Source organism: Capsicum annuum, chromosome 9 (assembly GCF_002878395.1).
Source record: "Capsicum annuum cultivar UCD-10X-F1 chromosome 9, UCD10Xv1.1, whole genome shotgun sequence".
NCBI lineage: Eukaryota > Viridiplantae > Streptophyta > Magnoliopsida > Solanales > Solanaceae > Capsicum > Capsicum annuum.
This window is the reverse complement of record NC_061119.1, coordinates 15558455-15630543: the sequence shown is the minus strand read 5'-3', so window position 1 is coordinate 15630543 and position 72089 is coordinate 15558455. Positions and strand designations below refer to the sequence as shown.

Here is a 72089-nt window from a genome sequence, read left to right as displayed (position 1 = left end):
AACACTAACAAGTTGGATCATTTAGTGACAGCTAACCTTACAAATATCATTAGTTAAGAGTATTTGTTTGTACCATATATATGCTATCACAATTGCCACAGATGTGAGATACATATGTAGCTAGTGTATGTGGAAATTTACTTGAATTGAGGAGTTTTGGTGGGCCATTCATTATCATCAGTGAGAAGAAAGACATCTTCCCAATCTACATTTTCCACTTTGCCATTGTTGTTGCTCTTTATCCACTCATTAAGCAAATTGACTAGTGTTGAGTTATTGAAAACCTTTTCTCTTTTCAGCTTAAAGCATTCAGCACCCACCTTCTGCACCCTCTCAAGCAACTCCACTGGAATCCCATGATTCATTAGCTGCATGCAAAAATTGTCCCACTTATGTTCATTGAGTGCTACTGAAAAATGCAAAGTGTGGGATGATTCAATGCTATGAATTAATGTCCATTTCAATTTGTTGTTGAAGTTACTTCTGTTTGAGACTGTACATAATTTTTTATTTTTGATGTTCTGAAATGGATTTGAAATTTGATCATTTAAGTGATAATTTAGATTATTTATCCTATCACGATCTAAGCCGAGGCTCTGGCTGCGACGAGCATCTCAAACCGTGAGGGTTCGAGCACCCATATCTTTCTGAAAATCATGCACAATGATCATATAATTTATAGAAATATGGAAAGATTGTATAACAGAAATATGGTCAATCTCATAAGCAACTGGACAATTCGAAAGTAAGTACTCAATATTCAAAATACATGACACTAGTCTGTGAAATCTCTAATAACATGGAAATCAACATCTGTCTTAAAACTGGGACAAGGCCCCAGTAGACCATAAAACAGAGAGAACAAAGAAATCTAAAAAATCAGGCCTTTCGGAGTAGAGAAGGCTCACCAACTACAACTTCTGACTCACACAGGTCTACTGCAGAAAAAGACCGCGGGACTGAGCCTCAAATCCTGAGAGATAGCAGGTCAATACATATGTACTGGCACGCAAAGCAATCAAAAATAATGAACTTTTATGCAAAATATATGAGAGCAATTCATAAAGGACTTTACATATGATATATATAGGAAAAACACATGGGCATAGTTAAAGACTTTGAAACGTTTCTTTGAAATCATGACTCACTCTTTATCTTACTTCTGATCTAGGTGGTACATCTTGCAACTCTACAATTCCACGAGCTATATGGAATCCGTCCTTAACTCGACGGTCAATCCCCCAACCCAAGTTTGCCCAAAGGGTTGGAATCTCTATCTCTTATATGCCAAGGGGCACTAGGCCAGTGTATGGCCCTCTTGGGGAAAAAATCAACCCGTATCAGCAAAACACGATTTTGGACTATGAGTTATCTAAACTCAAGTCTTCTTCGGGTAACCACCTAACTCCCTTTAAGCCCATTTTTAACTCTTTAAGACATACATTCTTTGAAATCAAAATCTGAAAATCTTACTCCATTATGACATTCATCTGGTTTGGCATCGTCATACCAAGACTTGCAAGTCATATCTCTAAGACATAATTATCATGAACGATTCTTTCAGTTAAAAACAATGTTCAGACCATCCAAAACATTCAATCAGTAAAAGAAGATTCATCTTTCAAATCATATGTGAAACCATGCAAGGATTCTCTTTTATCAACTCTAAATCATATGGTGGTCTCTTGCTTTACAGTAAATCAAGCAATTCTTTCAATAGACATATTCATCATTTATCAATAAGTAAAATAACCTCTCTTTAATTTGCCATCAATCTCAAATCATTTAGCAATAGACAAGAAACATTTATATCATGCTTCAAAAAGTGAAATTATCAATTCGTAATATGTAAAACCACAGGATTGTAACTAGAGAGGGAGTACAAATATTTATGCTCTCAATTCATCTTTAGAAAATCCAAACGTATATATATATATATATATATATATAAATATAAACAAACATCAAGTTTATGGGGAAGGCCTTAAGACAGAAACATTATTATCAAAAAGGGTTCACAAAGCATAATTGTTAATGTAAATCTCAAAACACTTTTGTAATTTAATGGATTCTCAACATTCAAACATCATTAAAACTATTTTACCATGACTATGTAGTTTTAGAAAAACCCCATCTACCTTAGATGATCTATTTCGAAGGATGTGACACAATTCTTGATTTGATTCTTGGAAACCTTGGCCTAAGAGCTTAGGGTTTTGTTGAAGTGAAAAGAGGAGAATAATGAGGTATTGAGCTCTTTGGGGCTCAAATTTTGTGTTTTTGGATGGTTTTGGGTGTAGTAAATGGCCCTATTGCCCTTAATTATGCGGAAACAGAACTGGAAAATTTTGAAACCTCGCGATAAAGGGTACAATGCGGGCTCCATAGCACCGAAATGGAGTGCACAATGCGGGATGTGTAGCACCGGCCTGGGTCACGCGGCGCGGGCATATCACGGGCAGCTACTATTTTGGTTATCCAAACTTGCCCTTATACTCGTTCAAAAATTTAAAAACTCACCTGACAAGTACTACTTATCACCCCGATCATGAATCAACTTTAAAATCGACATTCTAAGGTCGGGAAGGTCTAAAATAGCATCATCAAAGTTTAGGATCTGAAAATATGCCTAAGTCCTTTTTAACACTTTGAAAAATTCAAGTTGCTAGCTCATTGAGCATGCTATTAAGCGAGTCACCAAGTCAAGAGAGTTACGGGGTGTGATATTATTCCCCCTTGGGATCATTCATCCTCGAATGATGGCTCGGGACATAGACACATATGATTTTAAGCGTACTAAGGAAAAGATAGAGAGAGTAGTATAGGACTTATACTTTCTATGTCATAATCCGTGGTCTCAAAAAGATTTAGGTATCTAGCTCGCATGTTATATTTTGAAGCCCAACTAGCTTCCTTAGCTTTTTTATTCTTCCACAACACTTTAACCAAAGTTATCTCCTTACACCTTAATTTCTGAACTTGGCGATCCAAAATGGTAATGGGTTCTTCCTTATACGATAAGGAATCCTACACATTGATCTCTTCTACAGTCAACACTAAGGAATGATATCCAATTCACTTTTTCAACATGGGCACATGGAATACTGGATGAACAGAAGCCACACTTGCGGGGGATTCTAATTAGTAAGAAACCCGACCTATCTTTCTCATAATCAGATATGGTCATATATAGTGAGGACTAAGCTTTTCTTTCATTCCGAATTACATAACTCCCTTCATAGGGGAGACTTTCATAAATACCCAATCACAAACCCCAAATTCTAACTCCCTTCTCTTAACATCGGCATAGGATTTCTAGCAACTCTGAGCTGTCTTAAGTCATTCTTTAATGATTTCACATTCTCCATTTCCTGATGAACAAGGTCAGGACCGAACAATCGGGTTTCACCCACTTCATACCACCTAATTAGTGGTCTACATCTCCTCCCATAGGGTGCTTCAAAAGGAGCCATCTAAATACTGGCATGGTAGTTATTGTTCTAGGCGAATTCTAGCAACAAAAAATGATCCACCCAACTACCCTTGAGGTTAATTACGCAGGCCCTCAATATGTCTTTAACTATTTGAATGGTGCGCTCAGCCTTCCTATCAATCTGAGGGTGGAAAGCTGTACTCAGGTTCACTTGGGTACCTAAACCCCTATGAAAAGATCGCCAAAACTGAAAAGAGAACTGCATTCCTCGATTGGATATAATAGATACGGAGCACCATACAAATGGACTATATCACGAATGTACATCTTAACATAATCATCTCCCGAATACTTTGTCCTCACCTGCAAATAGTGAGCTGACTTGGTCATCCGGTCTACAATCACCCAAATGGAGGCCTCGTTATGAAATCTATATTGATCGTTTCCTATTTCCACATAGGTAACACTATCTCTTCGGAAGTACCATCTGGCCTCAAATGTTCCACCTTGACTTGTTGACAACTCAAATACTTAGAAACAAAATTAGCAACATCACTCTTCATATTGTTCCACCAATAAATAGCCTTAAGGAAATGATACATTTTACTAGAACCTGGGTGCACAACATACCTCGAAGTGTGAGCTTCATCAATAATTATCTCTCATAAACCATCCATGTTGGGTAAACACAACCTACCCTAATATCTCAAAATCCTTTCTCCTCCAATTTCAAAAGCCATCAACTTCTGTAGACCAACATCTTTCTTAATCTGCATCAAGATAGGATCTTCAGCTTGCTTCTTCTTAACTTCAGTACATAAGAAAGATTTTGCTATTTCATGAACAATTACTCCTTCATCTTTGAAATCTAGAAGTCGAACCCCCAAATTTGCAAGCCGGTGAATGTATTTCATTATCTTTCTTTTTCCTTTCTCAACATGAGAAAGACTGCCCATTAACAACTTGCTAAGGGCATCGGCCACCACATTCTCCTTGCCTGAGTATTAGTATAGACACATATCATAATCCTTCAACAATTCTAACTGTCGCCTTTGACTGAGATTTAGTTCTTTCTGCGAGAAAACTTACTGTAAACTCTTGTGATCAATGAATATATCAATATGCACCCCATAAAGATAGTGCTACCATATTTTAAGTGCAAACACCACAGTAGCTAACTCTAAGTCATGGGTGGGATAATTTTTTTTATGCACCTTTAACTGTCTTGACGCATAAGCCACTACTTTACCATGAAACATAAGCACATACCCAAGTCCCACCTAAGACGCATCACAATACACAACAAAACCTTTTATACCCTCACGAAGAGTTAAAACTGGCATGGTAGTCAACTTATCTTTCAACTTCTCAAAACTACTTTCACATGAATTGGACCATACAAATTTTGCCTTCTTTTGAGTCAATTTGGTAGGAGGAGCAGCTATAGAGGAAAAATTCTCTACAAACCTTCTGTATTATCCAGCCAAACATAAGAAGCTTCAGATATCAGTTGGAGTCGTGGGTCTGGGCGATTTTCTCACTAAATCAATCTTTTTAAGGTCAACCTTAATTCCCTCACTAGAAATAATGTACCCCAAGAAAGTGATAGCACTAAGCCAGAATTCATATTTAAAAACTGTTCATATAACTCATGATACTTAAGGGTCTGAAGGATGATTCGAAGGTGACTTGGATTATCTTCCTCATTTTTAGAATAAACCAAGATGTCGTCAATGAATACGATGACGAACAGATCTAGATATTGATGGAACGCCCTATTCATCAGATCCATAAAAGTTGTGGCGGCGTTAGTCAATTCGAAGGACATAACTAAGAATTCATAATGGCCATATCGGGTTCGAAAAGTTGTTTTGGGAATGTCAGTCTCCCTAACCTCCAACTAATGATACCCGGAATAAAGTTCTATCTTAGAGAAATATTTAGCACCTTGGAGTTGATCAAATAATTCATCGATTCTGGGAAGAGGGTAATTATTCTTGACTGTGACCTTATTTAACTGATGATAATCTATACATATACGGAGGGAGCCATCTTTCTTATGCACAAAGATTACAGGTTCACCCTAGGGAGAAACACTAGGACAGATAAATCCCTTATCTAGAAGATCTCTCAGCTATTCTTTTAACTCTTTCAATTCTGCAGAAGCCATTCTGTATGGCGGAATCAAAATAGGATGAGTGTCCGACAACAAGTCGATGCCAAAATCTATCTCCCTGTCAGGGGTGATCCCTAGGAGATCATCGGGAAAGAATTTCATAAATTCATTAACTACACGTACAAATTGGAGGAAAGGACTTTTAGCACTGGAATCTTTTACCCGAATAAGATAATACAAACACCCCTTTGACATAAGCCTACGGGCTCTAAGATAAGATATGAATTTACTTCTGGGTATTAAAGAATACCCGTCCCACTCTATCACTGGCTTAGTCAGAAAGAGAAAGTAACTTTTTAGGTTCTATAGTCTAATATGGCATAAAATGATTGAAGACAACCTATCCCCAGAATAGTATCAAAGTCAACTATGTCAAGCTCTATAAGGTTTTCCATAGTATCATGATTACAGATAGACACCACACAATTTCTAGACACCCTTCTATCCATAATAGAATCACCAACAGGATTGGCAATAGAGAAAGGTTCAGGAATATTTTTAGGCTCGAAACCAAAACTAACGACCATATAAGGGGTCACATAAGACAAGGTAAACCCGAGATCAAGTAACACATACACATCATGGAAGAAAATATGTAACATATCCGTGACCATATTTGGTAAAGCTTCTACATCCTGGCTATTGGATAGAGTATACAAACGGTTACAACAACCCCCGGTGGCTGAAGTAGTACCCTTAGGTGGTGGTGGTGGGGTTGAGGAATTTTCTTGAGACTTAGAACCCCTAACATTATCTCTAACTGTTGGACAATCTCTTTGAATATGAACTGGTTGTCCATAAGCATAGCATACCATTGTAACAAACTGACATCTTTTCGGGTAGCTCTTTCCATACGAATTACATGAAGGATATTGTTTGAATGGTCGGGCCACACTTTTCTGAGATTGAGTGGCTGCTGCTTTTGGCCTATCACTTGACTGGAACTGTAGTTCACCCAAAGGCATGGGCACATGTGTACGTGTCGAAGACTGAGCATTTCTCTAAAACATTTTTTTAGACCACATATTTTGCTAATTATTGCCACCTTGATGCTGATTGTTATTTTGGTATGTAGATTTGGCCCTCTTTGCCTACCTGTCTTTCTCTCTGACCTTTACTAACCTTTTATTCTACTCTTTAACCTGTTGTATATGAATGGACAGTCTGGAGAAATCCATATCTCTATTCAGCATAGCTTCCTTGCATTTCAGTACTAGATCGTCCAAGAGACCGGATGCAAACTTCCTCATTCGAGCTATCATGTTACCGTCCAGTTCAGGCGCATACCTGGACAGCTGAGTAAACTTTAAGAATACTTCTTAACACTCATTTTCCCTTGCTTCAAATTCATAAATTCTTTAACTTTTAATTCTCTCAATTCATGAGGAATAAAATGATCCATAAAAGCATTCATAAAATCACTCTATATCAAAGGCTCAGTATCACTATCTTTTGAATCCTCTCACTCATTATATTACTGATTTGCAACATCCTTCAGCTGATAAGCTGCCAACTCCACACCTTCAACCTCATTCACATGCATAACTTTAAAGATTTTCTCCAGTTCATCAATGAACCCTCGGGGGTCCTCCTCAACCTTTGTACCAGTAAACATAAGTGGGTTCAGCCTTATAAATTAGCCAACACAGGTAACCTCAGACGAACCAGATACAAAACCCATATATTTCGATGGACGAGTCTGAGAGAAAACCAGCTAAGCTATAATATGAATGGACTATCAGAATTCAGCATTTGAAACTTTCCTTTGAGAAGGCTAGGGACGGTTAACATTGGTTCGGGGAGCCTGGGGTGGACTGATATGATTTTAAGGGACTCCCGGAGTAGGAACAAACTTTGGGGTACGAGTTTTATTACGGATCCGCATCCCATAAGTGGGACGAACATCCTCAGCCTGAGTATTTTGTTCATTGGTTCTACGAGTAGGCATGCTAACTGTCTAAAATACACAAGATTATTGATTAGAGGACGTTCAGACTCGATAGCACGAACTAATTCATGAAAGAAAGAGAGACTTTCCTAAATGCCTTGTAGCCTTCCGTTTGTAAGAGTAGTGCGCTACACACCCATAAACAGGACTTTACCCAATGTGATTTTGTAGACGCCCTTAACTTGCTGGACAAGCCCCCAACCCAAGTTTACCGCAAGGGTTGGAGTCTCTATCTCTAATACGCCAAGGGGCACTAGGCTAGCTTATGGTCCCTCTTGGGGTAAAAATCATCTCGTATCGTCAAAATACAAATTTGGGCTGTGAGTTATCTAAACTTGATCCGTCTTCGGGTAGCCACCTAACTCTCTTTAATCTAATTTATAGCTCTTTAAGACATGCATTATTCGAAATTTAAATCTGAAAATCTTACTTTGTTATGGCATTCATTTGATTTGGTATCGTCATACCAAGACTTGCAAGTCATATCTCTAAGCCACAATTATCATGCACAATTCTTTCATTAAAAAACAATGCTCAAACCACCCAAAACATTCAATCGGTACAAAAAGATTCATCTTTCAAATCATATGTGAAACAATGCAAGGATTCTCTCTTTTCAACGCTAAATCATGTGGTGATCTCTTGCTTTATAGTAAATCCTGCAATCCTTTCAATAGACATATTCATCATTTATCAATAAGTAAAATACCCTCCCTTTAATTCGCCATTATTCTCAAATCACTTAGCAATAGCCAAGAAACATTTATATCATGCTTCAAAAAGTGAAATTTATCAATTCGTTACATGTAAAACCAAAGGATTATAACTCGAGAGTGAGTACAAATATTCATGCTCTCAATTCATCTTTAGTAAATACAAACGCATATATATATATATATATATATATATATATATATATATATATGTATGTATGTATGTATGTATGTATATAGTAAATTCAAGTTTATGGGGAAGGCCTCAAAACCAAAACATTATTATCAAAAGTGGATCTTTCAAAAATAGCAGCATTTTGCTATAAAAACCATCTTCCATAGCCACATTTTATATAATTACTATTTATAGCCGATGTATTCGATTTACGCCCGTTGTCTTCGATTTTACAGATAGTATGTATTCATATAAAATATGAATACAATCTCTATTTAGTCGTGCCAAAAATGAAATTCAATATTTTAAAAAAAAAATCCCAATCAAGTTTATCTCATTGAACTGAATATTTTCTTACCTAACACTACCATTATCTTTTTAAAAAAAAAAGAATAATTTTTTTCTTTTTCGTGTTTTTCCCATTTTTTTTTTCTATTTTTTCCTTTTTTTTTCATTTCTTTCTTTTTATTTTTTTTTATTTTTTTCTCTCTTTAATCTCTAATTTCTATTTCTCTTTCTTCTTTGATTTTTTCATTTTCTTTTTTATACTTTTTTTCTTCATCAATTTTTTGATAAAGAAATATGAATGATAATTTTTGATATACCAATACAAAACATGACTAGTCGTAATTTTGATTTTTTATTTTATTTTATATTTTTTGTATTTTAAAAAAATATGACTATTCGAGAACAAATCATGGATGATAACGTAAATATCATAATTATTTATCGTATTTGTAGTCACACCATCATTTATATTTTTGTATTCATTGATACAACTGTATTTGTGTTTGTATTTTAAGGTTCGTACTTGTATTCATATTTTCTAGTTCGCATTTGTATTTGGATTAAATAGTTCATATTTGTATTTGTATTTGTTAGTTTGCGCCATCATTTATATTTTATATAATTCGCACTTGTATTTTAAGGAACTATTTTGTATTTGTATTTTATAATTGACTGCATATTATATTGAATTATATTTACATTATGGTTTTATTGTGTTTGTATATTTAGATTATATTTGGATTATACTTGTATTTTTATTCTATTTTCTTCTATATCTTTTAATTCCTAAAGAATTATTTTGTATTTGTATTTGTAAGTTGATTGCATATTGTATTTAGTCGTGACTATGTACAATTTATCATTTGTATTTGTATACAAACAAGTAAATGCATTAATTGAATTTTCTTGATTCTAAAATATATAAATATGTAATGTATCATTTGATACAAATGTACCGTTTTGTATTTGTATATAAAAAATATCTCATATTTATAAATAAACAAATATCACTTGATACAAATACAATGACAAACAAATGAAACAAATGATTTTACAAATACAAATACAATATGTATTTGTATATATTGTATTTGTATAAAAATTTGAGTTGTATTTATTTGTATCAATAAATACAACTCGTATAAATAAATACAAACAAGTATTCGTAGAAAGAAAATCAATCATTACTTTTCAATAATTAAAAAATACAAATGATAGTTCACATTTTTATTTTTATGTTATATTTTGCATTTGTATTTGTATTTTACAGTTCACACTTGTATTTATATGTTATAGTTCATATTTTGTATTTGTATGTTATATTTTACATTTGTATTTGTATTTTATAGTTCACACTTGTATTTGTGTTTGCTAGTTCGCACAGATGAAAAGAAGGAGAAAAATTGAAAAGAAAAAAAGAAGGAGAAAAATGAGAGAAAAAGAAGGAGAAAAAATGAAGAAAAAAAAACAAAAAAGAAGAAAGGAGAGTAATAGAAAATAGAGAAAAAAAAAAAAAAGAAAAAAAGAAGAGAAAAAATGAAAAGGAAAAAAAAAAAGAAAAAGAAAAAAATGAATAAAAAAGAAAAAGGAAAAAAGTGAAAAAAGGAAAAAGAAAAAAGAAAGAGAAAACCAAAAAAAGGAAAAGAAAAACTGAAAAAGGGAAAAAAGAAGAAGAGAATAATAGAAAATAGAAAAAGAGAGAAAATACATGAGAGAGACTACGAATTGCAATTAAGAATAATAAATAGGCAAAAAGGGGTTATGAATTGTAATTAATTAAAACTTAGGCTAAATAGGATATTAAGAGTCTATGTTTATTAAAATATGTAGTTATCCTGTATCAAAAGGGTTCACAAAGCATAATTTTTAATGTAAATCTCAAAACCTTTTTGTAATTTCATGGCTTCTCAACATTCAAATATCATTAAAACTATTTCACCATGCCCATGTAGTTTTAGAAAAATCTCACGTACCTTAGATGATCTATTCCAAAGGATATGAACCAATTCTTGATTTGATTCTTGGAAAACTTGGCCTAAGAGCTTGATTCTTGATCTTTGGGGCTCAAATCTTGTATTTTTGGATGGTTCTGGGTGGGGTAAATGACCCCATCGCCCTTAGTTATGCGGAATCAAAACTGAAAATTTTCGAAAGCGCGTGATGGAGGGCGCAGCGAGGGCTCCTAGCACCAGAATGGAGCGCGTGACGCGGGCTCTGTAGCACCGGTCTAGGCCGCACGGTGCAGGCATATCGCGTGCAGCTACTATTTTGGTTATTCAAAATTGCCCTTACGCTTATTCGAAAATTTCGAAACTCACCCGAGATGTACTACTTATCACCCCGATCATGAATCAACTTTAAAATTAATGTTCTAAGGCCGGGAAGGTCGAAAATAGAATCATCGAAGTTTAGAAGCTTAAAATGTGCCTAAGTCCTTTTCAACACTTAGAAAAATTCAGGTTGCTAGCTCATTGAGCATGATATTAAGCGAGTCACTAAGTCAAGAGAGTTACTGGGTGTTACATATTCTCTTTTTATAGTTGTCCAAAATGAAAAAAGCAATGAAGAAAGTGATGAAGATATTTTTCTTACATAAGAAGATTTTTGGATTGTTGATAGATGTTCTAGTATCAATATTTTTTATTTGAATTTCTTGAAACTTATCGTGACTCAAACATAATACTATGTAAAAACTTAACTAATCATTTGGATTTAATTAACATTTTTCTTTTGATTTAGATTACTAGCTTTGTTGATTATTTTGGATTTTGTGATTACTAATGAATGATTTTGGTTTGTGATGTGTGTATAATTGTGTATTATAATTTATTATATATATAAATACTAACTTATAATAGGAGTGACTATTTTATCTAAATCGTTGCAATTGATATTTGAGCTAGTTACAACATGTAGCAACAATAGTTGCAATAGATAAATAAACTGTTGCAATAGCATTAGAAATTGTTGGAATAGGTAGTCAAAAATCGTTGTAAGAAACCAACAAAATTGTTGCAATTTTTAATCAACAACCACCGTAAGAGACTAAAAAATCGTTGCAATAGCTTACCGAAATAGTAGCAATAGATAGTAACAAACGTTGCAACAGAATAATAAACCATTGCAATAGGCTTTTGAAATAATTGCAATGAACAAGCAAAAAGCGTTGCAATAGAATAATAAAATTGTCGCAATAGATGTTATTGCAATGGTTTAACATCGTTGCAATAGACTCTATTGCAACGGTTAAGAGCCGTCGTTATAGGTGAAAAGAGCTATCTCAATAAGAGAAAAGTAACTATTGTTATAGGTTAATCTATGGAGACAGTTTTAGCTAACCGTTGCATAAACTGTTGTCATATATCTTTCCCAACGCTCACATATAGGATGCATGTTTAACGGTTATGGTAGAGATATGGCGATGGTTTTCTTGTATATTGCAACGATTTTAAAACCTTTGGCATGGGGTAATTTCCAGAATCAAAGTTGGACAGCCCTAGTATGGCAACAAATAAACCCCTCTCCAGCAAACAAATCTACACAAACATCAACGTCAAACAGCTAATCAAATCCCTCAACATAATAATTCAAAGCTACCAATCGTTTAGCTAAAAAATCTTCATTGAGTACAAAACATATACATCTTAGACGATCATTTTGCATAGCAATTCAGTAGTATCTCTCAGCCTGGGTGAATAATCTTTGGTTCCACTCTTGTTAGAGGTAGTAAACACTGCTAGTCAAAGCTATTTGAAATATATTTACAATTACACCCTTTTTGATATTATGAACTATGGCTCGTCTCACTTTTTTCTGCCAAATAGTAGGTTCTCTATCAATCCCTTGTCATTGTGGGATTTTCTTACATACCAATGCTAATAAACCACATTTGAAAAACAAATGGTCTATATCTGTATTTTCTGCTCCACAGAGATAACAACTTGTGTTTTCTACAATACCCCACTTTGTCATCTAGTCTTTGTAAGCAATCATTTATGCAAACAATTATGTTGTCTATTTATTCATTAGGAAATGAAACAAATATAGTGACGTAATTATCGATTAATTAATTGAGATTGATGAAAATGAAATAATCTTAAATCTATCTATCTATCTCTCTCTATATATATATAGTGAGAAGAAGTCCGTGCATGAACGGACCCAATATTTATTTATAAATTTAATTTTTCAAAATATTTTAAAATTTTTGACTGAAATATAAAAGTGCATGTCGTTCGTTTCATTTTGTTTTAGTTAATCTTTTTAATAGATTATCTCTTTTAATTTAGACGAAATTCAACTTAATTTTTTTCTTTACTCTTGAACACAAATTTTGTTATCACACAAATATTATGATATATTCAATAACATTACAAACTTTCAAAGTTTGATAACCACATAATAACTGTTATAACATATTTAAAATAACACATTTTCGATGTCTTTTTTCCTCTTCAAAAACAATGATTAGACTCACGTTTAAGTATAACTAATTTAGCTAGTCTTATTTTTTACTTTAATTAATAATATATGTGGTTATTGCCAAAATATTCTAATATGGGTTATACTTATACGTAATTTACGGTTTGATTTTATTTGCGAATTAAATGTAAATATATCTTATTAATTAACTGAATTTCCTTTTTGGGTATATTGTAGGTTTAAACTTTTATAGAAATGGGATAAAGAAAGGGAAAAAAAAAAAAAAAGAATGCATATACAGTTAGCAAAGATGAGCAAGAAGTGAATAAAGCAAATGTAATAATTGAGGAAACGTTGTCAGTTGTGGGGCATGCGGCATTTAAATGGATGATTAATACGTGACATAAAAAAAAAATAAAAAAAAAAAGGGTTGTAGTCATGACAATTTATTACATTGCAGCTACAGTAACAACTCTTTTTAGTGATACAAGATCAATCACACAACACGGATTAAAGAGATCTTGATTAAAGAGATCTACAAGATCAACAACAACAGAGAATCAAAGGTCGCACTTGGTTTCTCTATGTTTTCAAGACAACAACAACAATATTCAACAAAGTAGATAGAGAATACAAGATTACTAGGATTATAGTGAATCGAAGAGGCCCCACATGGCTTCACTATGTAACACATAAACAACAAGATTACAACAACAAGAAAGATATGGGTACATTAACAACAACAACAAGGAACCAATAGATTCAACAAGATACAAGATAAATAGTTAGACCAAATGAAGGGACAATCTTAAGAACCCCAAAATTGTTACACTCTTGGACCCTTAACACTATCCGCGATGCAAACCTAACTTTAAGTTGACACAAGAGAGCCTTTACCTCCTCTAAACACCAACATTTCAAGTCAATATGCAAACACAAGTGAATCTTCACTTGCCTAGCCCTAGTTTCGGTTTGGAGCTTCTAAGAGAAGACTAAAGTGCTACAATGATACAAGTCGAAAAAATATTCAACTAAGTAGCAAAACACCTAAAATATTCTATTTATATTACATCTCAAATAAAAGGTGAAAGAAAAAAATGTCCTTTAATGACCAAGTGAACATTAGGCACCTATATAGTGCCCATTATGGACGGTTTTGGAGCCTCCATCACACTTAATGTGTGCACCTTATCGGTTGAGTTCAACAAGCTCAAAAATATTTTCATCTACAAGTTCGTACTCGTATCATCCTCTCCACCTTTAAAGGAGTTTGAACTCAAAATCACGACTTCATTAACCTCACGGCTCCTCCATAGAATCACCTCCTCATTTTTTATTCCGAAGCTTGGAGGCTTAGCCAAGGGCTCCTTGAGTTTTTCAAGCATGGGTTGGTGAGAAAGTTTCTTGGTATCTCCCCTAGTAAGAACATGATCATATAACTTCACACAAAAAAAGGCGGTACTAGGCAAAATGCTAGTACCTACATTAGTGAGAAGCAAAGGATTCCTGAGGTTAAGTCCCAAAAGTGAGGACCCCTTATCTCTTTGCTCCTTGGTTTCCTTCCCTTCTCCTCTACTCCCACTCTTGGCCTTTTCCTTTCTTTCTTTCTTTCTCTTTTCCTCCAACTCTCTCACTTGTTGACGAACTTCGGCTACTTGTATAGGTGAGAGAAGGTGGAGCATATACCTTTGTCTATGGAGCTCTAAAGTGTAGTTATTGGCTCATCCATCATGCACGATAGTTATCATATTTCCATGTTCTCCCCAACATAGGTGGCACGCTTGCATAGAAATAACATCACACAACATCTAGTTAAAGTAGTTGACCACCTTGAACCTTATCACTACTTATCTGTTTACCTTTAGCTCACCACACTCATTTAACCATTGAAGGTTGTATGGGATGGAATGACAGATAGTGGGCAGCCTCAAAACATCAACCAATGTACTACTAACAATATTGGCGCAACTATCTCCACCAACAAGCATAGAACACACAACCCCTTTAATAAGGCATTTGGTGTTAAAAAGGTTTTTCCTTTGACTAGAATCACCCAAAACCTTAATAATCATGGCCTTTCTCACTACAAATCATGGTACTTCAACCTCACTATCACACGGCCAAGCATCCACCTCTTCCACTTCCTTTGGCTTCTCGGGTTCTACCCCCTGTCTACCTTGAGATTGATCATCAATCTCCTTTGGTTAATGTCCTACCTCTTCCCAAGAAAATATAATTTCCCCTCCCTTATAATCATATTTCTCTTATTCGGACACTCACTAGCCTTGTGCCCCCAACCTTGGCATTTTAAATATTGAAAGTCCTTAGAATTAGGAAAGGAATGCGGTTTAACTTCATTTCTTGGAGGGTGCCTTTGGTGAGCCTTATTCTCAGCTTGGGTAGCCTTGGCCTCAGGTTTCTCCGCTTTGAATGAATCATTCTTGTCATGGTGCCAACCCAAGGATGATTAGACTTTGAACTTGGACCGCAATTTCTCCCACAACTCTCTTTCAATTTCCAATGCGACTTGGAAGATGGAATCAAGGGTGTCGAACTTATGAAGTGTCAAACATGAAGCAATGTCTCTATTCAACCCCACCTTGAATCAGATGATATCATAACTCACTTTTTCCCCTCTATGATCAAGTTTCAAGATGAGTTGTTGAAACAAATCGTAGTAAGCCACGACGCTTTTGTTTCCTTGCCTCAATTTATACAACTTGGAAAGGAGCTCTTGATAATATCTTTCGGGTAGGTACCTTTGTCTCATGAGGTACCTTAGCCAAAACCAAGAAGGGGGCTGCCCCTCTACCAAAACATTACCAAAATGTTTAACATACTCCCATTATGTAGTAGCATAACCCTCAAAGTGAGGAATCATGTAGCAACTCTTCTTCTCCTCGGTAAGATCATTGACTTGGAAGACCCCCTCACATGCGGATTCCCATGCAAGAAACTCTTTAAGATCACTCTTACCCTTAAAGATTGGAAGCCCCATTTTGATGATATTTAGTCCTACTTCACGATTTTGGTTCCCTTATTGGTTCCAATGACCAACTCTTCCTTCTAGGCCATGAAACTCCCTTGGATCAACATGTCTACCCTGTTCCTCTTCCCCCTTCATGTAACCATCATCAAACGGCTCATACCTCTCATGTTGGATAGGTTAATTTTGGTTAAGTAGAGCTTGTAGTTGCGGGTTTGGATTTGGTGGATAATAAGGTCTTTGGTCAAGTAGAGTTTAGTTTGGAGGGCTAAGGTTGTAGGGTGGCATTTGGTTTCCAATTCCTTCTTGTTAGACTTGGTGAAGTGGTGGTTGGATTGGTATCTCATGGTCTCGGGTGATGGAGTATAATAGAGTTTGTCTTGTGACATTGGATGGTTGTCTCGGTGGATGGAACATTTGGTACAAGGCCTCGGGAGTAGTGGTCGGGGAAATATTTTTAGGGGTGGATGGTCAACTCCTTTGACTTTTCACACGCTCTAACTCCCACTCATTGATGCCACATCCGTATCTAGTTTCTCAAGACCCACATTCAACCTAGCTATATCTCGGGACATAATTTCAAGGTGAGCCAAAATGAGATTGATCGCATTACTATCCATTGTTTGAGCATTTGAAGCCTTGGGTTCCATTGTGATGGTATCGAAATTAATCATTCAAGTTACAGTCCAACAAGTCACCAAATCAGTCCACTATGTCACACAAAACAATACAATACCAAACCTACAAAACAAAACACATGTTAGTTCAAACAACCTGACTATTCTCTCACTCACGTTGTGGCCTCACACTTGATGTCACAAATGTTTGCAAGTCGGCTTGTAGTTATGGTGAGTTAAAGAGTAAGTCTACTCCTTAGTTATAATGGATTTTTTGTTGGACGAATCAAGTAAGTAATGTACGAACTTGAACAAAGAAGCACTAAGATTATAAAAATGACAAAAGAACAAAAGAAACGGAGACATGAACAATGGATTCAAAGGACTAATTGACAATCTAGTAGGAATTTACTAGTTTGTTAATTAGTTTTAGGATCAACTAATGAAACCAAGAATAAACAATTAGAAACTAGAAACTTCAAATTGGAGCTTAATTATTGACGTGAATAGTAGCAAGTGGTGATATGGCCGCCAGCAATTTGTCTCGGGCCCACACAATTTATTCACAAATTTGAATCTTCAACTTTCATACAATTTAGAATTGGAGAATAATTGGTTTTGGATGGAAAAAATACAAGTATTTGAGTCCTTTGTAAGTTTAATATCAAAAGATAATCTTGACTTATACTAGTTCCACCAAACAAGACTCCTTGATTTAAGGATAGTAGTTGGAAAAGTTGATGTCAAGTCTAAGAAGTGATGTGTGCAAGTCTTCTCACAAATAACTTTATAACTTTTGTCTTACAACTTTTTGGATCTTTTTTACACTTTTTGTTGTCTTAAGTTGTAAGAATAGATGAAGAACAAGTTGAACACCACAATAATGTTCAAGAACATAATAACAACTTATTCAAGAACACAACACAACACCGCCAATTGTCAACAACAAGGCACAATATACAGCCATCTTCAAGTCACCATAACGTTAGTCAATATTATAAGCTCAAATTTAGATCTAGACGCCTTTCGTGTTAGTGAGAAAGAAACCAACACAAGAAACATACTAGACAAACAAAAATATACTAGATCTAGACACAAACAAGTTTTAGGCCAAGACAACAACAAATTCCAAATTCTTCCAAGAACAAGAACAAGATCACTTTTTTTAATTATTTTTCTAAGCTAACCTAAGATTGGATCTTGTAGGAACAAGATCAATTCATTCTCTGATACCAAATGATACAAGATCAAACACAAAACACGGATTCAAGATATCTACTAGATCAACAACAATAGAGAATCAAAGTCCCCACTCGGCTTCTCTATGTTTTCAAGACAACAACAACAATATTAAACAAAGTAGACAGAGAATACAAGATTACTAGGACTATGGTGAATCAAAGATACCCCACGCGACTTCACTTTGTCAACACATAAACAACAAGATTAGATCAACAAGAAATTTATAGGTACATTAACAACAACAAGGAACCAACGGATTCACCAAGATACAAGATAAATAGTTAGACCAAATAAAGGGACAATCTTAAGAACCCAAGAATTATTACACTCTTGGACTTTTAACACTATCCGCGACACAAACCTAACTCTACGTTGACACAAGAGGGCCTTTACCTCCTCTAAACACCAACGTTTCAAGCCAATAAGCAAACACAAGTGAATCTTCACTTGCCTAGCCCTAGTTTTGGTTTGGAGCTTCTAAGAGAAGACTAAAGTGTTACAATGCTACAAGTCTCAAAAATATTCAACTAAGTAGCAAAAGACCTAAAATATTCTATTTATATTATATCTCAAATAAAAGGTGAAAACACAAAAATGCCCTTTAATGACCAAGTGAACATTAAGCACCTATGTAGTGCCCATTATTGATGGTTTTGGAGCCTCCATCATACTTAACGTGTGCACCTTCTCGATTGAGTTCAACAAGCTCAAAAATATATCCATCTATGAGGTCGTACTCATATCATTTAGCTAATTAGATCACTCTATTTTAAACTAAAATTATCATGTTTCCCTTCAATCAAACAAATATGTCGACGGAGACATGTCTGTTTCCCCTGGTGCACTGTCTCTTCTAATATAGTAGAATATATAAGGGAAGCATAGAAGGTTGCTGATGTAGTGTTCCTCTAAGACTATCATCAGTATTTATCATTTTTTAAAAAATTTATTTTTCCTTAATATTCTATATTTTTTGAAGATTTATCTACAATGATTGTTTTTTTTTTTAAAAAAAAAAGAGAAGTCACCTTACTTAAGACAAAATGAACTACCATTTTCCAATCATGATTCTTGAGCCATGCTATTTCAGTTTCACATAATTAACATTTACTAATACAAATAATAAATGATTGCCACTACTCGTTTTATTAGGCCACTATAATTATGATATGTGTAGTGAACTAGTTCAACTTCGCATGTACACTTTATCTTCCCTCCCATCATTCACCCACTTCTATATAATTGTCCTTCCATTACAAATCCCAAAACCTATTCAAAAATATAAACCTTATTAATTGTTTTTCATATTATTTTCTTTGTTAGTCGAATGGGTATGGTCAATTTATACTCAAAAGCAAGTTTTTTCTACAGATTATATTAGTATTTTCTCTCATTAAAAATGGATTAGTCGTTCTATGTTACATTTGTGTAATAGATTTATTTTATTTCACTTCATCTTTTTTTTTATTTTTTAAAAAATTAGCCCAACCATGATGGATGGGCACTTTGGGTGTGTGTTTCCAAATTCAAGATGTCTTTGAAATGCTAACGCACCCATGATGGGTGTGCATATAACCACATAGGACTTCAAGAAAAACCTACCCTCGAAGGGCGTCGATTCATGATATATTGTGGTTCATTTCAATTTATCTTTTCAGGAAATATAATGTTTATCTATTTGAATTCATAATATGTGTCATGTAACAATTGCAAGCTCTCTCAAATCGGTTTTCTACAAGAGATTTAATGCCTTTGTAAAGTTAATCTCTCTCTCTATATATATTTATGTAAGAGGGTCATAAACCTTCCACATGACATGCATTAAACAACGAGAATGCTATTAGTCAAATAGCCATACCTTGGTTCTTCTTCGGTATGATTCGATAACTAGATTAACTTCAAAGTTATATTATCAGTTTTATTTTTTAAAAAATTATCATTGAGCCCTATACGTTTGGCATAGTTGTTTTCAAAGTTTTATTATTATTTTTTTGTTTTAAATATGAGCCATTATAATTGTGGAATAGCTATTTAACTTGCGTTATTAGTTGATATTTTTAGTTTTAAGTGAGATGTGTTTGTTTTATAGATGATGCATCATGTTGTTAAATCATGTTTTTTCTTAGAATTCGAAAGAATTATACCTTCCTTAAAGTTATTAGTGTATTACTTTGTTCCTCACATGTCACTTGAAGAGTTACTCGACTATTGTGATTGATTTTCTTTCAATTTACATTATTATAGATAAGAGATCATTATGGATAAGAACTCTTATCTCTCTAGATGATAGTTTCTCTCAGTGAAAGCTGAATGGTGAGGAAAATGAAAGTTGGAGGTGTTAAGAGTTATGATCCGAATTTTATTGATTTGGCCGTGAAAGTTTCGCGGTGCGATCCGTATTTGTGATTTTTAATGGGGTCTGTGGTGGTAGTGTAGGGTAGTAGCCTAGGACCTATTTGTATGCACGTACTATATAAGTGCGATTTAGTGGGTTATTTTCATTATTAAGAAAATTCAACCTTCTTCAAATTGTACTCTCTCTCTATTATAGTGAAACCTCTTTTACCTCTGCCCATGATTTTTCTTGCAAAGGTCTCCACATAAATCTATGTGTTGTTCTTATTTTCTTTTACTTGTGGTTTGGTTATTTTGTCCGAATCATAACAGGATGGAGAGGTAAGCACATCTCGCGCGGTGAGACAAGCAAGGTAGGACGGCAAAAAGGGATCCCTCATTTGGGGGACTTAAAGAAGATGAGTAATGTGAATGTATTTTAAGGAATTCTCCCTTCAGAGTTGTCGTAAATCTCGAAGGGGCAAAATGAGGTAACACCAAATTCAAGTGGGAATAACTCACCATAAGCCGTGATGAGTTCTGGGAAAGCTAAATGGGTTGATGTAGTTGAAGAAGAAATTGAAATAGGGGAAAAAACAAAAAAAAACTAAATTCTCATGACAAAGATAGGCTGTCGTGGAGCAAAATTATAGGCAATATAGGAATAATTGAGGGGTTTGACCTTGTGAGTGATGGAAAGCACAAATCAACTATGAATATTACAAAGGAAGATGTATATGAGGAGGTACAATGCTGGTCGTCTGTAGTTATATGCTATGTTATGGGTTTGAATCCACCATAAATATTCATGGAAGGATACTTTAATAGAATATGGAAAAATAGAGGTATTGAGAATATAGCACAAGTTTACAGGGGTGTATTGCTAGTTTGATTCCATCAGATGGAGGATCGGGGAAGGTGTTAGAGGAAGGGGTCTAAATGTTTGATAGGAAACCTGTTGTGGTTAAATCATAGAAGGCTAATATTGATGTTAAAAGGAGAATATGGAGAAAATTTCTATCTGGGTGAGGCTATTCAGATTGGATATTAAGTATTGGGGGTGGAATGCATTAACAAAGATTTCAAGCTTAGTGGGTAACCCTCTAAAGGCGGATAAAGTTGCCTCGAAAAAAGAAAGGTTGACATATTCAAGGATCCTAGTTAAAGATCCTATCAACAAAAAATATCCTAGTAGGATTATGTTTGAAAATGAATTAAGGGTGATTGTGGAACAAAGGGTGGAGTACGTGTGGAAACCCATGTAATGTCAACAATGCAAGAACTTTGTCCATAAGGTGGACGAGTGCTGGAAAAAACAACGGGAAGACACGGGATTACAGAAGAAGGGTAATATAAAAGAGAACCAGCAGACTACTAACACTGTGCAAATTAATGGGTGGATTGAAGCTAATAGAGGAGAATAGAGAAGCCCACAAATGTATAGGAAAGGAAATAGTAATCTTGGGGGACAAAAATCTCAATCCTTGAATCAGATGGTTCATAATACATAGGTACAGACAAGTAATTCTTTTGATAAGCTACCAGATGAAAAGTATAAGGATTCTACAAATGGATCAAGTTTTGTGGAAAGGTAAGGTACAGGCCCTGGAAATGTAAAGGGTGGGGAAATCCACATTCCTAATAGATAAAATAGGGTTCTGGAACACTGGGGGTTGAATAGGGTTGATAAGCAAAGGGTACTGAAGTTTTTCCTACACAACTCTAAAGCCAGCCTATTTGGCCTCCTAGAGATAATTATTAAGAGAGACAAAAATCCTAGAGCAGCTCTTAATCTTTGTAAGAGGTGGTCTTTCACAACCAACTTGTTCGTGAACCTTGCTGGAAGTATATGGATAGTATGGAAGACAATGGTGTTTGATGTAAATATTTATATGATAATAAAGCAGTTGATTCACTATAAAGTTCAACATAAAGGGACTCTCAGAAAAAGAGTATTACTTATTTGTATGGATATAATGATAAAGGTTTACAAAGATCCTTATGGGAGGGCATAGTTCGTATTCACAGCTTTTTTCAGAGGCCTTGGGCTGTCATGGGTGATTATAATTATGTTTTGCATAAGGAGGAGAGGGTGTGGGGAATAGTCACAGCTACTGAGGTGGGAATTTATAGTATGTATTACTACATGTGGGTTAGAGGATCTGAAATCGTCAGATGCCTATTGTACCTAGACGAATAAGCAACAAAGCGAGCCAAGAGTTCTTAGTCGACTTGAAAGAGTGCTAGTCAATTCTAAGTGTCAAATTCAACTATCTACGTCTAAAGTACATTTATTTAGTGAGGATCTATATGACTACTATCCTACAATTCTTAAGTGGTAGGAGGATACTTGACCTCCATACAAACAATTTAAATACTTTAATACATGGAGTATTGCCAGAGATTTCAAGAAAAGAGTGGAAGGGAGATAGAGACAAAAAATAGTGGGTAGCATGTTGTACCAGGTTATTGAGAAACTGAATTGGTTAAAAGGTGTCTTAAGAAAGTTGAACAGAGAAAGATTTAGTGAAGTTAAACGCAGAGCTGAAAAGGCAAAGGAGAATCTATGGAAGTTCCAAGATAAATTATAGAAGGATAAAAAAAATGTGTTGTTTAGAGATGAAAAGACTAAATTAACCTAACAATTTGAAGAATAGAAAAGGGCTAGTGACAAATTTTTACAACAAAAATGCAAGATCAAGTGGTTGAGAGAAAAGGACCTTAATACAGTGTTCTATCACATCTTCCTGAAAGTTAGGAGGAATAACAATAAGATATTCTCAATCAAAGATAAGGATGTCTGAACTTTTACTAATTTCCATGATAAGCTACTAGGTGCTAAACAGATAACAAAACTTATGTAAATAGTATAATTATTCAGCACGGAACACTTGTATCTAAGAATCATAGAGCAATATTGTAGTAGGAGTTCACAGCCAAAGAGGTAATAAAGGCTCTATGGGAAATTTATGGGGATAAGGCTTTGTGGCTTGATAGTTATAGGAGTAAATTTTTTAAAGATGCTTGGGATGTTACTGATCTGACTATAGTCATGCTGGAGTTTTTCAAGACCACTAGGATGTTAAGAAGTAGAAACTGCACAATAATTACTCTTATCCCCAAGAGCTCACATGTAAATTCAGTTGGGGATTATATACCCATCTCCTGTTGCAATACAATCGACAAAGTGATCTCAAAGATTTTGTGCATAACGCTAAAACTAGTGTTACCTAACATAATTTCAAAAACTTAGAGTGCTTTTGTGAAGAGGGGAATAATTGCCCAAAACATTTTGATTTGCCAAGATTTAGTAAGGCTATATAACCAAAAAAATACTACCAAAAGCTGCTAGATCAAAATTGACTTGAAAAAGGCCTATGACTCTATTTAGTGGGTTTTATTGAATAGATGCTGAGTAATCTAAATTTTCCTTATAAATTTATAAATGGGTCAATTTTGCATTGCGCTGAATGGTGGTGTGTATGAAAGTATTAAGGATGCAAGGGGGTTGAGGGAAGGGGACCCAATTTTCCCTTTGCTATTCGTAATTTACATGAAGTATTTTTCTAGGCTAATGGTTTGATTTTCATAAAAGGTGCAAAGGTATGTGACTAAACCACTTATGCATTGTTGATGACATACTTATTTTTAGCAAAGATGAGCTAAATTCTGTAATACTTATGCTCCAGGCTCTTCGAACCTTCTCTTTAGCAACTGGACTGAGTACTAATGTGGATAAGTCTAGCTTCTATTCTGCAAATATGACTAAGGTAGATTTAGAGAATATATGTGAAATAACAAGGTATAAAAGAGGAAAACTCCCATTTCGATTTCGAGGAATTCTAATCTCTACAAAGAAATTATCTACCATGGATTGTGAAGTATTGGTAGACAAGATGACAAGTAGGGTAAATACTTAGGGCTCAAAGAATCTTTCATATGCACTCAATTGGTAAATTTTGTTCTTTTATATGTGCATTCCTATTGGTCATTTATAATTATATTGCCAAAGAGTGTTATAGAGCAATTTAGATGAATATGTCAAAACTTTCTATGGGATGGAAAAATACATACAACCAAAGCTCTACTGGCAGCCTGGGACTTGGTATGGAGACTAAAGATTGAAGGTGGTTTGGGCATAACTGAGGGTGTTACCTGGAATGAAGTGACAATGGATAAGTATGTTTGTCATATAGCTAGCAAAGAAGATAATTTATGGGTGTGATGAGTCAGTCATGTGTACCATAAGAAATCAAACTGTTGGCAATTTGCTGCACCTAAAGATTTGTGTTGGTTTTGAAAGAAGATTTGTGATGTTAAATAGATGTTTACAGCAGGTTATGTGTTGAATGGTTGGCTGAAAATGAACAGGACATATACAATACTGAGTGGCTATGCATGGAGAAGAGGACTTGGAGTGACCTGGCCACATTTGAGGGGGGTATGGAATGTAGGCAGCATATCAAAACACCAATTTATTTGATGGTAAATAATGCATCAAAGGTTGTTGACAAATAATAGACTAGAGAAGATGAAATTGATCATGAATGAGACTTATGCACTTTTTAGAAGAATAAATAAAGATATTGATCATCTATTTTTTCAATGTGATTTCTCTCAAATTTGCCTGACAAGGATAATACAATGGCTCCAAATAACAATTAGGAATTAAATGTTGCAAGGTTTGTGGATGAGAATTAAGAGAAGGGACAAAGGTAAGGTGAGCAGGACGTTTTTATGGGTAATTACAGTTGCAACTATCAACTATACATGGAAGAATTACAATGAATCAGTGTGGAATTAAATGATTTATAGGCGGATCCAAATAGAGTGTATCTAATACCCCGTACTATTCTTAGTTTGATTCAGCTTTTAGTTACATGCATAAGGGGATTAAGGCCTAAAAATTTCACTAAGTGTTGAGGACTTAGTCATTTTCAAGACCCCTAAACTTTGAAGATTTTTAATTTGGTCTTTCCGACCTCGAGACTTTGGTTTTAGATTTAAGTCATATTCAGGTAGGTAAGAAGTATGTATCGGAGAAGTTTTAGATTTTTTAACAAGGTTTGAAGCATGTTTAGATCATGAAAATAGTGGGTAACCACGATACGGCCGCGGCGTGGCAATAGTCCCAAACTCATATTTACTGCATCACGATGAGAGAATTCAACAACCATGGTTAGACCGCTTCGCAGCGACATTGCTGTGTCCAGTTTTTTTATTTAAATGGTTGAGGGGCAATTGGGTCTTTTTTTCCCTCATCTTCAATTGTCCATAACATGAATTGGGACATTAATTAGGGCATTATTTGCCTTTTTCTCCAAATCTCTCTCAAGAAAACACTCTTTGTTTCCCCAATAACACAAATTTAGTTCCTTTTCCCCTAAGAAATCAATAATTCAAGTTCCCCAAGTTCAAGAACCTTCAAGAAATCATCAAGAATATCACTTTTCCTTTCAAGTTAAAATCTTAAGGTTTGTGGGATGTTCATCTATGGGTTCTTTTCGCCCATGGGGCCCAAAAACCCTCTTTTCAATTAAAGAACGGATTTTTCTATCATTATTGCATTTTATATTGCTTAATATGGATTTAATTCATGTTTTCATGGCAATTTAAATGCAATTCAGCCCATGTATGATTTCATGCAAGATTTGAATTCCTCATGCTATGAATTTCAGCTTCCCATGTCTTAGCCAAGTGAACTTCATGTTGTTGAATTCTCATGTTTAAAATACCTCATGTACAAGTTCATGATTTCCACATGCTTAGTAAAATTCTTGTGTTTTGAGTTGAACCATGATTCAATATTACAGTTTAATTTTAAATATCGTGTTTTAATGATTACTCAATGCTGGTGGGTTATGACTACCCGATACCTACGTGTTTTATATGATTTTCAGATTTTCATGTATGATTCAGTTAAACTATGAATATCCTACTTATTTAGTTATTATGATTAAGATTAGAACTATTAGAAATAATATCCAGTTCAGTACCAATGTCAGTTCAGTTGGGAGAACGATGTAGCACCGAGCGAACCTAGGGATGGGGGCTCACCTGTTAGCTAGGACTGGGTCCTTAATAGCAATCCTTAAGTTCCAGAACTACGTAGCTAGTGTAGGATTATGAGATGTCACCCACTAGTTTAGGGCTGACATTATCTTAGGGTCACCTGCCAGTTAGGACTGACTCCCTAGTCGTACGGGACATCAGCCTTGTGGAATCTACATTGTCAACCAGTATTGGTACCCATGGCACGGTACTGATACCCTTCCAACTGGAGTTACTAGTCAGACCCCCAATTAGCTAATATTAGGACATGTCGGTTATATAATATATCCCACAGTCTCAGTATAGTATTCAGTATAAATTCAGTTTAGGTTTGCTTAACCAAAGTATATAGATTTAAAGATATTCAATTATACAGATTTTAGTATTCAATTTACATATTATTTTAGAAATATGTATATGCTTGGTCTTGTATTCTCAGATTTATAGTTTTCATGCATTCGTGCTCAGTTATTTCATGTTGCTCAGTTAATCCTTATCTTATTTTCACAGTACCCCATGCGTTTAAGCCAAACCTCATCTCATATACCAATACATTCAAAGTACTGATCGCATACTTTTCTTTGCGCTATGTTGTCTTATAACATAGGTTTGAACGCTCAATTTTTCGGCCGTTCCTAGACAGCTTAGCGTACCCGACAACAGTAGTGGTGAGTCCTCATCCATTGAGGACATGATTACTTATTCCAGTTATTTCAGTAGTCCTTTATATTCAGTTAGATAGAGTTAGATGAGGGCTTATCCCATCAACTCCTCAGTCAGTGAGAGGCTTTTCAGACAAACAGTTAGACAACCAGTCAGTTATTTTCAGCTTTTATTCGTTATCTCAGACACGACAGTATTATGCATTTTTATTTTTTTTTAGTAGTTTATCAGCTTATCTTCCGTATTTGTTATATCAGTACCATTATATTTAGTGCTCACAGTAGGTACTAGCTTATGGGTTAGCTTGTGGTAACTTATGACCGTAAGCATTGTTGATGCGGTTAAGGGGTAACCTCGGATCATGACAGTGTAAATGCAAGATTACAGAGATATGAAATAGAAGAAGATATTTAGAGACAAAAAGTGGATAGAAGATATACTAGCAATAATTGTTATTGAGAGTGAAGTGTAGGGAGATGCAATTGGGCGACAATGCTTGGGTCTATTGGTTACTCTGTTTTCATGTTTGTTATACTTTATTTTGTTTTGTATATTGATGGAGCATTGAAGGTAATAGTGTTGGGTATATGAATAAAGAAAATGTTGGATTGCTTGACCAAAAAAAAAAAAAAAGAAAAATCATTATGGCACTACAAGAAAATATATAATTGGCAACAATATTTTTACAACAAAAATAATATTGTTGGCAAATATCAAGAAACAACAACAACCTCATTTAATTGTGGATACAACATAAAACCTTTAGTCACAAGTTATTTCTTGTTGGCAAATAATCTAATCTTGTTGCCATATATTATGGGCAAAATAATTAATTTAAATTATAATTAATTTGGCAACAATATACTTTTTTTGTTGCCAAAAATATTTACATTGTTGGTAAAACTTAAATTTTGTCAACAAAATCATTTGTTTTGTTGCATAAAATTGATTATCAATTATTTTTCATATTTTAGCTAGTAATAGCGCGGCAATGTTTTCCTCCAACTCCCAATTTTTCATTAAAATCAGTTTTATTACAAAACCCTTTAGAGGTTTAGTGGCTCATCAATCACGCTTCAGGTTCAAGCAAAGCTTTCAAGAGTTATGGAGTTTCCAGAGTTTTCTCAACCGAGACCTAGGCTTGAAAGGTAATTAGTTTCTTCCCTTTAATTTTAGTAGTTTTAAGTTTAGGATTTTAATTTCTCATGTAAGCATAAATATAGTTTGTTAGATTTGCAATTATTTTTGGTAGAAATGGAATACTTTCTTATATTTACAACTATCTTGGGTACAAATGGATTCTTCAGTTGTGCAATTAAGTTCATTAGTTAACTCTCAAATCTAAAAATCCCTATTTCGTTAAGAGACTAGAGATTTGCTATTTCCTCAAAGTAAAATTAGGGCTTGAACTTTAAGTTGGTGTTTGGACACAAAAATTATAATTGTTTTGGAGTTGGAGTTGTGTTTTCCCATGAATATAAATTGGGGTTATTTTTTAGGCTAAGTTAGCAGTTACAGCTGCTAACACAGTAACGTTTGAGAGCTTGTATGTGGGGTTAGAGGAGAAAGGTGGGGAAAATGATTGTATACATTGGTTAAAGCTAGGGAGCAAAAAGGGTGTGACCTTGACCAAGTAAAGTGCATAAAGAGGGAGGACAGGAGAGTTTTGGTGGAGGATGTCCATATTAAGAAAAGATGGCATGATTATTTTTGTGGCTTATTGAATGAGGAGGGGGATAGAAGCTTTGAGATAGGAGAGATGGAGAACTCGAAGAAGAATTGAGATTTTGGTTACTTTAGAAGTTTTAAGATAGAGAAGGTTAGAGAGTCTATTCGTAGGATATGAAGGGGCAGTACGACAAGGCCCGACGAAATTCTGGTGGATTTTTGGAAGTTTACTAGTAAAGCAGGTTTGAGCTGGTTGATAAATTTGTTTAATGGAATTTTCAAGACTGAAAAAACGCCTGAGGTGTGGAGATAGAGTACGCTGATTCCATTGTATAAAAACAAAGGTGGCATTCAGAGTTGCAACAATTATAGGGGCATTAAGCTATTGAGTCACACTATGAAAATTTAGGAGAGGGTGGTTGAACGAAGGTTGAGGAGGGTCATGTCCATTTTGGAGAATCATCTTAGATTTATGCTTGGTCGCTCGACGACAGTGGCAATCTACGTGGTGAGAAGATTGGTGGAGAAGTATAGGGAAAGAAAGAGGAACTTACACATGGTGTTCATCGACTTGGAGAAGGCTTATGACAAAGTCTCGAGGGAGGTACTTTGGAGATGCTTGGAGGTGAAAAGTGTCCTGACGGCATACATCAGAGCTATTAAGGACATATATGATAAAGAAAAGACTCGGGTGAGATCGGTGATAGAAAACTCAGATCATTTTTTGGTTGAGATAGGTTTGCATTAGAGATCGACTCTCAGCCCATTTTTATTTATGCCGATGATAGATGTATTGACGTAGAGTATTCAAGATGAGGTGCCTTGGTGTACGTTATTTGCAGATGATGTGGTCCTAATTGATGAGACGCGGGGGGTGTCACTGATAAATTGGAGGTTTGGAGGTAAACCCTTGAATCTAAGGGGTTTAGGCTTAGTAGATCCAAAACAGAGTATTTGGAATGCAAGTTTAGTGAATCAAAGCAGGAGGACGGAGTGGTGGTGAGGTTGGATTCTTAGGATGTTTGTAAGAGGGATAATTTTAAGTATCTTAGGTCTATAATTTAGGGGAATGACGAGATTGGTGAGGATGTCTCTAAACGTATTGGAGCAGGTTGAATGAAGTGGAGGCTTGCCTCAGGAGTGCTGTATGATAAGAAGGTACCCTTACAGTTTAAAGGCAATTTCTACAAAGTGGCAGTCTGTCTGGCTATGCTGTATGGTGTAGAGTGTTGGCCAGTCAAAAACTCCCATATTCAAAAATTGAAGGTAGAGGAAAGGAGAATGCTTTGTTGGATTTGTGGACTTACTAGAGGAGATAGAGTTAGTAATAAGATTATTTAGGAGAAGGTAGGAGTAGCTTCAGTGGAGGATAAGATACGAGAAGAAAGGCTGAGATGGTTTAGGTATATGATGAGGAAGGGCACGGATGCCCCAGTACGTAGGTGTGAGCGTCTAGCTTTGGATGGTGTCAGTAGAGGTAGAGATAGGCTGAAGAAGTACTGGAGAAAAGTGATTCGATAGGACATGGAGCTGTTACAACTGTCTGAGGACGTGACCCTAGATAGGAAGGTGTGCAGGTCACGAATAAGGGTAGAAGGCTAGTGCGTGGGTGGTTTATAACTAGTAGTTAGGGAGTTCTGAAGTATACGACTGTGTACATTGGTAGGAGCCACTAGTGTATGCTACTACTAGGGGGTGCCCTTTTCTCCTTTTCTCTTCTTTTCCCTTTTCTTATTTCTTATTTTCTATTTTTTTTTAAATTTTTTTGTTGCTCTTTTTCATGGCTCGCTTAGCTCTACTGTTATTATTTCTCATTTCTTATTTCGTTTATGCCACCCATTCCATGTCATATATCACTATGACCTTGTTGACTATTCATTATCTTAAGTCGGGGGTCTATCGGAAATAGCCTCTCTACCTCTTCGAAAGTAGCGGTATGGACTGCGTATATTTTACCCTCTCCAGACCCCACTTGATGGAAATACACTGAGTTTGTTATTGTTGTTGTTGTCGTTGTTGTTAGTTGTAACACACTTATATGTGGTTTATGTAAGCATTCGAAGGTTGATGAAGTGGAGTCTTACTTGCATAAAATGGTGAAGTATGGGTTAGACCCTGATGCATTCATGTTAATATAATCATTGGCGCATATTGAAAGTTGGGTATGGTGCAGAAAGCGGATGTAATCCTTAATAATACAGTTTTTAAAGGTTTTGTTCTTGATGAGTTTACTTTTTGCTCACTTATTTATGGATTATGTGAGGATGGTAACATTGATAGAGCCAAGAGTTTGTTTCAGGAAGATAACAAGTGGGAAAGCCTTAACTTAAATGTGTTAAATTTGGATACTAAGATGACTAAAAATATGTGCAAGAATCACATTAAAGATAGCATTTACAATGCAAATCCAGTTTATCTTAAAACCAATTTTAACAACTTGGGAAATTCTTCCTTAAGCAAGCTCAACACTAGCATCTATACCAAGGAACCTGTCAATAATAACAATAACAACAGTGAGAGAACCAATGGAAATAACTCCGCTGATAAAGGGCTTAAGATTCTACATGTTGCAAAGACAATACTGAAGAATGAGGTTCTTGCTGGATATATATTTGTTTGTAACAATGACTTTAACTTGTATTCACTTTTTCAAATCCAATTTCAAGTTGTATTTGAGATTCTTATGGTCAAACGCCATACTTCTACTATTTACCTCTTTTTAATGACTAAATGTTGTCACAACTAACAAAATTTTAACAAAATCCTTTAGTCTTTTTTAATGTTTAGCTCATTACAAATTGTAATGTAATTCTACAGTAATATAACTTGTTATATTTCTTAATCATTATTTATAGCTATTATTTGTGTAGTATAAGTTCTATTCTGCTAATTAATACAATATTACTGTATACATTGCAGTGCTTGTATCAATCTTCTACTTCTGGCTACAATTTTCAATATGATTACAAATTCAACTACTTCATATGAGACAAGTCCTGCAAGTCTTATAGATGAAAACCAGGTAAGTAAACTTCATAGATCCTCAAGTTATCTTGAAGTATAGCGTGTGGGCATTTTTTTAATGGTGCAATGTGGTTGAAATGCTACTGGAGTTTCTTGGTTTCTCTTTAGTTGTGCTTCTAGTGAAAAGTTTGTGTCATTATGGTCGTCAAGACTGAAGAAGACTTATTTTGTACTAAGTATGGTGTTTTCGTGAAGTATAGCATATGGATAATTTGTTAACTATGCAGTGTGATTGAAATGCTATTAGGGATTTGGTTTTCCCCCATCTATTTTGTTCTTATGGTGGAAAGTTTTGGGCTTTATGGTAGCGAAGGTTGTTTAACTTGACATATTTCTTTGACACCAGTAAGCTGAAAAAGACTTTTTGTGCTAAGTTTGGTGTTCTCTTGGAGTATATATTATGTGGGTGTTTTGTTATCAAAGAAGTTCTTTGAATGTGGTTGAAATGCTATCTGGGGTTTGTACCTTTTCTTTCTCCACTTTTTTCTTCTCCAAATGAAAATTTTGGACGTTCTATCTGTCTTTATTTGGTAAGTTGAACTTTATCAAATTTCACATGTTCTTTCCAGTTGTGTTATGTTGCATTGTAGATTGGTATAAATTCTTTAGGATGTTGGTTGTCCATTTCCAGAGTCATCAGCGACTTTGCCGTTGGTACCTATTCCTCTTTGCAACTAATAGTGACTAGTGGGAGAAAATTTCTTGAAAGGGTGAGAATTTCTTTGGCATGTTGGGTCTCCATAAATATTTTTAGAAAATTACTGTAGGCGTACTTGATTTTGCCATGGCAATTTGGGTGCTTTTTGAGTTGCTTCAGTACCACTTGCTTATGCTTGTATGCCATATACTGATCCTTTCCTTAGCAGTCCTTTTTCTTTGGTCCAATGCATCCACCTTCATCAACAAGTCTCCACCCCAAATTCCACAAGTCATTGTGTCTGAAGACATTGTCCTGGGTGTTGCTGCTGCACTCAGGATCTATTAGGAAACCAATTACAGAAATATTTAGGAAACAATATAATTACAGAAATATTAGGATCTGTTAGGGAATCAATTACAGTAATATTCTGAACTCAGGATCTCCGGTGTAGCAGAAACTGTTGCTATATTTAATCTCTTGCCATTTCATGTGTTGTTTGCAAGTTTGGCTCCGTCTGGATGTGAAGGATCTCTCATGTTTTCCTTGGCATCTTCTCTATGTTTTTCATCAATATTTAACGGGGTTTTGGGTGTTACCTTGGCTACTTTCCTTGGTATAACACCTGGTAACTACTCGAGTCTGCATATTGGGATTCTTCTCCAGTTTGTTGAGGCATTACTGCCACTGGGATTGCTCAGTTATGTACCTTTGGCTCAACCTGCAGCTGAAAAGGAAAGGAAGAGAGGTCAAAGTAAAAGGATGAGAAAATATTGGAGGGTAGGGAGAGTAGTTGTTGAGTCATTCTATTCTTATAGACGCAAAAGAGAAGAGAATACACTGCTGACAAAATAATCAGCTTGCCTCAAGAATAGGTGGCACCCTTTAGGTTCACAGAGGCGTTCCTCCAGTTCTTGTGATTCAGTTATTTTAGAAGACCCATTTGTTTACTTGTTGTAATACGGATATGATTGTGTGTTATGAACCTGTTGATCTTGCGCTTGTTTTTCTTTATTATTCTTAGTAATACCCTGCATCTGATCTTTATTAAACACAATGAAATATATTTTTGGTACATATTTATTTATGACTTATGGTCTATGTGTTAATGAACAGTTGATGAAAGATTTACAAGAAAAGCAAAAACAAAACTCAGAGATGCAAAAAGAATTGGATCGCTTAAAAGACAACTTGACTTTTGAGAAGCAAAATTTAGAAGTGGCTGATTGTGATTGTGATATATTCAGATCTTTATGCAATGAAAAAAATGCAGAGCTTTAGGTATTTGTTAAATATTATTAAATTTTATTTATTAAAGCGAAAATCATATCATCTCATTTTATTGATTGATTCTTGACAGGCTACTTTAACAGAGAAGCAAAACTTAGAATTACGATTTTCAAAGTTGTTGGGTCCTCAAGGTTTGAAAAAAAAAATCCAAAAGAATTGGTTGACGTAAATAATCAGGTAGAGCTATGAATTTGACCTTTGTCCAAATTTGTCTATAATCTACAAAATACAAACTCATGAATCTTTCACTAGTAGGTCTTTGAAAAGTTTCAAGAAGAGTTGAAACCTTGTTCTATGTTGCGTTCTACAAAAGAGACAAAGAAGAGGCTTTTGAGTGAAAAAGCATCGCTTGAGAAAAAAATTGAAGAGCTAGAGAAGAAGATGAAGATTTAAATCAAGTAACAACGCAAGTGCTATTGGAGAAGAATTTTTTTTTTTTAATTACTTAGTATAGGATCATAATGATCAGTTTATATTTTTTTTTACAAGTTAAGACATGTAGTACTTAATTTTTTGAAAGTAGAAAATATCTAATTCATCAATCTTATATATTTTTTGACCTTTGCAATTTATATAATTTTTAGTATTTATATAAAATTATATTTAAAATGTGTTTTGTGTATGTAGCAACTACTGACAAATTGTTGCTAAAATTTTTTATAAGCCACAAGCATGCGAATGTAAGACATCAACTTTTTTTGTTGCATTAAGTTATTTTTGACAATAATATATTTTGTTGTTGCAAAAACTTTTTTCATCGATATTTATTGCAACGACATGCAACAACTTTTTTATTATTGCCAAAAGTACTTTTGGCAACAACATACGATATATGGCAACAAAAAATATTACTGAAAATGCCTTATTTCTTGTAGTGTGGAGAGCTATTGAACCATCCATGAAAAAACTCGGGTAAAGTAAGCCCTGAAACTTATGATACTTTATGCGTGATTGATTTATTTTTTTATTGTATTCTTTGCTCTCTTTTTCGTGTGAGGTTGTAACGACCCTCCCGGTTGTTTGTGAAATCTTCTCATCTTTTCTATTTTTGCTCTCTTCATAGTTTATATACGTGAGTTATGACTTACGGGATGAGTAGTATTGATTTTTAGGATATATTAACGTGTTGGATATTTTAAAACAATTAGTTTAATTAGTGATTTAATGGATCAAAGTTGTAGTTTATTTTCTTATATGGTCAATAAAAGAATTAATTTAAGTTGGAAGAATTTAACATATTTATAAAAAAATAAGGTCAGATAAATTGAGAGGTGGAGTACAGAAGTTACGCTTAGATTATCTCACACAGCATAGAAGAAAAACAAAAGCACGACGATTAAAGATTGAATCTTTTCACTCACGTCTTTGGAAGCAATTATCGCCAATTGCAAGTGAAGGTTAGACAAATTTGTGTGAAATTTACTCTTAATTGATTCTGTTAGGAGTGATTTACTGAGGTGGTGGTACAATATTTTATTTGGGGTGCACAGCTAATGATAAGAATTGAATGAATGTTCTTTGCCTAAGAACTATAAGAGGTAACTTGCTGGACAAAGGTTATAATTGATTTTGTCTTATTTGAGGCCAATGTAAGCATGGAATGTATAAGAGTCTATTGTGAAAGTGTTCAGGGGTTAGTAATAGGTATTGTAGGTGTATATTAATGCTATTTAGTGGTTGAAATTGCAGGCTTTTGGAGATTTAAAATTATTATTGTTAAATTTTAATAATAATGTTGGTAACAGCAGGTGAGTATATGGTCATATTGTGTATCAGATACTAAAATAGATGTAGAAATTAACATTTGATTATATTTTTATGTCAAAATAAATGTAACGATATGGGTGTCGTTAAATTTGTATTCTTATAGAGATTATATTTTGAATAGATATTGATCGTTCAGAGATTTTACGAAAGGAAAAGACCCTCGCAAGTTAACTTGCATTTGGATTTTTCGATCGAGGTAGGTTATGGTTTAATTAAAGGTTAGACTCGACTTAATTGTGTGTATGCTCCTAAATTAGATACTTGTGGATTGGTATTCGCACATGTTTGAAATTGTTGAAGTTTGGATTGTTGATTCATGTATAAATGTTTATTGGAAATTGACCTGATGGAATTGTCTTATAACTTTAAGTGTACTTGTAAACTTGGTACATTGAGTTGTATGCTGTGAGGTTGTGTAAATTGATATTGGTAATACTTGTTTCTATTTATGTTGGATCGGGTACCACATCGGTACATTTATATTTATGTTGGATCGGGTACTACGTCGGTACATTTATATTTATGTTGGATCGGGTACCACACCGGTACGTTTACATTTATGTTGGATCGGGTACCACGCCGGTACGTTTACATTTATGTTGGATTAGGTACCACGCCGGTACGTTTATATTTATGTTGGATCGGATATCATGCTGGTACATTTACATTTATGTTGGATTGGGTACCACGCCGGTACAGTACATGAACATAGATTGTTCCCTACAGGTCATGACTATTTGGGCAAAAATAAGTCCCATAGCAGGTGTGTACATACTTGTATTGATTTTGTGGGTGTTTACCGTATGATTGATACACTTGATATTATGTGGTTTGTTTGTGAGCATTGTTGACCTGTTGTTGTTGTGTTGTTGGTCCAATGAGAATTTATTATTTGATGATGCCTGTCTACTTGTTTTCCTAAATTATGTTGTGTAAATCCTATTAAGTTGGATTGGCCTATGATGCCTACCAGTACATAGTGGTTTGTACTGATACTACCCTGTTCTCTTCTTTTGTTGAGTGTAGAAAGTGTTCCAGAGGCTCAGACATAACCTCACCTCTAGAGTTGATAGCAGATCTTGATCCGAAGGGTGAGCACTCCATCTTCAACCTGCCATGGGTCATCTTAGTTGTTATTGTCCATCTTTCGGGCAATGAAACACTCCTAATTTAATTTTTTTGGGAATCTCTTTAGACTTTATTTTATTAGTAGTTCTTGTACGATGATTTTCGGATCTTGGGTATTTTAAATAAGTATTTTATTTGACTTTCATATTAATAATGATTAATCTTGAACTTTTATTATTAAATTAATTTTATGATATTATTATCTTAATATTGACTAAGTGATTGGGTAAAGGTTCGGTTTAGATGATTTTTCCATAGGAAGAGTAGAGTGGGTGCCACTCATGGCCCTTTGGGTCATGATAAAGTTGGTATCAGAGACTAGGTTCATCGATCTCATCGTACAAGAACATGTCTAGTAGAGTCTTATGGAACGGTATGGAGACATCTTTACCTTTCTTTGAGAGGCTACAAGGCAATAAGAAAATTCAAATTCTTCTTTCTTACGTGCTATTATTTGATTTCAATTGGTATCTGACGATTTTAATTGGTATTGGCTCTTTCACTCTTATTCTCGCAGATGGTAAGAACACAAAAGAATGAGGCAAGAGGAGGACGTGGTGAAGGAAGGAGAGCAGCTCCTGCCAAGGGCAGGACTTAGGCTGTTGGGCCAGCTAGAGGGAGGCCAATATCTCCTCCCCCACATGAGGATTTGCCTGAGGTTGCAGAAGATGGAGCTATGTCGGTACATGATGACCGAGTGCCAGTTCATGATAGGGTTGCACTACCTCAGGGAGGTGTAGCTTTGATTCAGATATCTTTCACTGTGATTCAATAGGTTCTGAGTTTTCTGGGTGGTTTGGCAGGATCAGGGAATATGCCCGCAACACCTGTAGTCCAGTATAGGATGCAGTATGCTGCTGCTGTAGCCCCTCGTATGAAAGAAGTGAAAGGAGCAGATATTTTTCCAAGATAGGTTGTAGGTCTGGTGATGACCAGAGATGAGCATGAGTTATTCTGTAAGTTTATAAAGATGAAGCCCCCTATTTTTCACGAAACTGCATTGGAGGATGCCTATGAGTTTATCATCAACTGTCATGAGAGGTTGCATAATATGGGAGTGGTTGAGAGGTATGGTGTAGAACTGGTTACTTTTCAATTTTAGGGGGATGCAAAGATATGGTGGAGAGCCTATGTTGAGTGTAGGGATCTAGCTTTGTCTCCCTTGACTTGGACACAATTTTACTCAGTTTTTCTAGAAAAGTACGTGCCTCGTACTTTGAGAGATAGAAAGTGGGATAAGTTTGCTAATCTTAAGAAGGAGAACATGTCTGTTACGACCTATGAGGCCAAATTTCATTCTCTATCTCGGTATGCATCTCACTTGCTGAAAATAGAGGAAGAGATGATCCATTTTTTTGTGAAGGGTTTGAACACTGGTCTCCAGATTTTTCCTCTTCAGATGACATCTTTGGATAGGTCTTTCTAAGAGATGGTTGATTTTGTTAAGAAGCTGGAGGGCATAAGGTAAGAGGGTTATGCTAGAGCATCATAAAAGAAGGCCCGCAGAGGAGGAAATTTTAGTGGTTCTTATTCTAGAGGTCAGAGTTCTCAGGGATACCCTGGCCTCCCCATTCAGTCAGCGATGCTGGTGTCGGTGGGTGGTTTGTTAGGTGCTAGCCAGCCATGTCCATACTCTGGTGGTTACCTTGCTTTATCTTCGTCAGCTCAGTGGCCTACCTTGGAATGTACATGTTATGAGTGTGGTAGAGTGGGTCATGTTAGGAGGTTTTGTCCTAACACAAGGCAGTTCGGTTAGTTTAGCCAATAGCTGGCTCCTAGAGCTCTCGTTCCTGCAGGTAGGGGAGGTGGTGGTAATAGTAGAGGTCGTCCACAGGGTGGTCGTGGTGGTTATCAGGCAGGTAGGGGTGGTAGTCAGCCCCATCGAGGTAGTTTTCATCTTGGCAAATGTGACGTGCAGACTGGTGGTAGGCCTCATATCTATGCCTTTCCAGCCAGGCCCGAGGCAGAGGTATCAGACCCTGTTATTACCGGTACTATTCTTGTTTATGACCAGATGGCCACTGTATTATTCGATCCTAGCTCTACTTTTTCATATGTGTCTGCTAATTTTGTTGTGGGATTGGACATGGTATGTGATTTACTTGAATTTTCGATTCACGTGTCTACTTCTGTTGGTGATTCTGTTATTGTTGATAAATTTTATCGTTCTTGTTCTGTTATGTTTATGGGGTATCAAACTTGGGCAGATTTAGTGATTCTAGACATGGTAGATTTCGATATAATTTTGGGTCTGAGTTGGTTGTCCCCATATCATGCTATACTAGATTGTCATGCTAAGACAGTGACTGTGGCTATGCCGGGAAAGGATAAACTTGTGTGGGAAAGTGATTATAGTCCTGCCCCAATGAATCTTATTTCCCTTCTTTGTGCAAAAAGGTTAATTGGAAGGGGTTGTTCGGCCTTTCTAGCACATCTTCAGGACACTTCCGCAGAGGTCCCATCCATTGAGTCAGTTCCTGTGGTGTGTGAGTTCCAAGAGGTTTTTCCTGCAGATTTTCTTGGTAAGCCGCCAGATCGTGACATTGACTTCTGTATTGATCTAGAGCCAGGTACATATCTTATTTCTATTCCTCCCTATAGGATGGCTCTGACTGAGTTGAGGGAGCTAAAGGCTCAGTTGCAGGATTTGTTGAGTAAGGGTTTTATCCGTCCAAGTGCCTCTGTATGGGGTGCTCCTGTCTTGTTTGTAAAGAAAAAAGATGGTAGTCTTTGTATATGTATAGACTATAGGCAGTTGAACAAAGTTATGATCCGTAACAAGTATCCTTTGCCTCATATAGATAATTTATTTGACCAGTTGCAGGGTGCATCCGTATTTTCTAAGATAGATTTGAAGTCCAGATATCATTAGCTTAATATTCGGCCTGCCGATATTCCTAAGACTACTTTTTGAACCAAGTACGAGCACTATGAGTTTCTTGTGATGTCTTTTGGGCTAACTAATGCCCCAGGTGATTTTATGAGTTTGATAAATGGGATATTTAAATCCTAATTGAATTCTTTCGTGATTGTATTTATTGATGATATTTTGATTTACTCTAACAGTAAAGAGGAGCATGAAAATCACTTAAGGATTGTTTTGGGGTTGTTAAAAGAGAAAAAGCTTTACACAAAGTTTTTGAAGTGTGAGTTCTGGTTGGCTTCCGTATCTTTTTTGGGGCGTGAGGTTTCGTAGGAAGGAATGATGGTAGATTTATAGAAGATTAAAGAGGTTAATAATTGGGCTAGGCCTACTTCAGTGACAGAGGTTCGTAGCTTTGTTGGCTTAACAAGTTATTACCGCAGGTTCGTGAAGGGGTTTGCTTCTATTGCTACTCATATGACACGGTTGACTCAGAAGGATGTACCTTTTTTTTGGTCTGATGAGTGTGAGGAGATCTTTCAAAAGCTCAAGACCTTGTTGACTACCGCTCCTATTCTTGCCTTTCCAGTAGAGGGTAAGGATTTTATTATTTATTGTGATGCCTCAAGTTCTAGTTTAGGTGTTGTGTCGATGCAGGAAAGGAATGTCATTGCTTATGCTTCAAGTCAATTAAAGCCCAATGAGAAGAATTATCCCACTCACGATTTAGAGTTAGATGCTGTGATTTTTCCTCTTAATATATGGAGGCATTACTTGTATGGGGATCATTGTGAAGTATTTACTAATCACCGCAGTTTACAGTATGTGTTCATGCAGAGGGATTTAAATTTGAGACATCATAGATAGATAGAATTGCTTAAAGATTTTGATATAACCATTCTCTACCATCCGGGGAAAGCTAATATGGTCACTAATACACTAAGTAGGAAGTCGACAAGTATGGGTATTTGGCTTATTTTAATGCTAGCAAGCGTTCGTTGGGTAGAGAGATTCAGACTCTAGCTAACAAGTTTATTTGACTTGAGATGACTAAGAAGGGTAGGATTCTAGCCAGCATAGAGGCAAGATCCACATTTCTTGATCAAATCAAGGCTAAACAATTTGAGGATTCTAAGTTAAACAAAATTCGTGATAATGTTTTACAGGGTGAGACCAAGGAGACCGTGCTTGATAGTGATGGTGTTTTGCAGATTAAGGGGCGAGTTTTTGTACCTCGTGTTGATGACTTGATTCCTACTATTCTAGCAGAGGCTCATTGTTCGAGGTATTCTATACATCCTAGTGCAATCAAGATGTATCGTGATTTGAGGCAACATTACTGGTGGGGTCGGATAAAGAGTGACATAGTTGATTTTGTTGCTAAATGTCAGAGTTGTCAGCAGATAAAGTACGAGCATCAAAAGCCAGGTGGTACTCTTCAGAGGATGCCCATTCTTGAATGGAAATGGTAGATGATAGTTATGGATTTTGTTGTTGGTCTTCCCAAGACTTTGGGAAAGTATGATTCTATATGGGTTATTATGGATAGGTTGACGAAGTTTGTATATTTCATCCAGTTTAGGTAACTTTTAACGAAAAAAAGTTGGCCAAGATTTATCTTAAGGAGATTGTTCGGTTGCATGGGGTCCCAGTTTCCATTATCTCAGATAGGGGTACTCAATTTACTTCTACCTTCTGGAAGAAATTGCATGAGGAGTTGGACACAAGGTTGGACCTTAGTATAGCTTTTCACCCTCAGACTGATGGGTAGTCTGAGCGGACGATTCAGGTGTTGGAGGATATGTTTCGTGCATGTGTGATGGTTTTTAGAGGTCATTAGGATCAGTTTCTATCTTTGGCCGAGTTTGCATATAATAACAATTTTCATTCGAGTATTAATAAGGCACCGTTTGAGGCCTTGTATGGGAGAAAGTGTAGATCTCCTATTGGATGGTTTGACGCATTTGAGGTGAGGCCATAGGGTACTGATCTGTTGAGGGAATCGTTAGAGAAGGTCAGTCTCATTCAGGAGAAACTTATAGTAGCTTAAACAGACAAAAGGAGTATACGGATCGAAAGGTTAGAGATATGCACTTTATGAAGGGTGAGCAAGTGTTGCTCAAGGTATCATCTATGAAGGTTGTCATGCGTTTTGGGAAGCGAGGTAAGCTCAGTCCTAGATATATTGGTCTATTTGAGATTCTTCAGCGCGTAGGGCCGGTGGCCTATAGATTAGCTTTGCCTCCGAGTTTGTCAGTAGTTTACCCTGTGTTTCATGTATCGATGCTAAAGAAGTTTCATGGTGATGGTAACTACATAATTCGTTGGGATTCGGTCTTTTTTGATACAAACCTAGCTTATGAAGAGGAACCTATTGCTATTCTTGCTAGAGATGTTCGTAAGTTGAGGACTAAAGAGATTGCGTCTGTGAAGGTCCAGTGGAAGAACCGTCCTATTGAGGAGGCCACTTGGGAGACCGAAGCAGACATGCGTAGCAAGTATCCGCATCTTTTTGTTGATTCAGGTAATTCCTTGTTTACCTCTCTTGTCTTTTGCTTGCCAGGTCGGGGACGAACAATTGTTTAATTGGTATCTGATGTAACGACCCTCCCAGTCGTTTGTGAAATCTTCTCATCTTCCCTATTTTTGATCTTTTCATAGTTTATATACATGAGTTATAACTCACGGGATGAGTACTATTGATTTTTAGGATATATTAACGTATTGGGTATTTTAAATAATTAGTTTAATTAGTGATTTGATGGACCAAAGTTGTAGTTTATTTTCTTATATGGTCAATAAAAGAATTAATTTAAGTTGGAAGAATTTAACATATTTATTAAAAATAAGGTCAGATAAATTGAGAGATGGAGTACAGAAGTTACGCTTAGATTATCTCACACAGCATAGAAGAATAACAAAATCACGACGGTTAAAGATTGAATATTTTCACTCGCATCTTTGGAATCAATTCTCGCCAATTGCAAGTGAAGATTAGACAAATTTGTGTGAAATTTACTCTTTAATTGATTCTGTTAGGAGTGATTTACTGAGGAGGTGGTACAATATTTTATTTGGGGTGCACGGCTGTTGATAAGAATTGAATAAATGTTCTTTGCCTAAAAACTATAAGAGGTAACTTGCTGGTCAAAGGTCATAATTGATTTTAATGTATAAGAGTCAATTGTGAAAGTGTTCAGGGGTTAGTAATAGGTACTGTAGGTGTATATTAATGCTATTTAGTGGTTGAAATTGCAGGCTTTTGGAGATTTAAAATTATTATTGTTAAATTTTAGTACTAATGTTGGTAAGAGCAGGTGAGTATATGCTCATATTGTGTATCGGCTACTAAAATAGATGTAGAAATTAAGATTTGATTATATTTTCATGTCAAAATAAATGTAACGATATGGGTGTCGTTAGATTTGTATTCTTATGGAGATTATATTTTGAATAGATTGATCGTCCGGAGATTTTATAGAAGGGAAAGACCCTCGCAAGTTAGCTTGCATTTGGATTTTTCGATCGAGACAGGTTATGGTTTAATTGGAGTTTAGACTCAACTTAATTGTGTGTATACTCCTAAATTGGATACTTGTGGATTGGTATTCGTACATGTTTGAAATTGTTGAAGTTTGGATTGTTGATTCATGTATAAATGTTTATTGGAAATTGACCTGATGGAATTGTCTTATAACTTTAAGTGTACTTGTAAACTTAGCACATTGAGTTGTATGCTGTGAGGTTTTGTAAATTGATATTGATAATACTTGTTGATATTTATATTGGATCGGGTACCACGCCGGTACATTTATATTTATTTTGGATCGGGTACCACGCCGGTACGTTTACATTTATGTTGGATCGGGTACCACGCCGGTACGTTTATATTCATGTTGGATCGGGTACCACGACGGTACGTTTATATTTATGTTGGATTGGGTACCACGCCGGTACGGTACATGATTATAGACTGTTCCCTGCAGGTCATGACTATTTGAGAAAAAATAAGTCCCACAGCATGTGTGTACATACTGGTGTTGATTCTGTGGGTGTTTACCGTATGATTGATACTCTTGATAGTTAGGTGCTCTGTTGACCTGTTATTGTTGTGTTGTTGGTCTCATGAGAATTTGTTATTTGATGATATCAGTCAACTTATTTTCCTAAATTATGTTGTGTACATCCTATTAAGTTGGGTTGGCCTATGATGCCTACCAATACATAGTGATTTGTACTGATACTACCTTGTACTCTTCTTTTGTTGAGTGCAGAAAGTGTTCCAGAGGCTCAGACACGACCTCACCTCTAGAGTTGATAGCAGATCTTGATCCGAAGAGTGAGCACTCCGTCTTCAGCCTGCCATGGGTCATCTTAATTGTTATTGTTCATCTTTTGGGCAATGAAACACTCCTAATTTACTTTATTTAGGAATCTCTTTAGACATGATTTTATTAGTAGTTCTTGTATGATGACTTTCAGATCTTGGGTATTTTAAATAAGTATTTTATTTGACTTTTGTATTAATAATGATTAATCTTGAACTATTATTTTTATGTTGATTTTATGATATCATCATCTTAATATTGACTAAGTGATTGGGTAAAGGTTCGATTTAGATGATTCTCCCACAGGAAGAGTAGAGTGGGTGCGACTCATGACCCTTTGGTTCGTGACAAAGGTAATGTAAATGATTTTCTCAATTCTAAGACCATGTGTGAGGCAGGAGAAGATGAAATGTGTGTTCAATTTTAATAAAGTGAAACCTTTTTAAAAATCAAAATAAGGTTGATTGAAAAGTGTGTCCTTGCTACTCATGCACATATTTTTGCCTTTAGAAAGTTGCACGGTTCTTTAATAGTTGTTCTTTAATTTGATATAATCGTATCCTGCCTTGATTTTATTAATTTTAGTAATCCAATTTGCATCTCTTGAAATCCCCAATTTTTCACTGAAAAGCTATTATTTTTCTTTCGTCTTTGTTACTTTTATTGCACTGGCTAAACAATGCTTCATTTTAAAGATGAAATGCCACCTACATTACGGTAAGCCACTTCTTGCCAGATTGAACTTAATCTATTCAGGTAATTTATTATGTCTCAAATTTATTTATTAAGTTAATTTATTATGTCCCTATTTCGAGGTAGTTGAGGCAAATTATATAATTTTTTTATTTTATTACATCCAACGTCTGAGATCTTGAATTTTTTAAAGATCCTAAGTTCAAACGCACATATATTTTTAATATATTGAAGAAAATAACCATTTATAGACGAGTCCGTATTAAATGAAGCTGTGTAACTGTTTCCGTTGTTGTTCTGTAAGTGTCACTACTTGATTTTACTTTCATTCTTTATGTATATAACTCTGTAAAGCATTCTTATAATTTTTCGTAAATTCATTTAATATGAGATCAGTTGTCATTTGCTTTGAAGCAAGTCAAGAAGTATTTTTGTACGGTGTATGTCAGTTAGAAAGAGAGAAAATTTGCCAAGTAAATTAATATTTATGAACTGAAGAGGTTCAAAACAAGCATGATAACAATTGACATATTTACCAATTATAGTTTTCTCCTTCTCTTAAGCTTTTTATTTACATTATGATTAATTTACTCAATGTAAATGACCTCTGGACATCCGCCAAGCCTCTTTTTCCACTTGAAACAACTACACCTGACAAATGGTACGAACCTTATTTTGGCTTGGGTCTTTGGCATTTATCATATTAATTTGGATGCAATTTGCATAAAGTTATATCATCCATATATTTATTCAAACTTAGAATTATGAGTTAATTAAGAATTATTTGCACTTTTCATAATTTATATTTTACAAATTTTGAAATCTTAAATAAATCAACGTAAGAATTAACATATAAATTCTCATGTATGTTCAGTTTATTATTTTTTTGCTCCTTCTCTTTTATTATAATAAACATAGGTAATTATTATCTACTTGTTCATCTCTTTTTATTATTATTATTTTCAATCTAAGTTACTAAATTTAAATGCAGGGAAAAAAAAAAGTAGCTACAACTAAAACTTTACATCATTATATATAAAAAAATAGTATCATACCTGAAAAAAAAAAAAAAAAAAAAGAAAGGACTACCAATTTACGAAAAGTAAGAGAAAGAGAAAGAATTGAAATAAAAAGAAAACAAGGAAAGAAAAAGGAGAAAAAGAATTGAAATAAAAAGTAAACAAGGAAAGAAAAAGGAGAAAAGATCAAATAGAATGGGAGATAATTGTCATTTCCTTTTCTCGTCACATAAGTTTTAGATTGCTTTTCTAAAAAATAAAAATTTTAGAATTGAAGATGAGAGATGCTTCAATCCCTTTTAGTTTTGGATTGTTAAGATTAAAAGAAGTGGTAAAAAAGTGAGATTCTTATGCAAAAAGCTAATGAATCTTTGAATGTAAATATATTTTCATATCCCCAATAAAAGAGAATGAAACCGTATTCTTAAAAAATAAAATAAGAATACAATAAAAGAAAAATAATTAGGAAAAGGAAATATGAAAAAAAATGATGTAAATATTTATTCTTTTTTTATATAATTATTTTGTTAATTTTTCTTTTTCACATTGTTCATGTATACAAATCAGGTTAACTTTTTCATATTTAATATAAATGCTCTTCATGAAAGTTAATTCTCATAGAAATTTAGTACCACCTAAGCGGTCAAGTACGCTAATATAAGAGAATTTGATAAATACTAATTAAGAAATGGTTAATGTAGGGTGGATGGGTGTCATAAATGACTACTAGTCTTTAATTTTTCACCTCAAATTTGTGGTTTCAATTTTTGCCTCTTACGCTTTGTTTGAATAGTGGTTTGCCATGGTATCATGATAATGTATGGTATTATATGGTATGCTATAGTACGGTACAGTATAGTACAATATAATGTTTGGATAAACTGGATCATTCACTATTGTTTGATGACAATTTTATTGTTTGATTTGACAATATGGTACTGTATTGTAACTGATAAGTTTACTAAATTGCCCTTAATCATTATAAATATTAAATTTATCAATAATTATTAATAAAATAGTTTTCTTCCTACTATTTCATCATAATTATGCCATGTAGATATATATTAAGTTGTTAAATTCATGTAAATTCTAACAAAGTTCATAAAATAGTAGATCAAATAAATATAATAGTATTTATTTTTCATAGTAAAAAATTAGATTTTTTTTTTGATGTTTTGAGACGACAAATCGATGACAAGTACAAAGTTTGAATGCATATTTTGTCTATGCTACGGATGTGTTTGGTAATGAAATCCAGAAAAAAATATTTTTCAAGAAAATAAACTGTTTCTTACTTATTTTTTTGTGTTTGTAACACAGAGAAAAAAATTTCTAAAAGCATTTGTATATATTTAACACAAAATAATAAAATCAAATATGATAAAGGGTGATGGAATTAAAAAAAAAAAAATTTATAAAGAAATATTTGGGGGTGGAGGTAGTGGAGTAGGGGGTGGAATAGGGGTAGGGGGTGGGGGTAAAAAAAGTTATAATTTTTTTTAAAAAAAAATAATTAAAAAATTATTTCTTTTTTGTGTGTTCGGTGTGGGGGGAGGGGGAGGGGGGAGATGGTAGAGGGTGGGGGTGGTGTAAGAAAATTTTCTTGAAAGTTTTAAAAAATAAATTTTAAAAATAAAAAAGTAATTGGTGGGGGAGGGGGGCTAGTAGACAGGGTGGGTGGGATGAGGGTTGGGTAAGAACAAGTTTTTAAAATATTTTTAAAAAAAATAAAAAATTGAGTAGGTTAGGGGATCACAGTAGGGGGTGAAGTTAAATAATATAAAGTGAAGGAAAAAAATAAGATTATATAATATTAAGTAAGGGCACAATTGAAAAAAAATAAGTACATCATGGGATACCACCAAATCGATGGTTACATAAAATGGGGGGTTTTATGGTTCCCAAACCATGAGACTAAACCATACCATACCATACATTTTAAAACAAAATACATATACAGGCCCCTGAACTATTTGACTTTTTCCATATATGGACCTCAATTAAGCCAGGTACCTATTGAACTTTTTACTCCTTCATAAATCATGTCAATTAAGCATAATTGCTAATGTGACATGGACATGGCATGACATGTGTAATTCACTCTCCATTAGGAGCTTGAGAGACCATAATTAATTAAAAAAAAAATTAAACATAAAAAATTCAACCAATAAAAAAAATACATTAAAGAAATAAAAAGAAAAAATAGTGATCATCTTCTTCTCGAAAACTCACCATTTTCATGGATTGACAGCAACAATTCACGCACAGACCTAAAAATTCAAAGTTTGAGCCTTTTTATTCGAATTACAAAATGAAAAAAAAAAAAAAAAAGCAATAGCAAAAGCAAAAAACCTGAGAAACTCATCGGAGATGGCTTTCTGAAGAACATCGTTGAAGCGCATAACGTGAGAGAAATCAATAAACATAGTGTTGGACTCATTAGGTCTCATTGCTTCGATCTCCGTCTCATAAAACGGCTCACGCAAGTTCGCATCCACTCGAAAACTGATAGTATAAATATTAGATCCAGAAAGAAAATGAAGAAATTTTTGAGTAAAATATGTCATCTTGTATAGTCTATATTACATGCAAGTGCTCCTAATTATTTGTTTCCGCTGCCTATATTCTAACAAATAGTCAAAACAATTTTAAAGAGAAGAAATTGAAACAAACCTTTTGAGGAATTTCAAGAAGATGTCCTCGAGTTGGGATAAATTCATCTTAAAAATTAACCTTGAGATAATTTTACACTCTTAGTCCTCATAAGCCCTTAAAGTAATAAAAACGTTGAATAAAACTGTCCTAAAATATTTTTAAAAAAATTATAAGGCTAACAAATTCGCTATACAAAAAAGTTCCTTAGCCATAGGTTATGCCCTATAGGGCAGAGGTTCAGTTGTTTTGGAACATTATACGTTAAGAAGTACATACCACTTAGCTTATACATTATAGGGCATAACGTGTCTTGCGATATCGTTTGGTACACCAGATGAGATAAGTAGAGATATCCCGTGTAACTATTCTATTTCGCCCTTCATATGGGATATTAATCCCACCATTTGTACTCAAGTGGCGTGATAAAATAGTCCACAAATTAGTTAATACCTTAAACCAATAAAATTAATCTTAAGCTTTATCCCGGAATTATTTTCAATATCCAGTTGTGCTAAACTCAGCAGTATAACTAGTATTAAATAGAGTTATAACCGCATTATAACTTATCACAGAGACCAAACAATGGTTAAATGTAAAAGAAAGATACAAAGGTTAATTACACCGTCGACAAGTGCAAACTGGAATAGCACTATCTTGACACTCAAGATTCATTTTTTTAACTTTAAAGCAGATAAAATTATGCTGTTGAAAAACCATAATCTTGAAACTTGCAGTAAATAACATGTGAAATTTAGTTATTGACAAGTTTATTGACTGCCTTCCAATTTTCTGACTTCCAAGAAGTTGGAACTCTTCTTTTTGGCTGCCTACCGGCACGTTCTAGTCTCCGAAATATCTTCTGATGTGAAGGTAACAATATATGGATGGTGAAATTGATAAGACTACCTACCAGCACGTTGTTGTCTCCGCAATAACTTCTGATTTGAATGGGACAATAAATGGACGGTGAAATTGATAAGGCTACCTACCAACACGTAGTATCCGCAATATCTTCTGATTTGAAGGGTGTAATGTAACTAACTCAGTTGGAATTGTGAATTCGAATTTATAATGGAACGGTGTTTATTGATAATAATCTACGATTACAATCAATGAATAAGAAAATACTAAGCTATACTTCACTATGAATCTGCAACTTCCACCATGGATACATGTAGTAAATCTTAGAATGAAGTAATGACGGAGAAGATAGAGTAGAAGAGAAAGAAGAAGGTTCTAGAAGATTAGACAAGGAGAATTCCGTTCAAATTTATAACTGCCTATCCCAATTTCTGTTAAGGCTATTTATAGAATTGATTGAGTTGGTGCTGAGCTGGCTTTTTTAATAATTGGGCTAATCTCCACCGTTGTTTTATTATTATTATCTCCACCGTTCCTTGTAAAATATCTGCTGACCCCAATTCTGTTTTTCACGATTATTCAATTGGCGCATGCAGACATAGCAACTTTGGGTCATTATAATTCTTCCTGCTTGAAATTGACCTTGTCCTCAAGGACAAGGATGATGCATTCGACCGTGATAACGGTTGGTTCTTACTAGTCGGTAACAGGGAGAACTGAACACCCACAAAATTGCCAATGCCAATTACAGTAATTCAAACGAATGAGCTCTTCAATTGGATTATTTTCAAGTTGATGATCTGAGTAGGTTGGGAAAATTTGCTCTTCTTTGGCTGAAATTGTAGCACTTCTGGAAATCAATACAATAATCGTCCTACCAACAGTCTCAACATCAAGCTCTAATAGGGTGAAATCAACCACTAGCAATTCTTGAACATTTTCTTCTCCATTACCAATCAGAATTGTGTCTAGAACTGCTGCACCACAAGTCGTATCAATATCCAGATTTATACTCGCGTAGAGCTTCTACTCATCGATGTAATCCTTCAAGAGATGTTGAATTATTGGGAGTCTAGATGATCTGCTAATGAAAACCATTTCCTACATGTGAACATTATCTACCTTGTCCTCATTCAAGAACTTCCCCATAGGTTCCATACTCTTAAACAACATGCTCATGCATAACTCCTCAAATCGAGCTCGAGTAATAATGGCATAAGATTATATTCCCTTAAATAAGGAATCCACTTCAGTAGTGGTTTGAGCAGTAGAATATTCTCTTAGACCTATCGTAAGCAATTCTTGATCTTCCCAAAGCTCTAGCATTCCTAATTAAATCCCTTTTGCGCTCCCTCCAAAACTCAACATCAATTTTTAGGACAACACTAGTATTCATGCCTACAACTTTTGTTTTCTTTCCTCCAGTATCAGCTTTACCTCCATAATAATGCTTCTCAATAGTCATTATAAGCTGTGGAAAGGTGTTAGTAACCTGCTTGAGTAGCACTAAAATGCATTTTCTGACTCCCTCGCAGATTGCAGCAATATTTGATCCAGTCAATTTCTTTAACTGACATGATATCTCAAATTCCCTCATCGTGACACAACTTAGTGACTGGTTTTGAGCACTAGCATATAACAACATAAATCCGAACTTAATAAGGTCCTTATAGCTCAAACTAGATGCATAAAAAATAGTAGCTTCGACATGATATTTTAGGAGGGTTCCACCAGGATCAAACAACAACAACAACAACAAACCCAGTGTATTCCCACTTAGTGGGGTCTGGGGGGGTAAGATGTACGCAGTCCATACCTCTACCTTTGATGAAGTAGAAAGGCTGTTTCCGAAAGACCCCCGGCTCAAGGCACAAGATATCACACAAACACATAGTGAAGCACAGAAGCAGATGACATAACATAAATACGGCACCCATAAGGGATATAAAACATAGGAAAGCAGAGGAAAGCACACAGATTCGTAATAATCATGGAACACTGAATACGGAATCATAACAGGAATCAAAAAATAAAAACCCCCTCCAAGTAATTTCCTACACTAGCGACCCAATCTGGCCCTACTCTTCTGCCGTAATTCGCGTCTTCCAGACCTTCCTATCACAATTTAAAAAATTTTAAAAATTTGAATCTTTACTTTGAATTTAAAAAATTCTCAACTTTCTTGAATTACCCAAATCACAAAATATCCACAAAAATTGACTTTTTACATTGAATTTCAAGAATTTCAAACTTTCTTGAATTACCCAAATCATAGAGAGTCTAAAGAAAGCCTAAAAATTGAGTCTTTACATTGAATTTCAAGTTTCTAGAATCACCCAAATCACAAAAATCTCCAAAAATCTCTTCTTTCCATACTTCTTAAATTTTTCACCCCCTACTTTTTAATTTTTTTTCGTAGAGCATAAGAAGATGAAGATGATAAAGGAAAAGAAGAATGAGAAAAGGAGGAAGAAGAATAAGAAAAAGAAGAAGAAACAGAGAAAGAAAGAACTGGAAAGGGAAAGAGATAGAAGAACTGGAAAAGAAAGAAAAAGGGTAAAAGAGATAAGGGGGGTTTGTTTGTTTGTATATTTATTTATTTATTTTAATATTTAATATTTTTTATATATAAAGATGACGTGATACCTGACGTGGTAGATATGGCAAGTGACGTGGCAGCTGACGTGGGGAGAGTGTGTTACACTCACCAAAAAAGGATTTAAAATATTGTTTTTTAGTGCATTCAGGGGTCCAGATGACAAACATGTAAGTAGAAGTGTCCAACTTACAAAACCGACATAGTACAAGGGTCCAGAAGAGCATTTTGCCTTTTTAAAATAACAACTATGCTTCAATCCGAATCTATATGGCTGTTCAATAACGCTATAACTTACCATCAAACAACAATGGTAAGAAATTATGCATCACATGAACTCTCCTTGTCTTTGCGACATTATGTTGCATCAAACAATTTGGTCATATAACGCAGCCTTGTGATCCATGTTTACAATCAGCATTGCCTTACAATTTTGGGATAGGCACAGCAAAATATACACAGTAACCCTCGAGACCATGGAATTATGCAACAAAATTAGACTAGGAGCCCACATTACAGAAGTTCCACAACCTTCAATAATAATAGTTTCCTGCGCCAGAACTACACTAGCTAATAAGAATCTACTTGTTAAGCTTCCCACATCACCAATGTTTGTTGTATTCATTAGGGGCAATGCAATTGTCAAATTTTCAGGGACAAGCCGAATTTTCTTCCTAAACTCCCCACCCACACAGAACATTTTTCCATCCAGAATTTCTCTATCATGAAATCTATAGCCATGTAAAACAACTACATATTTTACTATGAACCTGTTAGAACCTCCAGAATAAAAACATAATGATATTGCAACAGTTAGTTGAAGAATTCCCCTTCCCATTTTTCTGAAAATTGTAATCTCCAGCATGCCACTACCTGGTATTTTAATTTTTATATTAGACATGATAACCTTCATTTCAACCATATTTTGATTTTGTAAAGGTGTAAGGAACTTGGACAATTCCTCCACATCTATATTTCGCTCTTTCTTTGTATTTTCTGACTGCTCTATTGTGGCTTCAATAGAAACAATTTTGGTGGTATTCTCCCATGCCTCAACTATGATACTATCAGTCCCATCACTGCACTTTTCCGTGAGACATACATCCTCACTAGGTTTATCCCTTGGTTCAGAAACTTCAACACCTTCAGTTTCAATCACTGTTTATTCATTTTCGTCCCAATCCCCTAATTTCATAGCAATAGACTTTACCCTTTCAAGGCAAGCCCAAAAAACTTGCCTAGTATCAACCTAATAACAAATGTATAAACCCAAAGCATGTGGGAGACCAAAAGTTGTATGAGGACCACAAACTTCTATAAAATTATCCTTCTCCAACTTTACTTCGAATAGTTTGTCACTAAGCTTTATGTGAAGCTTATGTTCCATGTTTTTAAATATAAGTACCTCAATTGAAATCAACCAAGGTGCAGACTCAAGGTTGGTCAGGACACTAGATGTACTGGACAGATCATTGCAACCCATCAATTTCAGTATTATATCCTCAACAACAAGAACATGAAGACGTGAATTCAGATGTGAGTTCACGATCACAGACTCTGTGGTGGTCGTATTGGGGATGGAGTAGAGTTCAATTAGAACTTCAGATTTGAACCATTGAGGACATTAGTCGAATATCTGGTTCGCATTATATTTTGAATCAATTTTACTGCTATTTCAAGTCCTCCGTAGTTCAGCCATTTCATGGTCATCTGAAACCACCTCAACTTGGTTGTCCTCTTCATCCATTTCCCTCAAACAAACTTCAAGACAAAAGAAGCATTTGAGGCTACACACCTATAGACACAAGAGTTACATTGGCAGTCAACGTTGCATATGCAATACTCACACCACCTCTGTAACTGTTTAACATTCACAACTATACCCAACATTCCATCCATTGGAGTCATTCTATTTGCATTGTTTTGTTCAACCAATTCAACGAAGGGCAATAATTCTACAAACACCTTCTTCGAATTACTACCCATAGTCAAGACAGGTTCGTTTCTCTGATACCACTTGTAATGTAACTAACTCAATTGGAATTGTGAATTCGAATTTATAATGGAACGGCGTTTATTGATAACAACCAACGATTACAATCAATGATTAAGAAAACACTAAGCTATCCTTCACTATGAATCTGGAACTTCTACCATGGATACATGTAGTAATGCTTAGAATGAAGTAATGAAGAAGAAGATAGAGTAGAAGAGAAAGAAGAAGGTTCTAAAAGATTAGACAAGGAGAATTCCATTCAAATTCATAACTGCCTATCCCAATTTCTGTTAAGGCTATTTATAGAATTGGTTGAGTTGGTGCTGAGCTGGCTGCCTTAATAATTGGGCTAATCTCCACCGTTGTTTTATTATCATCTCCATCGTTCCTTGTAAAATATCTGCTGACCCCATTTCTCTTTTTCACGATTATTCAATTGGCGCATCCAGACATAACAACTTTGGGTCATTACAAAGGGGACTATAAATAAATGGTAAAATTGATAAGGCTATCTACCGATACGTTGTAGTCTTCACAATATCTTCTGATTTGAAGGAGAGAATAAATGGACGGTGAAATTGATAAGGCTACCTACCAGCGCGTTGTAGTATCCACAATATCTTCTAATTTGAACATGACAATAAATAGACGGTAAAATTGATAAGGCTGTCTACCTATACGTGGTAGTTTTCACAATATCTCAAGAGCCTCAAAGTTGATAACATTTCTAGAATTCATTAGGCAAAGGAGCTACTGCCATTAATTTGTGCTGCAGTTTTGTTCATTTGAATAAATACTAATTAAAGAAAGGGTAACTTACCTAAATCCCTGAATTATTACATAAAATTTTAATTATATTGTTAATTATATTTTATCTCAGTTTTTTTGAAATGTGATACATATGTTATGTGGTGATACATATAAAAAAGTGATATATTTGAAACTAACAAGATATTTATTTAAGAAAATAATAAATTTTTTTTTATTCATTGTATTCTTTTATTTAAGAAAATATATCTATTTTTTCTCTTTTTTTAGATTTAATTTAGGTGTTTTAATTATATTTCTCTTTTTTCATCTTTAATTATGAAATATGTGTTTTTTTTTCTTTTTTCTCATTTTTTTCGTCTTTAACTTTAGTCTGCTTTTTTTGGATTTAATTTTAATTATGTTTCAATTATACTTTTAGTCCTTTTTTTTTTAAAATATTATTACTTTTGTTTCCTACAATGACTACATCATTACCTTTCATTAATAACATATCAATCACCCATAATACCATATATATCACCCATTAGTATCATATGAATCATCCAATAATTGAAATAAATAATTGTATCTACCATATGAATCATCATAGTATCATATATATGAATCACCCAATAGTTGAAATAAATAATTATATCTACCATATGAATCACCAAAATACCATATATATGAATCACCCAATTATTGAAATAAATAATTGTATTTACCATATGAATAACCATAATACCATATATATCACCCATTAATATCATATGAATCACCAATAATTGAAATAAATAATTGTATCTACCATGTGAATCACCATAATACATATATATCACCCATTAATATCCTATGTATCACCTGTTAAAATCATATAAAATGTATCTATCTTATGAATCATAATAATACCCATATAATGATATCATATTTATCATTCATATGAATCACCATTAAAAAAATAAACAAGTTTGAATAACTAAATAAATTTATATATGTATCAATAGATTTTTTTTTTAAATGGGGGAGATTTTAGGAGAGAAAAAAAAGTTGCATGCATTAATGGAGGAGAAAAATATCAGGAAGAAAGATGATTTAAGCATTAATGGAAGAGAAAAAATCTGGAAGGAAGATGATTTAATTGTTGATAATTAGGGAGATATTTTAGGGAAGGAAATCTTGAATGAGTTAATGGTGGAGTAAAAATAGGATGTGGGGTTTTCTTGATATGTATCAAGAGTAAAGTTGAAAATGAGATTTTATGTAGATTTTTAAAAAGTAAGGGATATTAGATAATATAGTCTCTTAAGTATGGGGCCTCAGAGCCTATGGGCGATGTAGGGTGGTTGGGTGTCATTCATGACTAATAGTCTAGAGGATTTAGTAATGTCCACTTTGAAAACTTAATTTGAGAAATATCGACCTAATTTTTTTTTTCATTTATGTTCTAGGGTTAGGGTTTGGAAAAAGCAAAAAGTAGGGTAGGGTTATGCGGTCATGAGTCTCTTTAACATTTTAAAAGTTTGAGATATAATATAACATTATAAAAATACAATATGGTCCCTTTTATATTTATTAAATTTTCAACTCCTTTTTAAATTCATTTAATAAAGTATAAACAACATTCACTTTCTTACCTAGGGTAGCGAAAGTGTTTAATTAAGGAGATTGATTTCCACTATAGCAGCAGAGCTTGACATAGATGAATCAAAGAAAACAATTGATGTTCGATATGTTGCTAAAAAAATAGTTCATCAATGGCAATTAGAAACGATAATGGTATAAGGGTTTACATTGAGTTGAAGAAAATATTAAAAGTTTTGTAATGTTTTTGTTATGCCTAACAACAACAAATTAACCGATCGAAGGAAAAAAAACTGTGCTAAAACTAGTGCTGCGGTTTACGTGGAAGGAAGAGAATCAAATGCGCTAGCACTTACTGTTGTTGAGTCGAACAATGAGTACTCTTTGTAAGTATCAGAATTTCCAACTACAAAATTTATTACCGTTGTCAAAATAAAGAAGTGAAGGTCAAGCATCTATACAAGAATAAAAGAACTCTTGTATCTGTAATGGTGAAGTATGCGTTAGATCAAATTTTAATTTCAGAGCTAAAAGATCTGATAAAAAAGGATATTTTTATCTATGTTTCTGAATAGATTTTATTTTGGTGTTTTTTATTTTCTTAATATGATATATTACTACCTTTGTATCTGTAGTTTACCTGTATATTGATTTTATGAGATCAGAATTGCATGGGGCTGTATGTTTGTCAAATACATCACTAATTATGTTGTGTAGAATTGTGATTGAATTTGAATAGGTACATACATGCTAAATTTTTTTTGTCTATTACCTGATACATTAATGAATTTGCTGATACATATTATTTTTCAGTAATGAATGAAAAATAATACGACCATCTGCAACACATCCTGAATATTTTCGAAATTTCCCATCTTAAAACGCTCAATCATTTTTTTATTTTGAAAATTTTATTTTTCGCCTTTGAAAAATACTTTATCAATAACAAAGGTGGCTCTGAAGAGGGATACTGAAAGTCTTCAGTGTTGACGGAACAATTTAGACCACTAATGAGAGCAAATTCAAATAAACTAAATTTCAGCACTGTTTCCTTTACATAAACATGTAGTTCGTTTGGATTATCTTGTTCATGCTCAAGCATCAACAAGCATTTGGTTATTTGTCCTTGAAAATTAGGTTTGGGCTTATCAAGAAATACACCAAAGCATGTCTTATTGAAGAATTTGAGTACTTTTTTACCCAGAAAAGTCTTAATATTGATTTCACGAACTATCAAACCTCAGAGGATGATGTGGAACAAATTTGATAACATATTTCATCTCGTGCATTCAAAAATATTGAACATAATATAATAAAATAAAATAATAAGGATATATTTATTTTTATAATACATTTCATAACATAAATAACATGATCATATTGGATGTATAAGGTGTAAAAGAACTCATAGCACATAAAGAGTTTACTACTTATAAAAAATCATGCAATAGCTCTGTGACATTATATCTATGTATCGAACTCATTAATTTGAATGTATCAGATGTAAAAGTACTCAAAACACACACAACTTTTATCATGTATCAAAAATAATGAAATATCTTATTGAGTTAGATCTATGTATCAGACTCAGTATATTGAATGCATCGGGTATAAAAGAATTCAAATAACATATAAATTTTAGAATGTATTAAAAATCATGCAATATCTTAGTAAATCTGATCTATGTATCAGACAAAATATATTTAATATATCATGTGTAAAAAGAACCCAAAACACATACAAATTTTACTATGTATCATAAAGCATACAATGTCTCTGTAACATTATATCTATGTATCAGATGCATCGTTTACATTAGCGTTTTTTATATTCTGTATTATGATACATAATTATAATGTATATGGGTAAAATTCATCTATTATATACATAAAATTATATCTTTGGTAATGAATCTCTTTTCGTATTTTTCTTTCTATTTCTTTTTCTCTTTGAAATAGCAACAACCGGCTTTTTTTCTTTATTTGTAGCAGCATCTCATAACTTCTTCAAAATTGTAATATCATTTCGATTCTTGGATCTATTTTCATCAAAATCACTATCTTCATAATCAAGTCACCAGGCCCAAACTCAACACTAACTTCAGTAGGAGTTGTTGCATGCAGTTGAATAAAATCAATACTAAAAGATGGTCCTGACTCCATTAATTTTGTTAAAATGGTAAAAGAACATAAAATTAAAAAATGATGTTCTTCAATTTCAGAACTAATAAACTTAAAAATCAAACATGAGATTTTTAGAGTAATCTGTGTTAATGGAAATCCATTAATCCAAATGGAAGACGATTCTGCATCAAACACGGAATTTTGAAGTAACCTGCGTCAATGAAATCATGATTTAAGGAAAAAATTTAGGAGTTGTGCGTTCTGTACTATAGTGGATTGTAATGTATCTGAGAAATAGCATGTAAAGTGATTTAGAAGGAATTTTTGTAATTAATTTAGTGGGATGAGATTTTAAGTAATATTAAAGGCTAAGGTGTTGTTTTAGGTAATTTTTCCTTTAATAAATTCAACAACTTTTCTCTCTCCTCAAGTATTCTTCTTCTCCCAGGTTTTCTTCATAGTTGTAGAGAAAAAAACATTTTGCTCGAGTCTCGCTCCCCAAGTCAAAAATTTTCATCTTCTCTTGCTCAGGTAAGTTTAATCTTCTTCCCCAATCAATTTTAGATCCATTTTAGTATTTTTTTTGGTTCTATTTTGTGTTGTCATTCTTTGATTTTGAGGAAAATTGCATTGTATTGAATTAGTCGAAATCTGAGCGTTTTTAGTTAATATTGTTGATTTTGCATGTTTAATCATGTTTTCCTTTGGATAATGGCTAGAAAATTTTTAAATTTTATATTTATATTGCGTGTTGATTTTGGATTTTCTTACTGAATTAGACCCATTTTAATGATGTTCTTGTTGTTGTGAATTGCACTGTCAATATCTGGAGAAGTTGAAACTTTATTTGTATGTTTGATCTGAGGCGATTTCTCCTTTTTCTTAATAGACCAGTGATCGATAGATCGACCACTACAAATTTATTTTTGATGCGTTTCCCCGCTTATTTTAGTCAAAAACCATTTTGTGTTGTCATTCTTCAATTTTGACGAAAACTACATTGTTCTTCGTTGAATTAGTCAAAATCTGAGTGTTTTTAGTTAATATTGTCAATTCTTCATGTTTAATCGTGTTTTTCTTTGGATAATAGCTAGAAAATTTTTATTTTTTATATTTATATTGTGTATTGATTTTAAATTTTCTTATTGAATTAGACCTATTTTAATGGTGTTCTTGTTGTTGTGAATTATACTATCAATATCTGAAAAAGTTGAAACTTGATTTGCATATTTGATCTAGCGCACATGAGAGTGATAATGTTGAGGACAGTAAAAGAAAAATCAAAGGAGAAAGCGAAGAAGAAAGTGAAAGTGATAGCAGTGAAGATGAGGATAGGAGAGGTAATAGAGACGGAAAGGAGGATGATCCTCTATCCTTGCCAATTTATGCAAGAGACATCTCCTTTGAGCGGTACGACAAACAACTTGGATGGATACATTAGGTTCTTTTCCTGCAAATATTTTTGTAAGAGCAAGAATGACGATTTATCGAGAGTTTAGAAGGATTCTGGTTGAACAAAAGTTGTATGCTGATTTTAAGAAGACCTGTTTTAGACACTTGAGGCATATGCTAGAATATTTTAAGTTTAATGGATAGATGGTCCATTATATGTTGATGCAACATATCAAAAATAATAAAAACTGCAAGAAATTTAGTTCTGTATGAACGGTAAGCCAACTTGTTTTGGCTTAAAAAAATTTTCTCTGACTATAGGGCTGAATTATTCAGCATATCCCCTTGAATAAAAAATGAACAAAGTCCTTCAAAATGGCGAAAACTTTCATTTTTAGGTAACAAAGACCAGGAGCAATACTGTTGCAAGGATGATTAGTCTGATCAAAGGTAATAAGTTGACTAATCCGCAAAATTTGAAGTGCGCTTTAGTTTGGTTCGTGCCCTCAATTTGCTGACAAAGCACCCATCAAAGAAAGTGGATTCAGACCACATCAAGATTTGATTTAGATTTCTTCAAGATGTATCCATGGGGTAAAGAGTTGTTTAGGCTGACATTAAGCTATTTAAAAAAGAAGATTGATTTGAGAAAGTAGAAAGAAACATTTGTGAAGAGGAATAATGCATTGTACGCTTTATACGGCTTTTCCTAGTGTTTTTAGTACTTAGAATTTACCATATTATCGACTTATTATGGACTCTTACCTATTTATGTACTAATACATAGACCCTGTAGATTTATTTATGCTTCTATTAATTGTAGGTTTGGATATATAAGGCCTTTCCTCATTTTGGAAGGTACGCCGGTAAGTCGTTGGATTCTCCTTTGTCCATTCTCCGTCTTCTTAGAAGGCACACGTCTAAGAGCGATAACATAATGAAATGCCACCTATTTACGTACAAATAAAACAACACAAAGGTAAGAGTGTACTTATTATAATATGATAACAATATTATTAAATTAGTGAATATCGTGTAATTTATATTTTTTGATAGATTGTACACCAGTGCCTTAACCCTACTATCCGTGAGATGGAGCAGACCAACATAAAAACATTTAATCCATACACGCATGAAGTTAATGACATGTCCATCGATGCCTTAAAGGCGTAGTTAAAAGGCGTAATTGTCCTCACTTCATCAGTGGAGGTCGCAGACGAAGACGAAAATTTGGGTGGTCATAATTACATCCAAGTCTAGCACGTGCTTGTGATCATGCTGGTTTAAGTGGACTCAAAACTGCACCAGACACTTCTAATAATGAAGACCTACATGACGGTGTTTCTTTGCTCGAGAAAATTGTTCTTGATATTGCTTCTTTTGTTAGCGATGAGAGGCTAAGGTGAATCAAGAAGAAAATGAAAAAGCAGCAAGATCAAGGTAAACTAATTTATTTTTTGTTCTTTCTATTTAATTTACTTGTATAATTTTGGTGATCCTTTCAAAATAATGCAATGCACCTCGACAGTCCCCCTCATAGCCGACATCAACTAAATCTAGAAAAACCCACAGTTGTAGTGGTTGCCTTACAACAACAGATAAAAAAGTGGAAGAAGAGAAGAAAGAAAAAAAATGGAAGAGGAGAAGGTAGCAAATGAACAAGATAAGAAAGAAGAAGAAAAAAAGATGAGCAGATGACAACCGAAGAAGAAGAAGAAAAAAATGAGGAGAAAAGAGAAGAGGATTGTGAAAAAGAAATTGTTAGAAGGAGAAGAAGATAAATATGAGAAGTCGGTTGATAAAGAAGTAATGGCTGAACGGGAGGATGAACATATTGAAGAAGAAAAGAAATCATCATCATCATCATCATCATCATAATCATCATCATCATCATCATCATCATCATAAGAAGAAGAAGAAGAAGAAGAAGAAGAAGAAGAAGAAGAAGGAGAAGAAGATAAAGAAAATGAGAAGAAAGAAGTAGAAGAATAGGAGAAAAAGATGAAGAAAATGAAGTGAATATGATGGGCATTGTTAAGGAACTCAATGATGATAAAATATAGTTTGGTGGCTTGGAAAAAATAAATTTCTTACTGATTTGTTATTTTTAATGCTTTGATTTTTATGGATAATTGAATTACATATTTAATATCTCAATGATGTCATTTACTGATGAAATTATGTTCGGTTATTTCATTGTCTTGTTAGTTTAAACAGTTGATTGCATTGTGTTACCAGTTCAACTATTATCCTAATTTATAGAGGTTGATGACAAATATTATACAAGTCGTTCTTTATAATTTATATACTGCGCCCATGGTTTATAGAGGTCGATGATAAACGCTATAAAAGTTATTATCTATTAATTATAGACCGCACCTACGGTTGATTTAAGAAATTATACATCTTTTTATTATGTTTTCTACATCACTATTACACCTTTTCAGAAAGCCAACAACAATATTTGCTTTAGTTGATACCTCTCCATTTTGATTTCTTTTATTGATCCTTTCAAGTATGTTGTGAGGATGTTGGATGTACAACCACTACCCATTCTCTCACATCTTTGATCACCTTCTTCAATTTACGTAGACTCTTATATTATCACATGACTTGTTTAACCTAATTTAATTGCATAAAATTTAATTATCTATTTTTTATTAATTAATTATTTCATTTTCAACTTATGTGCTAATCATGGTCTATAAATATGTAGAGCCGTCTAGTTAGTTAATTGTGGAAGTAGTTCATAGTTTATGCTAGACTATATCAGGTCGAGTAAATAACTAAGCATAGTCTAGCATAAATGCTGGACTACTTCAATAATAAATGAACCAGACTAGGATACATATTTATAGACCATAACTAACACATATTTTGAAAAGAATTAATTAATTAATAAAAAATAGATAATTAGATTTTATGCAATTAAAGGATCTTAAACAAGTCACGTGATCGTATAAGAGTCCACGTAAATTGGAGAAGTGATTAAAGATGTGTGAGGATGGATAGTTGTTGTTCAACCAACATCCTCAGAGTAATGTTTACTCAAAGCACAAGTATGTTGTGGGGAATTCATTTGTTCAACTACAACTCTTCACCTCACATCTTTGATCACCACTTTCAATTTACATGAACTCTTATACGATCACATGACATGTTTAAGCTCAATTAATTGCATAAAATCTAATTTATTTATTTTTTATTAATTAATTACTCCCTTTTTTTCACAATATACTAGTAAGGACAATAAATCAATACGGTATATTATTGACAAAGTTTTAAATCGATGATTTACAATGGATACAGTCGATGAACCTCAATTCAATTTTATTTATTTATTTATTTATTTATATACTTTTTTCACAACATGCAACAAAGGACAATAAACAAAAATGGTATATTATTGACAAAGCTTGCAATCTATGATTTACAATCAACACAAGCGATGATCCTCAATTCAATTTCATTTATTTATTTAATGATTTATATTTTTGAAGATATAATAATATTTTTTTTTACCATTTCACTATCCCGCATAATGGATCCATCGATTAAGTAGACAGTCATGCATAGATATTGATCCCGGTCAATCATATACTTCATTGACCCTGTAATTTATTTTGTATAAATCAATGGGATTGCTGAAAGACCTGAGTCATTATCCATTAGCATATATAAAGTTTGGAGTCTAACAGTTGTTTCATTCATCTTCTAACAGGGGAAATTGCAAAAATTCAAATAACAACAAAGTTGTAAAATTAAAGTATAGATAATATGTAGGAAATAGAAAATATTTCATTTCATTAGTTCATTGCAACATCATTAATTTAATAAAATATGTCCACCAAAATACGAGCAAAAAGAAAAAAAGAAAGAAGCTTTCATCTAACAAAATTTCTAACCATGAAAGCTTCTTTGCAATGAACTAAGAACTACATCTACAACAAAAAATAAAACTTAAACTAAGGGGATGGTGGGGGGTGATAAACTTTTCAGTGTTATACCCCTTTTTTCCTCAAGGGTCGATTCGAAGGGTTTTTCCAATTAAAATGACGGTTTTGAATAGGAATTATTTTTATCATTTTCAGAGTCACCACTTGAAATTGAGTTATGGTGTTCCAAATCACCTTATTGAATCCCTAATTAAACGAAAAATGGCTCTTTATTGGTCTGCAAAAAAAAAAGACTGGGTAAGAAATTTTGTTGACCGAGGGAAAGGTGTAAGGCACCACTCGAGTCCTGTGGTTCTAGCACGGTCGCTTTTATTGACTTATCTTCAATTAACTATTATGATAAATTATGTTGAGGCCTAAAATCGCTCATTTTTATTATACTGAAACTTGTTTATTATCATATATTAAATAAATCAATGAAAATTTAATTTTAGAAAATTTCTTGTCATGGTGCATTATTGCATCCTTGAAATTTAAATGTCTCAGAACGATGCATACGCTGCATTCTTAATTGAAACAAATATTTTAAAAGTATCTAAAACTTGTCTAGCGTTTAAAAAATATTGGTTTATCTATTCAAAGTGTTATTCAACCTTAAAATAACCTTTTAGAAAAATTCATTTAAAATGATTAATTATTATTTTGTAATAACAATTAATTTTTATAAAAGTCGTTTAAATCGATTAGTTAGTTTAACAAATAATTATTAAATTTTATTAATAATAAAAAATAAAATAAAATCAATAAAATAATAAATGAAACTAATGCATAAATAAATAAAAAAATATAAATATATATATACACACACATATATAAATACATATATATATATATATATACTACCCTATTATGATAATTTTATTATTATCTTCAAACCTGATATCATAAAATTAACTATTAATCCAAATCACAATTATGAAACAATTCAAATATGAAAACTCCAATCCTTCTTTACCAGTTTGTGTTTTTAATAATGTAACCTCAAATTACGAAATAAATAACGATCCACACTGAATTTCAAACACACAGACCCACACCATCCGTTTTTCGACATTATCAACATTTTTTGACGAATCTATCACCGGAACAGTATTAATCGTGGCGACTAATTGTGATTTCAGCGGAAGGAACCTGTCGTTGATGGCTATTGGGTGATGGAAAAACTGGAAAAAAGACACTGCAATGCTAGTTGGGTTTGTTCCGGTGGCAATTAGCTGTTTCTCAGTGAGAACTAGTTTTGGAGGGGAAGGGGGTCGCCGGAGTGGTTTTTGGTGACTGGTTTCGCGACTGCCTGCAGATGTGTTTTTTGGTGAATTTTCATCCTTTTTAATGGGTTTTCCAACAACTATTCGATTGGAGCCACAGCTAGTCCACAGGCATTTCCTATGGGGTCGTTTGGGTCAATTTTTTGAGGTTATTTTGGTGATGTGGCAGTGGCGGGTTTGATGTATTCTGGTGCAAGTTCATCAGAAAAATCATTTTTCCACCTATTTTCTCTTTTCTTTTCGATCAATACTATGTATGCGTAAATGTGTCACAGTGTTTGCATGTTTTTCCAGTAAAGGTAAATGTGTATGTATCGTGTAATGTAAAAAGGGATGAAGTGTTTGTGGATGGTTGTATATTGTTGTTGTGTGTGCAATGTATGTTACTGTGTAAGTATTTTTACTCAGTTTTAGTCATGCAAAAATGAAAACTAACACTAAATGTTTTACTGCGTACTTATCAAGTATCCTTTAACATTGATGATATTAACATACTGTATTCTAATGTCCAACACATATACTGGATAAATATATAAGTACTCTGTAAATTAACAGTATAACATGCAGTAATAAAAGTTCACATGATCATATACACATAGTAAATAATGCATTGTGATCATTCAAATATTTTCATTCATGCTTTTTATAAAATAAACTTAAAATGTAAATTATACAGGATTGAATAAGAACTTAATGTTTTAGACTGAATAATGAAATTTGTCACCGAAAATTTTGAACGGAACTCCAACTTCAACTTTCTTCTTTTCTCTCTTTTGTTTGATGTTTTTGTTTTTCACTCTATGTTTTCTTTTTGTCTGTTTTTATTCTTTTCTCTTGTTCTGTTTTTTTATTTTTGATACTGTGTAGGAAGAATAGTCCCTTAGTTCCCATGTCTGTCTGTAGGAAGAGTCCTTTAATAGGGGGTGACTTGGGGGAACAGTTGGGTAGTTTAGGATTTTGAATTTTAAAATTTTTTATTTTATTTTTATTTATTATGTTTTTTAATTACTATTAAAGAAAATAATAATAATAATAAATAAAAAATAATATTTAAATAAATAAATAAAACAACAACAACAACAATAATAATAATAATAATAACTAATTACTTTTATATTTAAGAAAATACAATGAATATTTATAAATAGTCAAAAATAAATATAATTAAGGTAATACTAAAACTACTAGCTTATTTATTAAAATTTTAAAGGAAATATGTATTTTTTGATTTATTTTTAAAAAATAAAAATAAAAACAAAACTAAACATGTCTCAAAATATAACTTTATTTATTTTTTATTTATTTTCAATTAAAACTTATTATTAAAAATAAAATAAGAGCAAAAATAAATATTAGACAAAATTAAAATATTTAAAGCCGAAAAATAGGTTAAAACTCGGGGAGGATAAACAATCAGGTGTCTACATTTTGCCCCACTTTGTGTGGAAACTTAAAGAGTTTTCATACAAAGAAGTAGACAAGATATGATTTTTGACCCTTTGATTATTCGAAAAAATGAGGATAAACATAAAAGAAAAGAAAAGATGTGATCAAGTCCTGATTATAGACCTCCTACCTATCCCGGGTTATAAAAAAATCAGATCACATGTAGTTCAAAAATAAAGTGGTGAGAGAACGAGTTAGAGGCCATGTGAGGTTCCATCGAGTTTTCGGTTTTCAACTTCTATTGTTTACATTCACATGAACAACAAAAATAAAAATGAAAAATACAAGTGAAAGATACAATTTCTCTGAAATCTTGATTTGAATCTTCATGACTTGAACTTGAAAATTCACCGTATTCTTCAGGCGGGTTCCTAAATAGGCAACAGATAATCTTCACCCTATTCTTAAGGCGGGCTCTGAACTTGCAACTGATAATGTTCACCCTATTTTTCAGGCGGGCTCCTGACTTGTTATTTGATAATGTTCACCCTATTCTTCAAGCGGGTTCCTAACTTGCTTTTTCTTCACCCTGTTTTTTGGGTGGGCTCCTGACTTGTTTTTTCCTCACCCTGTTCTTTAGGTGGGCTATTGAACTCAAAATAAATAGTGAAACAGAAAAATAACATCTTATTCTTCAGAGGCTCTTGTGCAAAAAATAAATTCCCATTCTTCAGGAGGGTCCTGGGCGTAAAATAAATTTCCATTCTTTAGGAGGGTCCTGAGCATAAAATAAGTTCCCATTCTTTAGGGGGGTCCTGAGTAAAAAATAAATTCCCATTCTTCGAGAGGGTGCTGAGCAAAAAATAAATTCTCATTCTTTAGGAGGGTCTGAGCAAAATCTAAATTCTTATTCTTCAGGAGGGTCCTGAGCAAAAAATAAATTTACATTCTTCAGGAGGGTCCTGAGAATAAAATAAATTCCCATTCTTCAGGGGGGACCTATGGAAAAAATAAAGTCCCATTCTTTAGGAGGGTCCTGAGAAAAAAATAAATTCTCATTCTTCAGAAGGGTCCTGAGCATAAAAATAAATTCTCATTCTTCACGCATGGAATTTCTTTTTTTTTTTTGCCCCAATTTGTACTGGGAAAATTTTTGCGTATCACCAGATCACAAATTTTGAAAAGTACAAGAAAGAGGGTGAATCAAGGCTCTACTAAAGAAATGTATCTCTTCAGAGTAAAACTGATGACCGAAATTAGGAACTGCGTCCCCTAACACATGAAACTTAAATTACCTAGACAAGGAAGTGTGTCTCCTAGGGGTTAAATGAAATGACTCAACTAGAAAGTGTGTCTTCTATGAGTGAAGGTTAAAGTTAGGAAGTGCGTCACCTAACACATGAAACTTAAATTACCCAGACAAGGAAGTGCGTCTTCTAGGGGTTAAATGAAATGACTCGACTAGAAAGTGTGTCTTCTAGGAGTAAATGTTCAAGTTAGGAAGTGTGTCACCTAACACATGAAACTTAAATTACCAGACAAGGAAGTGCGTCTCCTAGAGGTTAAATAAAATGACTCAACAATAAAGTGTGTCTTCTAGGAGTGAAGATTCAAGTTAAGAAGTGTGTTACATAACAAATGAAAACTGAAATACCCAGATAAGAAAGTGCATCTCCAAGGGGTTAAATGAAATGACTTAACTAGAAAGTACATTTTATAGGAGTAAAGATTCAAGTTAGGAAGTGCATTATCTATCAAATTAAAATAGAAATACCCAGATAAGGAAGTGTGTCTCCTAGGGGTTAAATAACTGACTCGACTAAAAAGTAAGTCTTCTAGGACTAAAGATTCAAGTTAGGAAATGTGTCTCCTAACATATGAAACTTAAATTACCCAGACAAGGAAGTGCATATCTTAGGGGTTAAATGAAATGACTCGACTAGAAAGTGTGTCTTATAGGAGTGAATGGTTCAAGTTAGGAAGTGCATCACTTAATATATGAAACTTAAATTACCCAGAAAAGGAAGTACATCTCCTTAATATATGAAACTTAAATTACCCAGACAAGGAAGTGCTTTACCTAACACATGAAAATTGAAATTACCCAGACAAGGAAGTGTGTCTCCTAGGGGTTAAGTTAAATGAATCAACTATAAAGTGCATCTTCTAGGAGTGAATATTCAAGTCAGGAAGTGCGTCACCTAACACATGAAAATTGAAATTACCTAGACAAGGAAGTGCGTCTTCTAGGGGTTAAATGAAATGACTCAACTAGAAAGTGCATCTTCTAGGAGTGAAGGTTCAAGTTAGGAAGTGTGTCACCTAACACATGAAAAATGACTTACCCAAATAAGGAAGTACGTATCATAGGGATTAAATACAATGAAGACTAAAGAGTACGCCTTCTAGGAGTAATGGTTCATGTTAGGAAGTGCATTACCTAACAAATAAAAACTTAAATCACCCAGACAAAGAAGTGTGTCTCCTAGGGGTTAAATGGAAGGACTCAATTAGAAAGTGCATCTTCTAGGAATAATGGATGATGAGTTTTTACCATGATTATGATTACCAAACATATATAACAATATTGTCTTTTACTTTTGCAAAAGTGAGGACTTTCATCTTGTTTATATCTAAACTTTAAAGCATTTGAATTGAGGGTAACATTACTCTCTATTTCAAACAAAGGCAAATTATGGTTTAAAAAATGTGGTGGTTGATTTATGGCATCTGGCTATTGAAGTTAAAACTCTTTCACTTATCATACTCAACTCTATTTCAGTCATTGATAAGTATCGTTGACTTGCACTTTTGACCCTCCAAATTCTTTCTACTAGAACTTTCAAACTCAAATCATATTTATTTTGTATGATCCTTCTAGGTTTAACTTCAAACACACCTTTCATACTTCTATGATTCCAAAAACTATCAGATGCCAAACATTCTTTAGTACTTTGATTTATTTTGAAATATGTTATCTTCTTCCGTTAGCTCTTTGTCTTTCTTTGTATCATTAAAGGAGTTGGTACCAATTTTTGAAGTCCTTCCTCGCTTGTCTTAATATGAATTTGACACAAAAAAATACAAGAAATATGACAACAATTTTTTATTTGACGATAAAATACAAAATCAAAAATAAAAATAAAATAAAATAGAAAAAGGAAAAGACAATAGGCATCTCTTTTCAAAACAACATAAAGGAAAATTTATTTGAGTGTGGTAGCGGATTCTAGTAATTATGACATGCATTTTAAATTAAATAATAGGATTATTCCACACTAATCATTTATCAACTTTCTTTAACTTACTGAATTTGAAATGCAGACATTCTTGAACTTTCTTCCTTTGGATTACAATCCTCTTTTGGCTAGTGGCACCTCAATGGGTTTTCGCCAACGATTCTATCTTATTTTCAAAATGGAACCCAAAATATGAAACATCATATACTCATAACATTCTTAGACTTGACATTCTTAAAGATTGATCAGAAGGTCTTTCTTTGATTGTAACTTGGCTTTTGGACAGGGTTAGAAAGAAAGGGTGGCATGAGGCTCAAAAAATATACATGATATCGGGTAAGATTTACAACTTTTAGAATTGATTCGTAAAGAAAATAACTTTTGCCTCAGTTTTATTTCATACTAGGTATCTTAGATATTTATTTGGTTAGGCCGAACCCCAGAGTAGGGTTGCCTACATATCTTGTCATAGCAAGAATCAGGTCAAACGTAATTCCGACCTCTTGATCATTTTATCGATTTTTCTCTTTTTTTTTCTTCTTTGTCTTCTTTTTTTTTATTTCTTCTTTGACTTTCTCATTTTGAGACATTGTAACTCTATTTTTTTTAGTTTTCTTTAATTTCTATTTTGATTCCAAAAGAGGAGTATGAAAGAAAATAAAACTAAGCTCAAATGGTGTAACAAAGGATGACACAACGTTTGGATAGCAGACTAAAATGCCTTCGTCATATCAATCCTTAAAAACGCAAGTACTTAACATGCTACCTGAGAGTAGAATATGAATATCATACACATTTTTTCAACATTGACCATGATTAAGCACACTTGTCACTTCTTCTTATGAACTTTTCAAACATAATAGTCAAATTGTGCTCTATATTTCCCCCATTAGAGGACTCGCACATTTTTTGGAGATAATTGTCTTTTGCTTCTATTAGGAGTGGAGACTATATATCTTTTGATTGATTATATTTAAAGTGCTTGAGATAGACCTTCTCGTTGATGACCATGTAAATTTTTTATTTGCAAAGTTATTGCTTCAATCCATTCAAATAGGCTTTAACTCAGTCACCAAAATCTCAACACTTTACTTATTTTCTTATATGATTTTTCCTTTCAAATCTATCTTCTTGGTCAAGTATTTCAAGATTAGATTAGATTTTAAGATCTAGCTAAAAATTCAACATGCATATCATATCACTGAAATTGCCTCAGAAGAAAAATTATGTATTGGAAAAAAGAAAACACAAAAAAATACAATATATTTTTAAATAAGAAAAATAAAAGAGACACATATTTTGTTGATAGAAAAGATGACAGAGTTTTAACATAATTGACAAAGACACAAGACAAGATAGACTTCGAACTAAAACCTTGGAATGATTCAGTTTACAGGAAGAAAAACAAAATAAACTACCACAAATCCTTCCTAGCAAGGGGAGAAGTGACTTCTCAATTGTTAAGCTTGACATCTTAGTCAGTTTGTACATCAGCATGACTAGAGTTTTCACCACTATCAATGTCCTGCACCATAATCAAAATATCCTGAATCATTCTTTCTATTTCTATTTTCAAAGCACGATAATCTTTAGTATTATGACCCTGAACATTAGAATGCTATACACATTTTACATTAGGATCAAAGTTTCTTGAATGTGGGTCAAGGGTATACCCAAGAAGAGGAGTGATCACGTCTTTTTGTCTCAATTTTTGGAATAAACTAGTATATGATTCTCCAATTAGTGTGAAACTATCCCTTAGATTTTGTGTCTTTACATTGTTTGGCTTGGAATGAAAATCGAGTCTAGAGGGACTTGGGTATGTTTGTAGACTTAGAGGATGATTCTGAGGGGTTGATGCGGGCCATTGCGGTTAAGTAGGGAATTGGGCATATGTTTGTGAATAATAAATAGGATACTGAGGGGATGATATGGAATATAATGAATTTTGGGGAGGAACATAGTACCGTGGATGGTTATATGGGTCTTGAATATAGATTTGGGATTGAGATTGCGCGTATAGGTGACACAGACCTTTCAAGCTATGTTGCGATCCTGACACAACAATAGCTACATCCTCATTTCTTTCTTTTCTTGGAAACCTCATGAACCATTTTGAATTGCCTGCTTAGTTACTTTCAAAGTGTCTTGGCTTATAATTTTACCAGACTTAACTCCATTTTCTATCATTTCACCAATCTTAATGACCTCAACAAATGTATATCCAATAGTGGAAAGAAAATAATGGAAGTAGTCAGGTTCCTATGCTTGGAGAAAAATATCAATCATCTCAGATTCCTTCATTGATGGTTTCTCTCCAACATCTTGCTACCTCTATCTAACAACATATTCTCAAAAAATTTTGGTGTTTTTTTGCTTATGTTGGCAAGTGTAGCACGATCCGATACTATTTCGTTATTATATTGAAACTGCTTAACGAAATCCCTAGCCATGTCATCCCAAACATGCCAATGAGAGATATCTTGATCAATGAACCATTCTAAAGCTATCCCTTCCAAACTCTCTCCAAAGTAAGCTATCAATAATTTTTTTCTTTTCCCCTTTCTCCTCTTAGCGGATTGCAAAATCTTTTTAAATGAGCCAAAGGATCGTCGTGCCCCTCGTAATTGTCAAAATTTATCATTTTAAACCCTAAAGGAAAATGGATATCAGGAAACATACATAAATCTTTATATGATACACTCTTTGGTCCTCCTAATCCTTGCATAATTTTCATATTTTTTCTAGACTTCTCACTATCCTGGCCATCTCTTCTTGTTCCTTATTTTAATATTATTCCCAATAACGGTAGAGTAATTATGTT

The 72089-nt window shown here is 33.9% G+C and overlaps 1 long non-coding RNA gene and 1 pseudogene across 1 annotated transcript; one reads left to right on the top strand and one right to left on the bottom strand.

Annotated features, from left to right (window-relative positions):
• The first annotated feature begins 38144 nt into the window (after window positions 1-38144).
• LOC107841663 lies at window positions 38145-42011 on the top strand (annotated as a pseudogene).
• Window positions 42012-47360: 5349 nt separating this feature from the next.
• On the bottom strand, window positions 47361-50839 carry LOC107842200. The gene is made up of 3 exons (XR_007044697.1): window positions 48139-50839; window positions 47818-47970; window positions 47361-47735 (listed from the first exon to the last, which is right to left on the bottom strand). It is a non-coding gene; the product is annotated as an uncharacterized LOC107842200 (long non-coding RNA).
• Between the last annotated feature and the right edge of the window lie 21250 nt (window positions 50840-72089).